Source organism: Cherax quadricarinatus, chromosome 14, assembly GCF_038502225.1.
Source record: "Cherax quadricarinatus isolate ZL_2023a chromosome 14, ASM3850222v1, whole genome shotgun sequence".
Lineage (NCBI taxonomy): Eukaryota > Metazoa > Arthropoda > Malacostraca > Decapoda > Parastacidae > Cherax > Cherax quadricarinatus.
In genome coordinates, this window is record NC_091305.1 from 34,064,378 (window position 1) to 34,136,466 (window position 72,089).

A 72,089-nucleotide genomic window follows, 5' to 3' on the forward strand; every position below is an offset into this window, starting at 1 on the left:
AGTCAAGGAGGAGGTCAACCTCGCCACAGGTCAGTCAAGGTGAAGGTCAATCTCGCCAGAGGTCAGCCAAGGTGGAGGTCAATCTCGCCATAGGTCAGTCAAGATGAAGGTCAATCTCGCCAGAGGTCAGTTAATGTGGAGGTCAATCTCGCTAGAGGTCAGTCAAGATAAAGGTCAATCTCGCAAGAGGTCAGTCAAGGTAGAGGTCAATCTCGCCAGAGGTCAGTTAAGATAAAGGTCAATCTCGCAAGAGGTCAGTGAAGATGGAGGCCAATCTCGCCAGAGGTCAGTCAAGGGGAGGTCTATCTTGCCAGAGGTCAGTCAAGGTGGAGGTCAGCCTCGCCAGAGGTCAGTCAAGGTGGAGGTCAGCCTCGCCAGAGGTCAGTCAAGGTGGAGGTCAGCCTCGCCAGAGGTTAGTCAAGGTGGAGGTCAGCCTCGCCAGAGGTCAGTCAAGGTGGAGGTCAGCCTCGCCAGAGGTCAGTCATGGTGGAGGTCAGCCTCGCCAGAGATCAGTCAAGGTGGTCAGCCTCGCCAGAGGTCAGTCATGGTGGAGGTCAGCCTCGCCAGAGATCAGTCATGGTGGAGGTCAGCCTCGCCAGAGGTCAGTCATGGTGGAGGTCAGTCTCGCCAGAGGTCAGTCAAGGTGGAGGTCAGTCTCGCCAGAGGTCAGTCATGGTGGAGGTCAGTCTCGCCAGAGGTCAGTCAAGGTGGAGGTCAGTCTCGCCAGAGGTCAGTCATGGTGGAGGTCAGCCTCGCCAGAGGTCAGTCAAGGTGGAGGTCAGCCTCGCCAGAGATCAGTCATGGTGGAGGTCAGCCTCGCCAGAGGTCAGTCATGGTGGAGGTCAGCCTCGCCAGAGGTCAGTCAAGGTGGAGGTTAGCCTCGCCAGAGGTCAGCCATGGTGGAGGTCAGCCTCGCCAGAGGTCAGTCAAGGTGGAGGTCAGCCTCGCCAGAGGTCAGTCAAGGTGGAGGTCAGCCTCGCCAGAGATCAGTCATGGTGGAAGTCAGCCTCGCCAGAGGTCAGTCAAGGTGGAGGTCAGCCTCGCCAGAGGTCAGTCATGGTGGAGGTCAGTCTCGCCAGAGGTCAGTCATGGTGGAAGTCAGCCTCGCCAGAGGTCAGTCAAGGTGGAGGTCAGCCTCGCCAGAGGTCAGTCATGGTGGAGGTCAGCCTCGCCAGAGGTCAGTCATGGTGGAGGTCAGCCTCGCCAGAGGTCAGTCAAGGTGGAGGTCAGCCTCGCCAGAGGTCAGTCAAGGTGGAGGTCAGCCTCGCCAGAGATCAGTCATGGTGGAGGTCAGCCTCGCCAGAGGTCAGTCAAGGTGGAGGTCAGCCTCGCCAGAGGTCAGTCATGGTGGAGGTCAGCCTCGCCAGAGGTCAGTCATGGTGGAGGTCAGCCTCGCCAGAGGTCAGTCAAGGTGGAGGTCAAACTCGCCAGAGGTCAGTCAAGGTGGAGGTCAATCTCATCAGAGGTCAGTCAAGGTGGAGGTCAATCTCGCCATGGGTCAGTCAAGGTGAAGGTCAATCTCGCCAGAGTTCAGTCAAGGAGGATGTCAATCTCACCAGAGGTCAGTCAAGGTGGAGTTCAATCTAGCCAGAGGTCAGTCAAGGTGGAGGTCAATTTCGCCAGAGGTAAGTCAAGGTGGAGGTCAATTTGGCAGAGGTCAGTCAAGGTGGAGGTCAATCTAGCCAGAGGTCAGTCAAGGTGGAGGTCAATTTCGCCAGAGGTCAGTCAAGGTGGAGGTCAATTTCGCAAGAGGTCAGTCAAGGTGGAGGTCAATCTCGCCAGAGATCAGTCAAGGTTGAGATCAATCTAGCCAGAGGTCAGTCAAGGTGGACGTCAATCTCGCCAGAGATCAGTCAAGGTGGTGGTCAGTCTCGCCGGAGGTCAGTCAAGGTGGAGGTCAATCTCGCCGGAGGTCAGTCAAGGTGGAGGTCAATCTCGCCAGAGGACAGTCAAGGTGGAGATCAATCTCGCCAGAGGTCAGACAAGGTGGAGGTCAATCTCGCCAGAGGGCAGTCAAGGAGGAGGTCAACCTCGCCACAGGTCAGTCAAGGTGAAGGTCAATTTCGCCAGAGGTCAGACAAGTTGGAGGTCAATCTCGCCAGAGGGCAGTCAAGGAGGAGGTTAACCTCGCCACAGGTCAGTCAAGGTGGAGGTCAATCTCGCCAGAGGTAAGTCAAGGTGGAGGTCAGTCTCGCCACAGATCAGTGAAGGTGGAGGTCAATCTCGCCAGAGGTCAGTCAAGGTGGAGGTCAATCACGTCAGAGGTCAGTCAAGGTGGAAGTCAATCTCGCCAGAGGTCAGTCAAGGTGGGCGTCAATCTCGCCAGAGGACAGTCAAGGTGGAGGTCAATCTCTCCAGAGGTAGGTCAAGGTGGAGGTTAATCTCGCCAGAGGTCAGTCAAAGTGGAGGTCAATCTCGCCAGAGGTCAGTCAAGGTGGAGGTCAATCTCGCCAGAGGTCAGTCAAGGTGGAGGTCAATCTCGCCAGAGGTCAGTCAAGATGGAGGTCAATCTCGCCAGAGGTCAGTCAAGGTGGAGGTCAATCTCGCCAGAAGACAGTCAAGATGGAGGTCAATCTAACCAAAGGTCAGTCAAGGTTGAGGTCAATCTCCCCAGAGGTCAGTCAAGGTGGAGGTCAATCTCGCCAGAGGTCAGTCAAGGTGGAGATCAATCTCGCCAGAGGTCAGACAAGGTGGAGGTCAATCTCGCCAGAGGTCAGTCAAGGTGAAGGTCAATCTCGCCAGAGGTCAGCCAAGGTGGAGGTCAATCTCGCCATAGGTCAGTCAAGATGAAGGTCAATCTCGCCAGAGGTCAGTTAAGGTGGAGGTCAATCTCGCTAGAGGTCAGTCAAGATAAAGGTCAATCTCGCAAGAGGTCAGTCAAGGTAGAGGTCAATCTCGCCAGAGGTCAGTTAAGATAAAGGTCAATCTCGCAAGAGGTCAGTGAAGATGGAGGCCAATCTCGCCAGAGGTCAGTCAAGGGGAGGTCTATCTTGCCAGAGGTCAGTCAAGGTGGAGGTCAGCCTCGCCAGAGGTCAGTCAAGGTGGAGGTCAGCCTCGCCAGAGGTCAGTCAAGGTGGAGGTCAGCCTCGCCAGAGGTTAGTCAAGGTGGAGGTCAGCCTCGCCAGAGGTCAGTCAAGGTGGAGGTCAGCCTCGCCAGAGGTCAGTCATGGTGGAGGTCAGCCTCGCCAGAGATCAGTCAAGGTGGAGGTCAGCCTCGCCAGAGGTCAGTCATGGTGGAGGTCAGCCTCGCCAGAGATCAGTCATGGTGGAGGTCAGCCTCGCCAGAGGTCAGTCATGGTGGAGGTCAGCCTCGCCAGAGGTCAGTCAAGGTGGAGGTCAGCCTCGCCAGAGGTCAGTCATGGTGGAGGTCAGCCTCGCCAGAGGTCAGTCAAGGTGGAGGTCAGCCTCGCCAGAGGTCAGTCATGGTGGAAGTCAGCCTCGCCAGAGGTCAGTCAAGGTGGAGGTCAGCCTCGCCAGAGGTCAGTCAAGGTGGAGGTCAGCCTCGCCAGAGGTCAGTCATGGTGGAGGTCAGCCTCGCCAGAGGTCAGTCAAGGTGGAGGTCAGCCTCGCCAGAGGTCAGTCATGGTGGAGGTCAGCCTCGCCAGAGGTCAAGGTGGAGGTCAGCCTCGACAGAGGTCAGTCAAGGTGGAGGTCAGCCTCGACAGAGATCAGTCATGGTGGAGGTCAGCCTCGCCAGAGGTCAGTCAAGGTGGAGGTCAGCCTCGCCAGAGGTCAGTCATGGTGGAGGTCAGCCTCGCCAGAGGTCAGTCATGGTGGAGGTCAGCCTCGCCAGAGGTCAGTCAAGGTGGAGGTCAGCCTCGCCAGAGGTCAGTCAAGGTGGAGGTCAGCCTCGCCAGAGGTCAGTCAAGGTGGAGGTCAGCCTCGCCAGAGGTCAGTCATGGTGGAGGTCAGCCTCGCCAGAGGTCAGTCAAGGTGGAGGTCAGCCTCGCCAGAGGTCAGTCAAGGTGGAGGTCAGCCTCGCCAGAGATCAGTCATGGTGGAGGTCAGCCTCGCCAGAGGTCAGTCAAGGTGGAGGTCAGCCTCGCCAGAGATCAGTCATGGTGGAGGTCAGCCTCGCCAGAGGTCAGTCATGGTGGAGGTCAGCCTCGCCAGAGGTCAGCCTCGCCAGAGGTCAGTCAAGGTGGAGGTCAGCCTAGCCAGAGATCAGTCATGGTGGAGGTCAGCCTCGCCAGAGGTCAGTCAAGGTGGAGGTCAGCCTCGCCAGAGGTCAGTCATGGTGGAGGTCAGCCTCGCCAGAGGTCAGTCATGGTGGAGGTCAGCCTCGCCAGAGGTCAGTCATGGTGGAGGTCAGCCTCGCCAGAGGTCAGTCAAGGTGGAGGTCAGCCTCGCCAGAGGTCAGTCAAGGTGGGGGTCAGCCTCGCCAGAGGTCAGTCAAGGTGGAGGTCAGCCTAGCCAGAGATCAGTCATGGTGGAGGTCAGCCTCGCCAGAGGTCAGTCAAGGTGGAGGTCAGCCTCGCCAGAGGTCAGTCATGGTGGAGGTCAGCCTCGCCAGAGGTCAGTCATGGTGGAGGTCAGCCTCGCCAGAGGTCAGTCATGGTGGAGGTCAGCCTCGCCAGAGGTCAGTCATGGTGGAGGTCAGCCTCGCCAGAGGTCAGTCAAGGTGGAGGTCAGCCTCGCCAGAGGTCAGCCTCGCCAGAGGTCAGCCTCGCCAGAGGTCACTCGCTACTCGACCAAGACGAGGAATTATCCATCATTTTTCTCTTTATTTCGTCCAGGTGTCGTCAACTTTGTTGATGTTCTGAACCAAAATTCCAAAATGAACGTGACATCGTAGTAATTTTTCGGAAAAATGAGTTACTTATTACTAGTCCGCAGCAAAATTAGTTTCAAGCCTGTCTACCGAAAGATGGCTAGTCTGGTAGGTTTCAAGCCTGTCTACCGAAAGATGGCTAGTCTGGTAGGTTTCAAGCCTGTCTACCGAAAGATGGCTAGTCTGGCAGGTTTCAAGCCTGTCTACCGAAAGATGGCTAGTCTGGCAGGTTTCAAGCCTGTCTACCGAAAGATGGCTAGTCTGGCAGGTTTCAAGCCTGTCTACCGAAAGATGGCTAGTCTGGTAGGTTTCAAGCCTGTCTACCGAAAGATGGCTAGTCTGGTAGGTTTCAAGCCTGTCTACCGAAAGATGTCTAGTCTGGTAGGTTTCAAGCCTGTCTACCGAAAGATGGCTAGTCTGGTAGGTTTCAAGCCTGTCTACCGAAAGATGTCTAGTCTGGTAGGTTTCAAGCCTGTCTACCGAAAGATGGCTAGTCTGGTAGGTTTCAAGCCTGTCTACCGAAAGATGGCTAGTCTGGTAGGTTTCAAGCCTGTCTACCGAAAGATGGCTAGTCTGGTAGGTTTCAAGCCTGTCTACCGAAAGATGGCTAGTCTGGTAGGTTTCAAGCCTGTCTACCGAAAGATGGCTAGTCTGGTAGGTTTCAAGCCTGTCTACCGAAAGATGGCTAGTCTGGTAGGTTTCAAGCCTGTCTACCGAAAGATGGCTAGTCTGGCAGGTTTCAAGCCTGTCTACCGAAAGATGGCTAGTCTGGTAGGTTTCAAGCCTGTCTACCGAAAGATGGCTAGTCTGGTAGGTTTCAAGCCTGTCTACCGAAAGATGGCTAGTCTGGTAGGTTTCAAGCCTGTCTACCGAAAGATGGCTAGTCTGGTAGGTTTCAAGCCTGTCTACCGAAAGATGGCTAGTCTGGTAGGTTTCAAGCCTGTCTACCGAAAGATGGCTAGTCTGGTAGGTTTCAAGCCTGTCTACCGAAAGATGGCTAGTCTGGTAGGTTTCAAGCCTGTCTACCGAAAGATGGCTAGTCTGGTAGGTTTCAAGCCTGTCTACCGAAAGATGGCTAGTCTGGTAGGTTTCAAGCCTGTCTACCGAGAGATGGCTAGTCTGGTAGGTTTCTTAGCGCCTATGTACACTGGGAGATACACACTTTTCAATGTATATACACCCAGATATGTACACACCAATATATATAATTTCTAAATATTCAGTGAGGAATATATGTATATATACATATGTATATGTATATATATGTATGTATATATATATATATATATATATATATATATATATATATATATTATTTATAAATGCGTCATTTACTCTTGAAAAAAATACATTTCGTTGACAGTAAAAAATTTCTATAATGTTTATATATACATTTATTCCACAAAGCATCACAACAAAATAAGCCTGTCAATTCCCTTTATTAATTCAGTGATAATTCTGGAGTTTTTGTCGTGGGAATTATTACTAAGCTGATATAATTCAACACTAGTTTCATGTTATAACTTGTTTATGGTTCGGTAAAACACAGCGGTTTAAGACTGTCTGGGAGAGAATTGGTTTAATTGGAGGTGACAGCTGGTTGGGTGATGATAGCTGTTTGGATGGTGATAGCTGTTTGGGTGATGATAGCTGGTTGGGTGGTGATAGCTGGTTGGGTGGTGATAGCTGGTTGGGTGGTGATAGCTGGTTGGGTGGTGATAGCTGGTTGGGTGGTTATAGCTGGTTGGGTGGTTATAGCTGGTTGGGTGGTGATAGCTGGTTGGGTGGTGATAGCTGGTTGGGTGGTGATAGCTGGTTGGGTGGTGATAGCTGGTTGGGTGGTGATAGCTGCTTGGGTGGTTATAGCTGGTTGGATGGTGATAGCTGGTTGGATGGTGATAGCTGGTTGGGTGGTGATAGCTGGTTGGATGGTGATAGCTGGTTGGATGGTGATAGCTGGTTGGATGGTGATAGCTGGTTGGATGGTGATAGCTGGTTGGATGGCGATAGCTTGTTGAGTGTTGATAACTGGTTAGATGGTGACAGCTCGTTGGATGGTGACAGCTGGTTGGGGGTGATAGCTGGTTGGGTGGTGATAGCTGGTTGGGTGGTGATAGCTGGTTGGGTGGTGATAACTGGTTGGGTGGTTATAGCTGGTTGGGTGGTTATAGCTGGTTGGGTGGTGATAGCTGGTTGGGTGGTGATAGCTGGTTGGGTGGTGATAGCTGGTTGGGTGGTGATAGCTGGTTGGGTGGTGATAGCTGGTTGGGTGGTTATAGCTGGTTGGATGGTGATAGCTGGTTGGATGGTGATAGCTGGTTGGGTGGTGATAGCTGGTTGGATGGTGATAGCTGGTTGGATGGTGATAGCTGGTTGGATGGCGATAGCTTGTTGAGTGTTGATAACTGGTTAGATGGTGACAGCTCGTTGGATGGTGACAGCTGGTTGGGGGTGATAGCTGGTTGGGTGGTGATAGCTGGTTGGGTGGTGATAGCTGGTTGGATGGTGATAGCTGGTTGGGTGGTGATAGCTGGTTGGGTGGTTATTACAACCCAGGATTCCAAATGGCCTGTTATCCTGGGTGTAATGGGAGCAAAATAAACACAGCAGAAAAAGTTTAGACTTATATTATCCTTCACCAATTTAGAACAGCAATATGTACACTATGTACAGTGATAAGTATAGTGCACTCCACGGTAAGCAAGGCAGAAATAGAAGCCACAAGATAGCAGACCGTGCTTCAACCAGCTCTAGAATGGGAATGACAAGGGCAGACAGGAGAGCGGTACCCACATAACCTCTGCGATTGTCAAAACCATCTTCTTATTGGCTAGAACCTGGTCACTAGTTGAACGACGGGGCCCCATCATCAACACTTAGCAACCTGGTTCGCTGGTTGGGGGAGATAGCCTGTAAATGAGGGTGGGTACATGCGCCGAATAAAGGTTACGTACTCTTTGCATGCCACAGTGGTGATAGCTGGTTGGATGGTGATAGCTGGTTGGATGGTGATAGCTGGTTGGGTGGTGATAACTGGTTGGGTGGTGATAGCTGGTTGGAAGGTGATAGCTGGTTGGATGGTGCTAGCTGGTTGGATGGTGATAGCTGGTTGGGTGGTGATAGCTGGTTGGATGGTGATAGCTGGTTGGATGGTGATAGCTGGTTGGATGGTGATACCTGGTTGGGTGGTGATAACTGGTTGGGTGGTGATAGCTGGTTGGATGGTGATAGCTGGTTGGATGGTGATACCTGGTTGGGTGGTGATAACTGGTTGGGTGGTGATAGCTGGTTGGATGGTGATAGCTGGTTGGATGGTGATACCTGGTTGGGTGGTGATAACTGGTTGGGTGGTGATAGCTGGTTGGATGGTGATAGCTGGTTGGATGGTGATACCTGGTTGGGTGGTGATAACTGGTTGGGTGGTGATAGCTGGTTGGATGGTGATAGCTGGTTGGATGGTGATACCTGGTTGGGTGGTGATAGCTGATTGGATGGTGATAGCTGGTTGGATGGTGATAGCTGGTTGGATGGTGATACCTGGTTGGGTGGTGATAACTGGTTGGGTGGTGATAGCTGGTTGGATGGTGATAGCTGGATGGATGGTGATACCTGGTTGGGTGGTGATAACTGGTTGGGTGGTGATAGCTGGTTGGATGGTGATAGCTGGTTGGATGGTGATACCTGGTTGGGTGGTGATAACTGGTTGGGTGGTGATAGCTGGTTGGATGGTGATACCTGGTTGGGTGGTGATAACTGGTTGGGTGGTGAAAGCTGGTTGGATGGTGATAGCTGGTTGGATGGTGATACCTGGTTGGGTGGTGATAACTGGTTGGGTGGTGATAGCTGGTTGGATGGTGATAGCTGGTTGGATGGTGATACCTGGTTGGGTGGTGATAACTGGTTGGGTGGTGATAGCTGGTTGGAAGGTGATAGCTGGTTGGATGGTGCTAGCTGGTTGGATGGTGATAGCTGGTTGGGTGGTGATAGCTGGTTGGGAGGTGATAGCTGGTTGGGAGGTGATAGCTGGTTGGTTGATGATAGCTGGTTGGGAGGTGATAGCTGGTTGGGAAGTGATAGCTGGTTGGATGGTGATAGCTGGTTGGGTGGTTGATAGCTAGTTGGATGGTGATAGCTGGTTGGGTGGTGATAGCTGGTTGGGCCGTGATAGCTGGTTGGGTGGTGATAGCTGGTTGGATGGTGATAGCTGCTTGGGTGGTGATACCTGGTAGGGTGGTGATAGCTGGTTGGGAGGTGATAGCTGGTTGGATGGTGATAGCTGGTTGGGTGGTGATAACTGGTTGGGTGGTGAGAGCTGGTTGGGAGGTGATAGCTGGTAGGGTGGCTATAGCTAGTTGGGTGGTGATAGCTAATTGGGTAGTGATGGCTGGTTGGGTGGTGATAGCTGGTTGGGTAGTGATAGCTGGTTGGGTGATGATTGCTGGTTGGGTGGTGATAACTGGTTGGGTGGTGATAGCTGGTTGGGAGGTGATAGCTGGTTGGGTGGTGACAGCTGCTTGGATGGTGATAGCTGGTTGGATGGTGATAGCTGGTTGGGTGGTGATAGCTGGTTGAGTGGTGATAGCTGGTTGGGTGGTGATAGCTGGTTGGATGGCGATAGCTGGTTTTATGGTGATAACTGCTAGGGGGTGATAGCTGGTTTGATGGTGATAGCTGGTTGGATGGTGATAGCTGGTTGGATGGTGATAGTTGGTTGGGTGGTGATAGCTGGTTGGGTGGTGATAGTTGGCCGGATGGTGATAGCTGGTTTTATGGTGATAGCTGGTTAGGAGGTGATAGCTGGTTGGGTGGGGATCGCTGGTTGGGTGGTGATAGCTGGTTGGATGGTGATAGCTGGTTGGGAGGTGATAGCTGGTTGGGTGGTGATAGCTGGTTTGATGATGATAGCTGGTTGGATGGTGATAGCTGGCTGGGTGGTGATTGCTGGTTGGATGGTGATAGCTGGTTGGATGGTGATAGCTGGTTGGATGGTGATAGCTAGATGGGTGGTGATAGCTGGTTGGATGGTGATAACTGGTTAGGTGGTGATAGCTGGTTTGATGGTGATAGCTGGAAGGGTGGTGATAGCTGGTTGGATGGTGATAGCTGTTTGGATGGTGATAGCTGGTTGGTTGGTGATAGCTGGTTGGATGGTGATAGCTGGATGGGTGGTGACAGCTGATTGGATGGTGATAGCTGGTTGGATAGTGATAGCTGGTTGGTTGGTGATAGCTGGTTGGGAGGTGATAGCTGGTTGGATGGTGATAGCTGTTTGGTTCGTGGTAGCTGGTTGAGTGTTGATAACTGGTTGGGAGGTGGTAGCTGGTTGGATGGTGATAGCTGTTTGGATAGTGATAGCTGGTTGGATGGTGATAGCTGGTTGGATGGTGATAACTGGTTGCATGGTGATAGCTGGTTGGATGTGATAGCTGGTTCGTTGGTGATAGCTGGTTGGATGGTGATAGCTGGTTGGGTGGTGATAGCTGGTTGGGTGGTGATAGCTGGTTGAACGGTGATAGCTGGTTGGATGGTGATAGCTGGTTGGATGTTGATAGCTGGTTGGGTGGTGATAGGTGGTTAGGTGGTGATAGGTGGTTGGGTGGTGATAGCTGGTTGGGTGGTGATAGCTGGTTGGATGGTGACAGCTTGTTGGGTGGTGATAGCTGGTTGGATGGTGATAGCTGGTTGTGAGGTGATAGCTGGTTGGATGTTGATAGCTGGTTGGGTGGTGATAGCTGGTTGGGTGGTGATAGCTGGTTGGATGGTAATAGCTGGTTGGATGGTGATAGCTGGTTAGATGGTGATAGATGGTTGGGTGGTAATAGCTGGTTGGGTGGTGATAGCTGGTTGGATGGTGATAGCTGGTTAGATGGTGATAGCTGGTTGGGTGGTAATAGCTGGTTGGGAGGTGATAGCTGTTTGGGTGGTGATAGCTGGTTTGGTGGTGATAGCTGGTTTTATGGTGATAGCTGGCTGGATGGTGACAGCTGGTTGGGTGGTGATAGCTGGAAGGGTGGTGATAGCTGTTTGGGTGGTGATACCTGGTTGGGTGGTGATAGCTCGTTGGGTGTTGGTAGCTGGTTGGATGGTGATTGCTGGTTGGATGGTGATAGTTGGTTGGGTGGTGATAGCTGGTTGGGTGGTGATAACTGGTTGTATGGTGATAGCTGGTTGGGTGGTAATAGCTGGTTGGATTAGGATAGCTGGTTGGGTGGTGATAGTTGGTTGGGTGGCGATAGCCGGTTGTGGGGTGATAGCTGGATGGGTGGTGATAGCTGGTTGGGTGGTGATAGCTGGTTGGATAGTGATAGCTGGGTGGATGGTGATAACTTGTTGGGTGTTGATAGCTGGTTGGATGGTGACAGCTGGTTGGGTAGTGATAGCTTTTTGGGTGTTGATAGCTGGTTGGATGGTGATAGCTGGTTGGGTAGTGGGAGCTGGTTGGGTGGTGATAGCTGGTTGGATGATGATAGCTGGTTGGGTGGTGATGGGTGGTTGGGTGGTGATAACTGGTTGGATTGTGATAGCTGGTTGGGTGGTGATAGCTGGTTGGATGGTGATGGGTGGTTGGGTGGTGATAACTGGTTGGATTGTGATAGCTGGTTGGGTGGTGATAGCTGGTTGGGTGGTGATAGCTGGTTTGGTGGTGATAGCTGGTTGGATGGTGATAGCTGGTTGGATTGTGACAGCTGGTTGGGGGTGATAGTTGGTTGGGTGGTGATAGCTGGTTGGGTGGTGATAGCTGGTTGGATGGTGATAGCTGGTTGGAAGGTGATAGCTGGTTGGATGGTGATAGCTGTTTGGGTGGTGATAGCTGGTTGGAAGGTGATAGCTGGTTGGATGGATATAGCAGGTTGGATGGTGATTGCTGGTTTGATGGTGATTGCTGATTGGTTGGTGATAGCTGGCTGTATGGTGATAGCTGGTTGGATGGTGATAGCTGGTTGGTTGGTGACAACTGGTTGGATGGTGATAACTGGCTGGGTGGTGATAGCGGGTTGGGTGGTGATAGGTGGTTGGTTGGTGATAGCTGGTTGGGTGGTGATAGCTGGTTGGTTGGTGATAGCTGGTTGGATGGTGATAGCTGGTTGGGAGGTGACAGCTGGTTGGTTGGTGTTAGCTAGTGGATGGTGATAGCCGGTTGGGAGGTGATAGCTGGTTGGATGGTAATATCTGGTTGGATGGTGATAGCTTGTTATTTGGTGATAGCTGGTTTGGTGGTGATAGCTTGTTAGTTGGTGATAGCTGGTTGGGAGGTGATAGCTGGTTGGATGGTGATAGCTGGTTGGATGGTGATAGCTGGTTGGATTGTGATAGCTGGTTGGATGGTGATTGCTGGTTGGATGGTGATAGCTAGTTGGTTGGTGATAGCTTGTTAGTTGGTGATAGCTGGTTGGATGGTGATAGCTGGTTGGTTCGTGATAGCTGATTGGACGTTGATAGCTGGTTGGGTGGTGATAGCTTTTTGGGTGGTGATAGCTGGTTGGATGGTGATAGCTGGTTGGGTGGTGATAGCTGGTTGGGTGGTGATAGCTGGTTGGTTGGTGATAGCTGGTTGGATGGTGATAGCTGGTTGGATGGTGATAGCTGGTTGGATGGTGATAACTGGTTGGGTGGTGATAGCTGGTTGGTTGGTGATAGCTGGTTGGGTGGTGATAGCTGGTTGGATGGTGATAGCTGGTTGGATGGTGATAACTGGTTGGGTGGTGATAGCTGGTTGGTTGGTGATAGCTGGTTGGATGGTGATAACTGGTTGGTTGGTGATTGCTGGCTGGATGGTGATAGCTGGTTGGATGGTGATAGCTGGTTAGATGGTGATATCTGGTTGGGTGGTGATAGCTGGTTGGGAGGTGGCAGCTGGTTGGTTGGTGATTGCTGGTTGGATGGTGATAGCTGGTTGGTTGTTGATAGCTGGTTGGGAGGTGATAGCTGGTTGGTTTGTGATAGCTGGTTGGTTGGTGATAGCTGGTTGGGTGGTGATAGCTGGTTGGGTGGTGATAGCTGATTTGTTGGTGATTGCTGGTTGGGAGGTGATAGCTGGTTGGATGGTGATAGCTGCTTGGGTGGTGATAGCTGCTTGGGTGGTGACAGCTGGTTGGTTGGTGATAGCTGGTTGAGTGGTGATAGCTGATTTGTTGGTGATTGCTGGTTGGGAGGTGATAGCTGGTTGGATGGTGATAGCTGGTTGGATGGTGATAGCTGGTTGGGTGGTGATAGCTGGTTGAGTGGTGATAGCTGGTTGGGTGGTGATAGCTGGTTGGGTGGTGATAGCTAATTGGGTGGTGATAGCTGGTTGGGTGGTGATAGCTTGTTGGGTGGTTATAGCTTTTTCGGTGGTGATAGCTGGTTGAGTGGTGATAGCTGGTTGGGTGGTGATAGCTGGTTGGGTTGTGATAGGTGGTTGGGTGGTGATGGCTGGTTGGGTGGTGATAACTGGTTGCCTGGTGATAGCTGGTTGGGAGGTGATAGCTGGTTGGATGGTGATAGCTGGTTGGATGGTGATTGCTGGTTGGGTGGTGACAGCTGATTGGGTGGTGATAGCTGGTTGGATGGTGATAGCTGGTTGGGAGGTGATAGCTGGTTGGGTGGTGATAGCTGGTTTTGTGGTGATAGCTAGTTGGATGGTGATAGCTGGTTGGATGGTGATAGCTGGTTGGGTGGTGATAGCTGGTTGGGTGGTGATAGCTGGTTGGGTGGTGATAACTGGTTGGGTGTTGATAGCTGGTTGGATGGTGATAGCTGGTTGGATGGTGATAGCTGATTGGGTGGTGAGAGCTGGTTGGGTGTTAGTAGCTGGTTGGATGGTGATAGCTGGTTGCATGGTGATAGTTGGTTGGGTGGTGATAGCTGGTTGGGTGGTGATAGCTGGTTGGATGGTGATAACTGGTTGGGTGGTGATAGCTGGTTGAATGGTGATAGCTGGTTGAGAGGTGATAGATGGTTGCATTATGATAGCTGGTTGGGTGGTGATAGCATGTTGGGTGGTGATAACTGGTTGGGTGTTGATAGCTGGTTGGATGGTGATAGCTGGTTGTTGGTGATAGCTGATTGGGTGGTGAGAGCTGGTTGGGTGTTGGTAGCTGGTTGGATGGTGATAGCTGGTTGCATGGTGATAGTTGGGTGGGTGGTGATAGCTGGTTGGGTGGTGATAGCTGGTTGGATGGTGATAGCTGGTTGGATGGTGATAGCTGGTTGGGAGGTGATAGCTGGTTGCATGGTGATAGCTGGTTACCTGGAGGTTACCTGGAGGTTATTCCGGGGATCAACGCCTCCGCGGCCCGGTCCATGACCAGGCCTCCCGATGGATCAGGGCCTGATCAACTAGGCTGTTACTGCTGGCCGCACGCAGTCCAACGTACGAGCCACAGCCCGGCTGATCCGGCACTGACTTTAGGTATCTGTCCAGCTCTCTCTTGAAGGCAGCCAGGGGTTTATTGACAATTCCCCTAATGCTTGATTGGAGGCTGTTAAACAGTTTTGGGCCCCGGACACTTATGGTGTTTTCCCTTAGTGTACCAATGGCGCCCCTACTTTTTATTGGGGGCATTTTGCATCGCCTGCCCAGTCTTTTACTTTCGTAGGGAGTGATTTCTGTGTGCAGATTTGGGACCATTCCTTCCAAGATTTTCCAAGTGTAGATTATGATATATCTCTCCCTCCTGCGTTCCAACGAGTACAAGTCAAGTGCTTCCAAGCGTTCCCAGTAGTTAAGGTGCTTGACAGAACTTATACGTGCAGTAAAGGATCTCTGTACACTCTCTAGATCTGCGATTTCACCTGCTTTGAATGGAGATGTTAATGTACAGCAGTATTCCAGCCTAGAGAGAACAAGTGATTTGAAAAGGATCATCATGGGATTGGCATCTCTCGTTTTGAAAGTTCTCATTATCCATCCTATCATTTTCTTTGCACGTGCGATCGTGGCACTGTTGTGATCCTTGAAAGTGAGATCCTCAGACATTACTACTCCCAGGTCCCTTACGTTAGTTTTCTGCTCTATTGTATGGCCGGAGTCAGTAGTATACTCTGTTCTAGTTATTATCTCCTCCAGTTTTCCATAACGGAGTAGTTGGAATTTGTCCTCATTGAACATCATATTGTTTACCGTTGCCCATTGGAAAACTTTGTTTATATCTTCTTGGAGATTAACCGCGTCCTCAGCAGATGACAGCCTCATGCAGATCCTAGTATCATCCGCAAAGGATGATACGGTGCTGTGGTGTATATCCCTGTTTGTGTCTGATATGAGGATAAGGAATAAGATGGGGGCGAGTACTGTGCCTTGTGGAACAGAGCTCTTCACTATGGCAGCCTCCGATTTAACTCTGTTGACCACTACTCTTTGTGTTCGATTTGTTAGGAAGTTGAAGATCCATCTCCCCACTTTCCCAGTTATTCCTTTAGCACGTATTTTATGGGCTGTTACGCCATGATCGCATTTGTCAAATGCTTTTGCAAAGTCTGTGTATATTACATCTGCATTCTGATTTTCTTCCAGTGCATCCAAGGCCATGTCATAGTGATCCAGGAGTTGTGAGAGGCAGGAGCGACCTGCCCTGAACCCATGTTGCCCTGGATTGTGCAGATTTTGGGAATCCAGGTGATTTGCAATCCTGCTTCTTAGCACTCTTTCAAAGATTTTTATGATGTGGGACGTCTGAGCTATTGGTCTATAGTTCTTAGCTAATGCTTTGCTGCCACCTTTATGGAGTGGGGCTATATCAGTTGTTTTAAGTGACTGTGGAATTTCACCCATGTCCAAGCTCCTCCTCCATAGTGTACTTAGGGCACGCGAGGGGTTGGATGGTGATAGCTGGTTGGATGGTAATAGCTGGTTGAGTGGTGACAGTTGGTTGGGTGGTGATAGCTGGTTGGATGGTGATAGCTGTTTGGATGGTGATAGCTGGTTGGATGGTGACGGTTGGGAGAGATGAATGTCTTGTCGTGTGGTAGGGTCCTCTAGGAGACAAGAAATATTTGGTTGATTGGTTGAGAGGTGGGGCCAATAGCTGAGAATCGACCCACTTCATATACCAGTTGGTTAGAACGCTGACTGTTGAGAAATGGGATTACCAGCTAAGTTTAAATATAGTGAAACTTAACTTAGAAAGACAGCTCATCGCCTGCACAGCCGCCCCTGCAGACGAGGTCTTGAGAAGCTGTCGAAGTCGTCTCTCAACTGGCTGTAATGAGTTATAATTTGTAAGATTATAAATTACCCCTAGGGGGTGTTATGTCAGCATATTTCATTCACTGATGGCTGACAAACTTACTTGTGTGGACTCAAAAGTCCGCATATCACCGGGGTTTATGATAAGTGACTAACTCACGATTTTATATTCAACTGCGCAGTCAATAGTAGCACATCACGAGTTAGAACACTTACCTGGGTATATGTATCTGACTTGTAATTATACCCGGATATCTGTTGAGTTGATTGAAGAATAGTGTTATTTGAAAAATATTGCACTACACTCTGTTGGATCGCAACACTCATTGTCACACTGTTCATCAATAATTGTTCACACATCACTGAAGAAGCTGATCACACTTCTCTGTAAGTGTTTATTGTGTTTTGTGACACACTGTGTTCACACTAATGCACAGATCGTTCTTTGTTGGTTATCCTGGCGTCAGTGTCACTCTCAGTAGAGTCAAAAGTAATCTGAAGACGCCACAACGCCCCACGCCGTCTCTGCCCCTAGCACAAAGGAAAAGCTGACCTAGTACTTTTGCTTCCTTGCCACTTCCTCGATGAAGCAAAGCAGAATGTTTGATTTTTGCTGTCTTAAGTATAGACAACAATGTCCACTATCTTTACTATGGTAAAAAGTGGGAGCAGGATTTTCCTTAATTGTCCTGCTAAGGTAAGAGATGTACTGTCTCTTATTAAAATACACTCTGCAACACTGGACTGCAAGGAGCGGCGGTCGCTTGACCACGTCGCATACTCGTACTGCATCTGCGATCAATTACTCGCTGTAGCAGTAAACAAGATATTTGCCCCTTCTGAGAGGGCTGGGCCCCCTCAGAGCTGAAAGGGGCTGAAAGGGGCTGAAGGGGGCTGATACCCCCCTCCTGGAGAAAATTTCTCCACACTGACCACCTTATCACACACACACACACACACACAAATCTACTGGAGTTTTATGAGAAAGAAACAGAAGGAAGACACGAGAGAGGGGTGGGTAGACTGCGTTTTCCTGGACTGCAAGAAGGCCTTCGACACAGGTCCTCACAAGAAGTTAATGCAGAAGCTATAGGATCAGGCACACATAACAGGAAAGGCACTGCACTGCAGTAGATCAGAGAATATCTGACAGGGAGGCAACAACCAGTTATGGTACGTGTTACAAAAAACGCGATTCTAAAAGCTTAGAGATCTCCAGTGAATACTAGAAAGGACTGCCCTTCTAGCATCCAGCCTGTTACTGGGTTTTCGTAACAATTAGTCAGTATCCTTGTCCAATTATCCATTAGAATTCAGTATGAATTATTAGTGCTTTAGAATTACAACTGGTAGGTTACTAACTAGAGAAAATAAAATTTAATAAATTTATTGAGTATCGTCTAGAGGTATATTATCAAAGTAAATTAAATCAACATCAACAAAATAATAATAATCACTTCTCTCGTATACAATAGTATTGTGCTGAAAGCACATATCACATTTATAATTCTTAAGTGCTGTCTGGTACATTAACATTTAATAAGATATTACAAATATGTACAAGTAAGTTTGTGTATGTAAGTGCTCTAAGTAGTTCGTTATGTCTCAAGACTCAACTAGACTTAAACAAGTGACTGACAAAGTCCTCAAATAAACTAAGTTCTTGACCAACTGGCAATCAGAACAGTCTGCTTGAACAATAAAAAAGAATGCTAAGCCCAATAGCAATATAACAAGCAACTGCGACACAGAATCAGGAACAAGGAGATAATATAACGACACTAAGTAGGGACCATCTGCAGATCCTCCACAAAAGTCACAAAACTCCCATACTACTGAATCTAAGTTCAGCATAAGAAAATCCCCGACTGTGATAATACACAGATACCAACACAAGTTAGGTCAGAAGCTACAGCTCAGGACCTGAGTTGCTCAGAGTGTCTAAGAGACACACAACCTCAGTACAACGTTGAAAATCACTAAGTCTATACAATGTTCTGTGAACAGAGTTCTACAGAACTAACAAGAATAATGAGACTGACAATCTGTCCAACCACCAAGCGAGTCTAGACCAGACTGAATACTTCAGGCGAGGTGAGGACACCCCCCTCGATCATGTGATAGCTCCATGGACAGCTGCAGCTCAGAAACAGAAGCCGGTAGTCTAACGAGCCACAAGCGATAATTACAGTAGTTAGACAATCAAGACTTGAACTGAGCACATAATATGTAACATCCTACCTAACAACATTACGTCAAATAATATTATAAAGCAATATATTCATGATTTAGCTATTATCGCAAATATAAGCAGTATAAAATTATATGAAAAGATAATAATTATATATATACATAATAATCATTGCAACTCATTCAGGGGTTGCAACAGTACATGACTAGGTGTCAGAGTGGACGCTTGTAACTAGCACCTGGGAGCCAAGGCCGGGCCTCCTCTTGAAAAATGCCAGGGCCAGGTGCTTGTTCCAGCGAATCTACAGCATATGAACATAAGAACAAAAGAAAGAAGGAACACTGCAGCAGGCCCACTGGCCCATGCGAGGCAGGTTCAAGTCTCCTACCAGCTTAAGCCAATGCCCCAACCTAGTCAGGTCAGGTCACATTCACTTAAGGAAGGAACACGGCAACTGACCTAGTAGCACAAGCTAATCAGGTCCAACTCACACCCACCCACACCCACTCATGTATTTATCTAACCTATTTTTAAAACTACACAACGTTTTAGCCTCAATAACTGTACTCGAGAGTTTGTTCCACTCATCCACAACCCTATTATCAAACCAGTGCTTTCCTATATCCTTCTTGAATCTGAATTTTTCGAACTTAAAACCATTGCTGCGAGTCCTGTCTAGGCTACATATTTTCAGCACGTAACGAGCGGGGTTCTACAGGGGTCAGTCCTAGGACCAGTGCTGTTTTTGGTATATGTGAATGACATTACAGAAGGGATAACTGGAGTTTACCTGGAGAGAGTTCCGGGGGTCAACGCCCCCATGGCTCGGTCTGTGACCAGGCCTCATGGTGGATCAGATGTCAGCATAGTTGCTGATCCCCTTACATGTGTTGCATAGTTTATCAGAGTATCATAGTACCATCCATATGTTTTATACAGACGATCCCTTACTAGGCCTAGTGACTGTATAACGTCATGGGATGCGGCTCAGTCAAGGCATGTGTTAGCCATCGCAGAAGAGTTCGATCCACCCAAAGATGATAACCATTCTGCATATGTAAATCTTACCCTCGCAGAGTTGGGTTTAAATGTAAACAGCCTGTATAATTAGATGTCCGAAATGAATGAAATTGTCAACTGTGTGTCTTGTTATTAGCTGATCAGGTTTTCAGAAATTTTTTGTGTTCATGTTCCCTCTGAATTCTGAGAATTTAGCAATACTGATCTGTGTGCACCAGATTTGCCTTTGCTGTTAATTACTTTCACTTTGTAAATATATTTATTCTTCCTCAGAATCCGTAGTGCATGAATACAAATCGATCGATCAATTCCATCCTTATTGTACAATGATTTGCTCTTATAATTCGTAATGCATTAGGTTAAAACTCATTACGTTAACACCCATTACATTAAAAATCATTATGTTAACACCCATTACGTTAAAACTCATTACGTTAACACCCATTATGTTAAAACTCATTACATTAACATCCATTATGATACCATCCATTGGTTTTAAGTTACATATGTCTTTGTTATTTTATAGAATCAGTCCAGAACCACCTGCCTGTTCAGCCTATAGCATAGTAGTGCATGACGAGACGACATACGTAACATGACCGAGCTGTCAGCATAGTTGCTGATCCCCCTTACATGTGTTGTATAGTTTATCTGAGTATCATATTGCCATCCATATGTTTTATACAGACGATCCCTTACTAGTCCTAGAGACTGTATGATGTCACGGGATGCGGCATGAGTGAGTGGGATGCGCTACCTCGCTCTCAGTCCACGAATAGACCTACAACAGGCAACAAGGCAAGCTGGGCATTCCTTTACCACAGTCTGACAATATATAGTGTTACTATCCACAAGTGTGTTTATCTTCAACCATCATATCTCCTTTCGAACCCCCACGACACAGAGCCTGATCAACCAGGCTGTTACTGCTGGCTATATGCAATCCAACATGCAAGCCACACACTGCCCAGCTGGTCAGGTACCGACTTTAGGTGCTTGTCCAGTGCCTGCTTGAAGACAGCCAGGGGTCTATTGGTAATCCCCCTTGTGTATGCTGGAAGGCAGTTGAACAGTCTCGGGCCCCTGACACTTATTGTATTGTCTCTTAACGTGCTAGTGACACCCCTGCTTTTTATTGGGGAGAAGTTGCATCGTCTGTCGAGTCTTTTGCTTTCGTTGTGAGTGATTTTCGTGTGCAAGTTCGGTACTAGTCTCTCTAGGATTTTCGAGGTGTATATAATCATGTATCTTTCCTGCCTGCGTTCCAGGGAGTACAGGTTCAGGAACTTCAAGCGTTCCCAGTAATTGAGGTGTTTTATCTCCGTTATGTGTGCCATTAAGGTTCTCTGTACATTTTCTATGTCAGCAATTTCACCTGCCTTGAAAGGTGCTGTTAGTCTGCAGCAATATTCCAGCCTAGATAGAACAAGCGACCTGAAGAGTGTCATCATGGGCTTGGCATCCCTAGTTTTGAAGGTTCTCATTATCCATCCTGTCATTTTTCTAGCAGATGCGATTGATACAATGTTATGGTCCTCTGACATGATCACTCCCAGGCCTTTGACGTTGGTTTTTCGCTATATTTTGTGGCCGGAATTTGTTTTGTACTCTAATGAAGTTTTAATTTCCTCATGTTTACCATATCGGAGTAATAGACTCAGAAGTGTTCCTGTTTGCAGATGATGTGAAGTTGGTGAGAAGAATTCAGTCGGACGAGGACCAGGCAGAACTACAAAGAGATCTTGAAAGGCTGCAGAACTGGTCCAGAAACTGTTTCCTGGAGTTCAACCCCATCAAGTGCAAAGTCATGAAGATTGAGGAAGGGCAAAGAAGACCGCAAACGGAGTACAGTCTAGGGGGGCAGAGACTACAAACTTCACTTAAGGAAAAAGATCTTGGGGTGAGTATAACACCAGGCACATCTCCTGAAGCGCACATCAACCAAATAACTGCTGCAGCATATGGGGACCTGGAAAACCTCAGAACAGCATTCCGACACTTTAATAAGGAATCGTTCAGGACCCTGTACACTGTGTACGTTAGGCCTATATGTATTGGAGTATGGAACCCACACCTAGCCAAGCACGTAAGGAAACTAGAGAAAGTGCAAAGATTTGCAACAAGACTAGTTCCGGAGCTAAGGGGTATGTCCTACGAGGAGAGGTTAAGGGAAATCGACAGTGGAAGACAGGAGAGATAGGGAAATATGATAATGACATATATTGAGAGGAATTAAGAAGGTGGACAGAGACAGAATATTCCAGAAATGGGACACAGGAACAAGGGGACACAGTTGTAAGTTAAAGACACAGATGAATCACAGGGATGTTAGGAAGTATTTCTTCAGCCACAGAGTAGTCAGGAAGTGGAATGGTTGTCAGTAGTGTTATTGATTCCCTATGTGATATACTTGTGTAGTTCTTCCCAGCTATGTTATACCAGCTTCCCTGTCCAGCTAGCATACCAGTAACAGTTACAGTCACAGCATCCCTACATTAAGACCGTTAATGGCTCACCTCTGACACAAGACAGAGAACATAAGGACATAAGAAAGGAGGATCACTGCAGCAGGCCTGTTGGCCCATACCAGGCAGGTCCTTTACAATCCATCCCAGGTCAGGCTTTGGCGCTACTCATATTAATATACGTTACCTAGACATCCATCAAGTGTATTCATTCTCCAAATCTATCACCACCGGACCCCTTACGACATAATCTGGGAAGTGTTATAATGGTGGCAGGATCCATACATGATACAGCTCATGAAGCAGGAAGAGTGACCCAGTAGCGACCAGTGAAGAGGCGGGGCCAGGAGCTATGACTCGACCCCTGTAACCACAATTAGGTGAGTACACACACACACACACACACACACACATACACACACACACACACACACACACACACACACACACACACACACACACACACACACACACACACACACACGATGGAAGGAATAGACTCTGAAGTGTCCCTATTCGCAGATGATGTGAAGTTGATGAGAAGAATTAAATCGGATGAGGATGAGGCAGGACTGCAAAGAGACCTAGACAGGCTGGACATGTGGTCCAGAAACTGGCTTCTCGAATTCAGTCCTGCCAAATGCAAAGTCATGAAGATTGGGGAGGGGCAAAGAAGACCGCAGACAGAGTATAGGCTAGGTGGACAAAGACTACAGACCTCACTCAGGGAGAAAAACCTTGGGGTGACCGTAACACCGAGCACATCACCGGAGGCACATATCAAGCAAATAACCGCTGCAGCATACGGGCGCCTGGCAAACCTGAGAATAGCGTTCCCATACCTTAATAAGGAATCGTTCAAGACACTGTACACTGTGTATGTTAGGCCCATACTGGAGTATGCAGCACCAGTCTGGAACCCACACCTGGTCAAGCACGTCAAGAAGTTAGAGAAAGTACAAAGGTTTGCAACAAGGCTAGTCCCAGAGCTCAAGGGAATGTCGTACGAGGAAAGGTTAAGGGAAATCGGACTGACGACACTGGAGGACAGAAGAGTCAGGGGAGACATGATAACGACATACAAGATACTGCGGGGAATGGACAAGGTGGACAGAGATAGGATGTTCCAGAGAGGGGACACAGGGACAAGGGGTCACAACTGGAAGCTGAAGACTCAGACGAGTCACAGGGACGTTAGGAAGTATTTCTTCAGTCATAGAGTCGTCAGGAAGTGGAATAGCCTACCAAGTGAAGTAGTGGAGGCAGGAAACATACATAGTTTTAAGAAGAGGTATGACAAAGCTCAGGAAGTAGAGAGGGAGAGGACCTAGTAGCGATCAGTGAAGAGGCGGGGCCAGGAGCTGAGACTCGACCCCTGCAACCACAATTAGGTGAGTACACACACACACACACACACACACACACACACACACACACACACACACACACACACACACATACACACACGCACACACACACACACACACACACACACACTCACATACACACACACATACACACACACACACACACACACACACACACACACACACACACACACACACACACACACATACACACACACACACACACACACACACACACACACACACACACACACACACACACACACACACACACACACACACACACACACACACACACACACACACACACACACACACACACACACACACACAAGGAGCTCGGACTCGACCCCCGCAACCTCAACTAGGTGAGTACTAGGTGAGTACACACACACACACATACACACACACACACACACACACACACACACACACACACACACACACACACACACACACACACACACACACACACACACACAGTTCCTTCATGTCTTACATTAAAAATCTTTAAACTTCCAAATTTCCAAATCTTTTAATTACCACTTTTTTGTAATTGTGGATTTTCAACTTTTCCCACTAATTTTCAGTTTTTTTCTTCTCATTTTCAACATTTTCGTTCACTTTCCATTTTTTCAGTTTACATCTGATGATGAGAATACAATACTCGAAATGTTGCCTTAAAAACTATGCATACATACATAATACACAGATACATAATACATACATGTATTATGTATCTGGAGATTGGGAAGTACAGTGCCTGCACTCTGAAGGAGGGGTGTTAATGTTGCAGTTTAAAAACTGTAGTGTAAAGCACCCTTCTGGCAAGACAGTGATGGAGTGAATGATGGTGAAAGTTTTTCTTTTTCGGGCCACCCTGCCTTGGTGGGAATCGGCCGGTGTGATAATAATATAAAAATAAATATATATATATATATATATATATATATATATATATATATATATATATATGTATATATATATATGTACATGTACAAACATATATACATACACAGTCTGGCTCATACATGCCTCTCAACAAGCCCCTCCCTGACACCTCCCCCTCCCCTAACACCCCCTCACTAACACCTCTTCCCTCCCCCTCCTCCCCCACACAAAACGAGAGAAGTTTGGGCGTCTTAAGCGAGTGGAGAGTTGGTCGGACTTGAGAAGAATCTAACAAGGCAAGAACTCCACTTGGGAGAGAGTAAAGAGCTAGGGAGAGGACACCATTGTGGTGTGAGGGAGACAATCCTCTCTCTCTCTCTCTCTCTCTCTCTCTCTCTCTTTCTCTCTCTCTCTCTCTCCCTCTCTCCCTCTTTCTCCAACACTGCCTAAATGAAGCTCCACTTTACTTACTCCTTCACCCATCCACCTCCAGGATTTGTATACGCCTCCAGCCTCCAATAAACACTCAAGAGTCTTCCAATAAACAGATACCTAAACCTCCTCCAACTTTTTACTACAGTGGAAGCCTCTCCAACACTGCCTCCTACACTATAATCCTCTCCAACACCCACCAACAACTCTACAAGCCTCTCCAACACCCAACACCAACTACAACCTTCTCCTACACCTGCTAACAACACTAGAACTATTGCAACCCCTCATGAAAGACTCCTCAACTATTCACATCGTTCCTCTACGGGAGCCTCCGTGCCCACTTGGTTATGTCATCCTGGACCCGTTCTCCTGAAGAGTCACCGTAGGATGAACAAGACGGATCCTTTAGTGGAAGAGGTAGAGCTCCTGCAAGCTAATCCACATTACACCCACATTCGCTACCAAAATGGTGAAGAGATTACAGTATCTACAAGACATTTAGCCCCAGTTGAAATCCCCATTAGTGTGGAATCTCAAGATACACCAATAGATGTGAAAGATGCTTCGTTTTCTCCTGGAAAGCCCCTTGAGACTACCCCTATGGAAATAGAGGATTCTGCTCCAGCAGTTAATCAAACCCCGCTGGAAAATATCGAACCTGGTGAAGAGGCTCAAGGGCTACGAAGGTCGGGACGTGTACGTCGCCCACCTAACAGTTTGGGAGATTACTGTCTCTGATATTTTAGAAGGGGGAGATTGTAGTGATACTGGTCCTGTGGGGAGCAGCAGCAGGATAATACTGCACCACCTCTTGGGGCCCTTAACAACAACAAGTTTGGTGTGTGTCATGGGTGCCAACACATGGTGTGTGATTCTCTCCTCCTCTATCTATATATATATTAGTGATGCAGATTACATGGTGAGTTTAAATATGTGGCCTGTAGTTATAACTTTTCTCTTGACATATGCAAGACATCACCATCCCTGTAGAAGCCATTATTAGATGTACTAGTCATTATATTTTGTTGTTGCAGAAGTACTATGAAGATTCTATGTTCAATAAAGCCTAGAGATAAGGCCTGTGTTTCTATCACAACAGGTAGTTTTTTACTTAATGGCCTTATCTGTCTAGGGTAATACATCATGACTGATCATCCTCAGTGTCTCTGATATCCTTTCACCAGCCCTCTTCACAGGTTATTTAAACTACTACTATAAAAATATAACTGTATTCTAAATAGATATGTACAGAATATACAATTACAGCACTCTCATATTCAAAATGTAAGTCTATACACTCCTTAGCTGCTCTCACACATGGTGCATCTAAGCAACTTTGCCCTTCTCTCCTCATGACTAATCTCTGGGCTAACCAGTGTTTTGACACACTTTAGTCACCCTGGGTATGGTGGCCACAACTTAAGTTATAAAAACTCACCCCTGGGGCACACATAATGCCCAAAAAAATAGAAAGGAGGAGCCAGAGGTCCTACCAGCTTCAAGACAACAAAAAGAGAGAGAGGGAGAGGGAGGAGCCTAGCTAAGCTCCTCCCACACCCACCAAAAACAAAACTGTTGCCAAGCACAATTCTCTAGTTACCAGAACTCTCCCACACCTTAATTTAATTCTGCAAAAAGAAATACAACTTTATAAACTACTTATTTAAACTGTGTATGTGTGTGTGTGTGTCTATAGTATAACCTATTATATTGAGAAAAATATGCTTGACCCAGCTGCCTCTCAGTCCCTAAGGGTGATCTTCCCTTAGAGCCATTTAAGTGCTGTGTCCCCATCAATTCAGTATAATTAGGTATCCCAGAGTAATTGTTACAGATACATAAATACATGTTGGGTCCTATAGCCCCATAACACCCCCACCTCCAGACGAAGTCTTACAAAAGCTAGCAGTGTCCCTCAGGATACGGCTAGTAAAAAAAAATATAGGTTCCTTAAATCTGAAGGTGGTAAGCAAGACTACTAGAAATGTTACATACTTCCCTGCACCATAACTACTCTTCACTTTACTGTCATTTACAACAAGGTGACATACTACATGACAATCTACAATTTTAGTGGCTTTTAAAACATAATACACAATGCAAGAATTGCACATAATGCCCACTGTGAAAGCCTGCACCGACAGGCCTGTGCCTCTGCTGCAGTAGTCCAGCAAGCAACTGGTACTCCAGGATGGCATCATCCTGATCAGGAGACAAGAGTAGAGCCAAACCCAGAGCAGTCAGGTATACACCAGGCAAGAAACTTCACAAAACATGTCAAGGTGTCTCTCACTTGGTGGCCAAACCAAACAGTGAGACTTACAGTCAACACTCACGATCCTTAACATAGTCAGGCACTCAAGCCCATCTTCCGAGGTTCCACTCCACACAGATCCTCCAACCTTATGAAGAGGAGGCTGACATGGAACATGGAGGGTCCAAGGGACCACAAAGGCAAATCGTCGGGCCGTTTCGTATATAGAGCACACCAAGACAACATATCACATACCTTCCTGAACGTCTCATGTTACCGAAGGTTGTCAACCTCTGCCTCAACTCACATTTACATATACACTGACCCTCGTCACTCTTTTGGCTCCGACTCGACTCCTTCACAGTTGGATGGCTGGTAGGGAGTACTCAGGCTTGCCGAGAGTTCACCACTGCAAAAACAACAAGGTAAGCACATGACAAACACTATGTACAAAGTATGCACCAAGCATCTGCATGAAACATCTAGAGAGAGCATCAGCAACCACATTCTCTAAGCCTTTTATATATTTAACTTCCAAATTAAAAGGCTGTAGGAACAAAGCCCATTTTAAGTCTGGTTTTAGTCACCATACACAGGAACAGGATGAAGAGATCCTGAGACATGTACAGACGCTGAATAGCCAGCCCCAAAATGAAAATTTTCTTTCCTGTGGTAAAATGTTGACATTTAAACTTAAAAGGTTGTTCATAGATAGTAACAGTTCTGCAACCTCTCGCAGTACAAAAACAAACACCAAGGACATCTCTTTGCACCCAGGTTGGGTACATCAAGTTTGCACAAATACCATCATGTTCTATCTCACACACAAATTTTAAGAACACAATGAACACAATTTGCATTACACACATGAAAATGGTACTGAAACACAGGCCATGGAAATCACATCTTCCTGCACCATGTTTTAGTTTACTTAAAATGTTTGCATCTCTTAGTGCATCAGTATCAATCTTTCTAATCCTGTAAACCTTAGTTGTTAAATGTACCTTGTGGTAGTCAGTGCTTATGCCCAGGGTGCCATCTAATTTGGGAACCATGAAGCATGGGAATGCCCACTGACTCTCACTAAGCACTACAAACTGGTGATGGAAAATTTTCACTTCCTCCTCTATATCCCATTTTTCAGATTTTTCCCACACAAAAGTTGTTGAATTGGCTCAGCTTCCTTAACAATTACTTCATGGAGTTTCAACTTTTCCCCATTACTGACATCCCAAACTTTTATAAAGTTCCAAGGTGGCTCAGCCAACTCTCCAAAAATTTTCTCATTAAAACCAAGCATGCATTTCCCAAAATCTTTTACACATGTGTTATTTATTAAATACACTTTTGGTATTTCATACAGATTATTGTTTTACAGCCCTTTACAGATTATTGTTTTACAGTTCCATAGTCAGGAACTATCTGACTATGGAACTGAACTTCTCCAGGCCGAGGGACTGACAACCTCAAATTCTACGACTTCAAGGGTGATGGACTGATTACATCGTCTTCACATCTCTACTGTTCCTGCCTACTTTCTGTATTCGACTGAAGAAGCCTACTGTGTAGGCGAAACGTTTCGGAATAAAGTTGCCTAACTGTTGCCTATGTGTCTTACCTACCAACCTGTCGGTATTGTATACCATTTTGATGTTCAACAATATATGTACCCCAGCATAGGTATCCTTAGACAATGGCAGCACTCCAGCACGTAGCAAGGAGTAGGTGCTATATCCATCTCTCAAGGACAGTATGTTCTCAACTCTGCCTACATCCTTTTGCAAACCAACTGTGGACCTACAAGAAAATATATACATCCTGGAGTCTAGATCCAAAAGTTCCTCCTCACCTTGCCTTGAAGACCTAATGCAGGCAACTGGATGTACTTCTGCAGTTAGGGTCCCCTGGGATGGTTCCTCCCTTTCCTGATCTCGCCGTCTTGACCAGCAAAACTTTTTTGTATGTCCAGTTTTGTGACAGTAGTAACAGGTAAAACTCTTAAAGGTATTTTTACCATTTGGTGTAGGACTGGTACTGTTTACTTGAGGACCTGAAACATTATCTGATAATCTAGGTAAACTTTGAGCTCCAGCTGACTTACTTTTCCTTCTGTTTTAGAGTGTTTCAGCCTTCATTTGTCCCTGAAAATTCTTGTCCCACTTACCTTTATGACCACAGGACTTTGAATAAGGCTTAGAACGAGTAAGGAAATTTTCAGAAGGAGCATGACTGTTTTTATTTACCAGCTTCCTGTGAGCCAAGAATCTGTCACATAGATCCAGTGCTTCTGAAAGATTATCTGGGTTTTTGTCCTCCAGATACTCTGAGGTCAACAGGGATTGCATTGTACAATTCCTCATGAACCATCAGATCTACTAATTTCTCAGTCTTTATTATCTCCTTTAGAACAAACATATTTCTTGAAAAGGAAGTTTCTCATTCCCAAACTCAGTTAAGGTCTGCCCATCCTGAAATTTTTTATTTCTGAACATTTGTCTATATTTCTCAGGCATCATTTGGTATGCAAGCAATACTTCCTCTTTAATTTTATCATAATCAGAAAAAATTTTCCCCTCCAGAGTCTCTACTCTCTGGAATCCTTTAACCACAAGTTGTGTGTGAACTAGGGTAGCCCACTTCTGTTTGGACCATCCTTGCTCCAAAGCAGTCTTCTCAAAAAATGAAAAATACCTATCTGGGTCTCACTCTGTAAACTTAGGGGCAAAATTTGCAGCTTAGTTATGTTAAAATACTGCTCAGGCTCTTGTTCTGAACCTCCTAACCTTTGACGTTCTTCCTCCTTAGCTTTCCTTAATTTCATTTCAGCCTCTAGCACAGCTAGTTTAAGTCTCATCCTCTCCATTTCCATATCACCTGGAGTAGGTGATCCCTCATGTTCACTGTTAACAGGCATGTTTACTGATGAATTATTACCTTCCTCCCTGAAGCCTGAAAAGTTTAAAGACTCAACTTCTGACATAGTTTTATCCTTAAACACTTGCTTCCCTCTTACAGTATCAGTGGACAAAGTTTTCCCACAGGCACATAAAATAAATCAAATTGAATGTAAACTATGCACATAGCACTTACCATAACCACAACAAAAATGCATTACTCAACCTTTCTCCCTCCTTAGGAGAAAAACAACCTGCAAACTAATATATGAAAACAACACTTCCACTGACACCACCTTGGTAAATCTCCTACTAGAAGCATGCAACTGTTATTACCCCATACCAGTACATATAGTTCAAAGAATATTTTGAGTTATTTTAGCAGTCAAATAACTCTCCTGGTCAAGCTCCCATGTTATGTTGTTTTGTTTTATTACTTTGATAGTAAGGTTCTCACTACAGGTCCTAGTGGGGTAGCTTTTTACTTAATCGCCTTATCTGTCTAAGGTAATACTTACATCATGACTGATCTTCCTCAGTGTCTCTGATATCCTTTCACCAGCCCTCTTCACAGGTTATTTAAACTACTACTATAAAAATATAACTGTATTCTAAATAGATATGTACAGAATATACAATTACAGCACTCATATATTCAAAACATAAGTCTACACACTCCTTAGCTGCTCTCCAACATGGTGCATCTCAGCAACTTTGCCCTTCTCTCTTCATGACTAACCTCTGGGCTAACCAGTGTTTTGACACACTTTAGTCACCTTGGGTATGGTGGCCACAACTAAAGTTATAAAAACTCACCCCTGGGGCACACATAATGCCCAAAAAAATAGAAAGGAGGACCCAGAGGTCCTACCAGCTTCAATACAACAAAAAGAGAGAGAGGGAGAGGGAGGAGCCTAGCTAAGCTCCTCCCACACCCACCAAAAAACAAAAGACTGTTGCCAAGCACAATTCTCTAGTTACCAGAACTCTCCCACACCTTAATTTAATTCTGCAAAACGAAATACAACTTTATAAACTTATTTAAACTGTGTATGTGTGTGTGTGTGTCTATAGTATAACCTATTATACTGAGAAAAATAGGCTTGACCCAGCTACCTCTCAGTCCCTAATGGTGATCTTCCCTTAGGGCCATTTAAGTGCTGTGTCCCCATCAATTCAATATAATTAGGTATCCCAGAGTAACTGTTACAGATACATAAATACATGTTGGGTCCTATAGCCCCATAACATGATGTTTTTCGATAGTGACAGGAATACTATATATATTTGCATTTGGAGGTGATCGTTAAGCGGGGCTCCACTGTATATTTGAAAGAATTGAAAGGTCATGAGCTTGGTTAGCATTCTGGACTGTGATGATGCGTGTACCACTCTTGAGAGCATGAAAGGATACATCTCTACTAACGTGGCATAGGAGCGCCTTGCAAATACTATGGTCGGAAAGATAGGCAGCAGAGGAAGTCGGTCATAAAGTAAAGAATTTAGTCCATTGTGCATTCCAAAACTGGGCGTGGAAAGGGAGTGTGTGATGTGCCGGTCTTGTCTAAGTAGAATGAGAAGGAAGTGAAGAAGTATCATCAGGTAATTGTCGTGGGCATTTCGGAGTGGGACCGGAATTGGTCCGACGTAGGACAGGCTGGCGATTCAAAAATTGCCGCACCATAGAGGAAGAGGCCGGAAGCATAGTGAAAGAAGAGCAGAGGTTAGACCTATCAAAGGAGTCAGTCGAAACCCTGGTACCTGAAGCAGGTGATGAAACAGTACCAGCAAGAGGTACAGGGGCATTAGAAGTGTCCGAAGAGTGGACAAAAAACAAGGCAGGGTCAGAATGGGATGTGGTATCAAGAAGGGGCCCAGGGGAAGCAGGTTCACAGATTGGGGACTCCATGGTTAGATCACTTGTTTGTTTTTTAGAAAAAAAAAAGAAAAAATGGGGGGTGAAACATGGAGGAATAGCTCCTAGGAGGCAAAAAAAAAAAGGCCGTAAATCCCCCTTCGTGCCCAAGAGGACCTCAGCACCGCATGTAGTGCAGATGTGGCATGGAACCCATGCCATACCCTACCCTTCATGCCAGTAAACCAGCAATCCAGGATCACCTCACATTTACTGAGCTACCTCGGTGGACAAAAGAGAGGGCACCCAGACACCCACCACAAAGCATACCTCCTTTGGTTACCACCCCCTGGAATCCGACAGGCAGCCTCCAGAGATACACTCATCACCCAAAAGACACCCAAAGCCACCCCCCGGGAGGCTGGAGAGGAATCGGGACATCCCCAGGTGATCCAGATTCCATGGCAAACTACACCACTGCCAAGGGCCTCAACGGAATGGGATGGACCCTAGTACCCTTATCCCTATCTAGAAACTAATTCCCTTTGGGAAGAATCTCAAAGGCCGAAAAGAGGAAGGGAACAGAAGAGGGATGGGGAGGAGGAAAGGAAAAAAGGGAGAATGGGATAGGGTAGGGGGGATTGAGGGGTAATTAGGTTCGGTCTGAGGAAGGAGACCAAAAGGTCTAATTCCTCAGAGCAAGAGCTTCTTCACCATGGCAAGGAGCCCCCCCCTTGAAGCGGGGCAGCTTCAAAGGGTTCTGCAACCGACTCCAGCAACCTGCAATACAGGAGCTGGGTCTGGAGCGCCCTTACCACACAATTTCCACACCTTTTTCCAAATCGCACACATGGGAGAAGACAAGGTAATGGTAGACACAGTCTCACCAACAAGTGCATTTAGCATCGTGGATGATGCAGCGAGCAACTGCCCTTGCCTGCTTAAAATCCAACAGATGCTCCACGGTATGGTTATATTGATAACAGCCACACACAGCACATTTTAAACGCACTGCATGGGTGCATGTAGGAGACCACCAAGGTACACATGTCTGAGAATGCCTACCTGAGGTTTGGGGGATAGAACACGTTACCACAGTTAGGACTAAAGTCGAAAATTGGTGCGCCATTTCATCAACAGACAACAAAAGGGGGTCCTTGCAACATGTGGTAAGATGGGAATACAAGTCCCAATCTGCTTGAGCAAATTGCCAACAAGGGCTATGAAACGGTCGGGTATATGTAGTAGAAGTAAGAAGGATAGGAAAATGATCACTATCATGTAAATCTGGAAGAACAAACCACCTGAAATCAAGTGCAATGGGCAAGGAACAGATAGAAAGATCAATGCAGGAGAGAGACTGAGTGCGAGAGTCTAAATGGGTAGGAGCACCCATATTTAAAACATGAATAGGATGAGAAGTGAGAAGAGTCTCCAACTGGTCACCATGAGAGTCGCAGTGGGACCTTAACCACAGGTGGTGGCGAGTGTTAAAGTCACCCAACAGCAAGATGGGTGGTGGCAGAGAAGAAATTAAAAACACAGTATCAGAGATACAGAATGCATGGGAGGGAGTAAGAGAGCAATCTGTAAACCATCTGTGTAAATAAATCTGAGCTGCAGTATAATGCAGTCGGGAGTGAATAAAAACTTGTTAATACAGCATATCAATGTGCACAAGAATCGAGCTTTCATTAAATGATTCGTCAGGTAAAGGATCGGAAGAATGTAACAGCACATAGCCTGAAACGGGGTGAATGACAGCAGAATGAATTTTGGGCTCTTGCAATCCAACACATACTGGGGACAACTAGGAGAGCAACACTTGGAGTTCTTCTCGATTGCCCCTAAGGCCATGAATATTTCATTGTAAAAAAAGACATTATGTACAGAAATAAAATTGGCAACAATAAGAAACGATAAAATCTATGGGCTCTTAGGATCTGTAAAGTCAATGTGTGGGGGTAATGGTAAGTGTGTAAGCAAGGAAGAAAGTGAATGTTGAGGAGGAATAGACTGTTGCAGGGGTCGTGAAATAGAAGGGGTAGAGGGAGTTCCATTGTCCATCGGAGGTGTCGTCTCTGCAATATAGTTGGAAATAGTGTCTAACATCTCAGTCATTAACCCTTTGAGGGTCGACAGGCCCTCTCCGAGACTCGTTCTCAGGGTCGGCCAAATTTAAAAAAAAAAAAATTCTCTTACGAAAAGATAGAGAATCTTTTCCCGATCATAATGACACCAAAAGTTTGAAATTTGATGGAAAACTTACGGAATTATGCTCTCGCGAAGTTAGCGGTCTCGGCGATGTTTACGCATCGGCCATTTTGCCCACTTTGAGCTCCGTTTTCAGCCAATTACACTGAACTAGTTGACAAAAAAAACATGAATATTTCGCTAGAACTCCATTTTTTCTATCGAATGAGTGCAAGAAACCACACATTTATCAATTTCAACTATCCAGTACAGTGGTCAGAATTTAGCAATTTTGCCAATTTCACACAAATTTCAAAAGATGCCAATTTCTGAATAGGGTCCAGAATAAACAAGAATGACATTCCTGGCACTAAAATGACATTTCCTCTGTTCATTAGTCACGTCTCAAGGCCCCTCTTATATTCTTTTGCTTTCCACTTTGAATTTTTATTCTCACAAAAAATAGAAGATTTACTGTTATGCAGACTACTGCATTAGTGTAAAAAAATGTATAAATAATATTGGCGCACTTGTGAAAGAATATTAGACTCACCAGTTGACGTGTATTGGACGCTTGGCATGATTTGTTTACTTTTGAACTTTGGTAAAAATCGAACATTTCTGCTACTTTGAGCTCAATTTCAAGCTACTTTTCATTGTAAAACCAGTCAAAATCATCTCAATTTCTGTAATATGTCTTCCATTCTATAAAATGAGACCAAGAAAACTAGAATACAATAATAAATACCATAAGAAAATACAGTGCAAAGTTGCTGTTTTATTCCAAAAAAACGGTCAAAGTTTTTTTTTTTCTCATTATGCAGGATTTTTTTTATACTGTGCACATTGACCACATAGACCCATTCTTTCATATGAAGGCCTACCAGCTTTCTCCCACTAGATTTGAGGGCACTAGAATTTAGGCGTACAGTAGACCCCCGGTATTCGATGGCATCGGTATAAATCCGGTATTCGATGCATTATATCGCAAAAATTTTGCCTTGGTATCCGATCGAAAACCCGGTATTTGATATGATTCATACGAGACATGTCCATGTGTGGCCTGAACTGCCCCATGTGTGCCAGTGTTTACAAGCCAGCCAGTGTGCGCGCATCTAAGGATACATTTGGTACATTCCATATTATCACTGTTTTTGGTGCTTGTTTCTGCAAAATAAGTCTCCATGGGCCCCAAGAAAGCTTCTAGTGCCAACCCTTCGAGAAAAAAGGTGCTAATGACTATTGAAATGAAGAAAGAGATAATTGCAAAGTACGAAAGTGGAGTCCGTGTGTCGGAGCTGGTCAGGTTGTTTAATAAGCCCCAATCAACCATCTCTACTATAGTGACCAGGAAAATGGCCATCAAGGAAGCTGTTCTTGCAAAAGGTGCAACTGTGATTACGAAACAGCGACTGCAAGTGTTAGAAAATGTTGAGAGACTGTTATTGGTGTGGATAAATGAAAAACAGATAGCAGGAGATAGCATCTCTCAAGCGATCATTTGTGAAAAGGCTAGGCAGTTGCAGGATGATTTGGTAAAGAAATTGCCTGCAACTAGTGCTGATGTGAGTGAATTCAAGGCCAGCAAAGGCTGGTTTGAAAGATTTAGAATCGTAGTGGCATACATAGTGTGATTAGGCATGGCGAGGCTGCCAGTTCGGACCAAAAAGCGGCTGAAAAATATGTGAAGGAATTCAAGGATTACATAGACAGTGAAGACTTGAAACCCGAACAAGTGTTTAATTGCGACGAAACAGGCCTGTTTTGGAAGAAAATGCCAAGCAGGACCTACATTACTCAGGAGGAAAAGGCACTCCCAGGACATAAGCCTATGAAAGACAGGCTTACTCTGTTGATGTGTGCCAATGCTAGTGGTGATTGCAAAGTGAAGCCTTTATTGGTGTATCACTCTGAAACTCCCAGTGTGTTCAGGAAAAACAATGTCCTCAAGGCTAATTTGTGTGTGCTGTGGAGGGCAAACAGTAAAGCATGGGTCACTAGGGACTTTTTCTATGACTGGTTACACCATGCATTTGCCCCCACTGTGAAAAATTACCTAATTGAAAAGAAATTAGACCTTAAGTGCCTCCTGGTATTAGACAATGCCCCTGGTCATCCTACAGACTTAGCAGAGCGACTTTCTGGGGACATGAGCTTCATTAAGGTCAAGTTTTTGCCTCCTAATACCACTCCTCTCCTGCAGCCCATGGACCAGCAGGTCATTTCCAACTTCAAGGGACTGTACACAAAAGCTATGTTTCAAAAGTGCTTTGTAGTGACCACAGAAACTCAGCTGACTCTAAAAGAGTTTTGGAAGGATCACTTTAATATCCTCAATTGTATAAACCTTATAGGTATGGCTTGGGAGGGAATGACTAAGAGGACCTTGAACTCTGCTTGGAAAAAACTGTGGCCCGAATGTGTAGACAAAAGGGATTTTGAAGGATTTGAGGCTAACCCTGAGAAGCCTATGTCAGTTGAGGAATCCATTGTGGCATTGGGGAAGTCCTTGGGGTTGGAGGTTAGTGGGGAGGATGTGGAAGAGTTGGTGGAGGAGGACAATGAAGAACTAACCACTGATGAGCTGCTAGATCATCTTCGGAGGAGGGGATAGAGAAATTCAAGAAGTTGCCTACTTCACAGATTAAGGAAATGTGTGCAATGTGGTTTAAAGTGCAAACCTTTTTTGATGACAATCACCCTAACACAGCTATTGCAAGCCGTGCTGGTGATTATTACACTGACAATGTTGTGAAACACTTTATGAATGTCATAAAGGAACGGGAGGTACAGGCCACTATGGACAGATATGTTGTGCGAAAGAAGTCTAGTGACTCTCAAGCTGGTCCTAGTGGCATTAAAAGAAGGGAAGTAACCCTGGAAAAGGACTTGCTACCTCAAGTCCTAATGGAAGGGGATTCCCCTTCTAAACACTAACACCTCTCCTCTCCTCCCATTCCATCAATCATCACCAGATCTTCATTAAAGGTAAGTGTTAATTATTCTATTGTTATTGTTGTTATTGTAATTATTCTATTGCATTAAACTTAATATTTCATGTAGTAATTTTTTTTTTTTCATACTTTTGGGTGTCTTTCACGGATTAATTTGATTTCCATTATTTCTTATGAGGAAAATTGATTCGCTTTTCGATATTTTCGGTATTCGATGAGCTCTCAGGAACGGATTAATATCGAATACCTGGGGCCCCTGTACTAGTATGTCAAAAAACCTGGGTCGTAAGCCGTACTAGTAATGCCGAAACCCTCAAAGGGTTAAGGAAGCCGACGATGCCATGATGTCAGAGACAGGAGAGGTGTTGCAAGGAAAGATCAGAGGAACTACAGAGGCAACCAAAGAGGTCTGAGGGGGGCAGGGACTATGAACCTGGAGAGATGCGTCAGCTGGGGTAGAAGAGGCCTGCAGAGTAATAGGAGAGGAAGGAGGTTGGAGGGTAACTATGGAGGAAGACGGGGGGGAACAGGAGAAGAGACGACTACATGAGGGGGAGGGTGAACTCTCTATCTTTGTGTGAGAGCTGGAAAGAGGGTGAGAATGAGGCTTCAAGGCAGGATATATATTTTGTGCAGGTGATGGATGTAAAGAAAGTGTAGGTTTGCGAGGTTTTGTAGATTGAGAAGCGAGTGAGATGAAGTAGAAGTAGGAAGTGGTGCAGAGTTAGGAGTGTCAGAGAATAAAACTGCAAAGAAGGCGGAGCTGAAAGACAGCCATAGTGTGAGGCCCTCATGCTCCTTAAGATAATGGATCTCTCATTCATTACAATAAACTTGGCAACTGCATGAAAAGGAAGAATGAGGTTCCCTGCAATTATGACGTGGGGGGAAGACTACACGTATTGGAATGGTCTGCTGCTCCACAGACCAGGCATTCTGCCGCAGATCTGCCGTGTTTAGCGGGGTGTCCAAAACGCCAGCAGTTACAACACTGTTGGAGCGTGGGAACAACTTGATGGACCTCTAGGCAATGGCTGGCAATATAGACAAGAGGATGGAAGCTCACAGCAGTCAAAGGTTAAACGAGCAATATTACTAGGAAAGCACCTCCGTCCACGAGCAGGCAGGATGTATCTATGTTGAGGATAGGGAGGTTCTGAAGGGCTAATTGTTCTAAAATATCCTCGCCGCAAGACAAAAAAAAATCACTCTGTACAATGGTATGCAGCAAGACCACAGTACTACTGCAAGAATTAAGAGTAGCATGCTTATGGATGGTGACTAGTGTGTTATCTATGGAAGTGATGCGGGAGAAGGCACAAGCTTGCTCTGAATTCTGCACTGTTACAACACGCACACCTCTTTGAAAACTGTGGAAAGATATATTTGGGCCAACATACCGTAAAGAGCTTTACTAATTCCGTGGTCAGAATGATAAACAAATAACCCGCATATGAAAGAGAAGCTTACGACGATGTTTCAGTCCGACTTGGACCATTGACAAAGTCACACAGTGTGACTTTGTCAATGGTCCAAGTCGGACCAAAACGTCGTCCTAAGCTTCTCTCTTTTATATGCGGGTTATTTGTGTATCGTTCCAGTCACGGTATTGTGCCTTTTTTGTTATTCAGAATGATAATCAGTTTAAGATGTCGTTTGTAAAGAAAAGAAATTTGTCAATTGCATACTTATTAGTCAGGTATTCAAAGGTAGTGAGTGTTGTGTAGGTCATTTTTGAGTGGTCATTGACGAATTGTCGTCAGTAGGTTGTCGTGGACACTTAGGAGTAGAACCGAGGGAGGTGGGCGATCCAAGAACTGTCGCACCGTATTCGGGGAAGCCAGACACATTGTGAAAGGCGTGCGAGAAGCAGCAGCATGAACAGAAATGGGTGACGCAGCAGCACCTGAAGCAGGTGACAAAGCGTCACCAGCAGAAGGTACAGGGGTGTGAGAAGGGTCGAGAGAATGGACCGATAATGAAGCCAGGTCAGAACAGGGTGTGAGATCAGAAAGGGGTCTGGGAGGAAAGCTTCACTGGGCAAAGACTCCACAATTAAGGTGGTGCTTCTGTGATATCCCCTTTCTTGTTATTTTTTAAAAAAATAAGAAAGGAAAAAAAAAAAAAAAAGAGGGACAGCAGAGGGACAGTTGCTAGGAGGCATGGAAAGGCCAAAAGCTCTTCCCCTCATCTGAGAGGGCCTCGAGCCCACCGGTAGCAAAGATGCAGCACGGAACCTGTGCCATACCCTACCCTTCACACCAGTAAACCAGCACTCTGGGATAGCAGCCTCACATCTACAAAGCTACCTTGGCGGACAAAGAAAGGGCAGTCGGAAACCTGCCACAAAGCATACCTCCTTCAGCCACCACCTCCCAGAACCGACAGGAAGCTTCCAGAGATACACCAATTACCTGAAGGGCACTTTGCCCACTTCCCAGAAATCCAGGAAGGGAGCAGGGCACCTTCAGACAATTCAGATTCCACAGCAAACCACACCACCCCCGAGGGGCCTCACAGAGTGGGGCGAACCCTGGCACGCCACCCACTACCTAGAAACAGTAATGCCAGAGGGGAGGACCCCAGAGGCTACAAACGAGACAGGGAACAAGGGGAGGGTGGGGAGAGAGGAGGAAAGGGGAAAAAAGGGGGGTATGGGGAGGGTGAGGTAGGGAAGGGAGGATTGTGGGAGTAATTAGGTTTAGTTGGGGGAAGAAGACCAAAAGGTCTAATTCCTCAGACCAACAGCCTCTTTACCACTACAAGGAGCCCTCCTTAAAAAGGACTCCAGGTACAGTAAATGAAGATTTAACCCCTAAATGGTCCAAACATATATATATGTTCTTACCGCTAGCGCCCCAAACATACATATACATTTTATTTTTCCTGCCTCCAAATTTGGCATGATTGGCCTGAGATGCCTGGTCAGCAGAGAATGGGTTTTAACACTCGGTGTGCACCATATTAAAAAAATCTAGGACCACTTAGTACCTTATGGGAGCGCCAGTTAAATTGAGTGCCAGCTAGAGCAAACAGTGCGGCAAACACCAAGGATTCAGTGATGTAATGTCATATTAACACTCCCCTTTTAAGAGGAAAGCGATGTTAACCCCAAGTTTAGGGTCTGTCTATCTGTCTCTGTCTGTCTCACAGGTACACACACACACAAAATTATACATAGTGTAAATTACCTAGGATAACCTAAAAATTCCTAAGTGCTATACTTTGCTTGTAGATATAATGCATAAGAATACCTGTTGGTTCACAGTGGCTCTCTCTGAGACAGAGAGAGACGGAAAGAGACAAGCAGACAGATAATCAGAGACAGAGATACGAGCTAATCAAATGTCACCACCTTATCATATCTATGCACCCTCGCTGGCGCCCATCAAATGTCATCCCTTATCTCATCTTATCACTGCCCTCCCGGATGCTTGTCACTGACACTTGTCTTACACATTGCTTCAAGGGAATTTCTTCCTTCTTTTTCTATGCTCCTGTGTATCCAAAACATTGCTGGGACCTATAAATACTTTGTATATATTCCTAGACAATAGTAAATGACCAAGGCAGGTTTAAATGTCTACCTCTCAATGTGTTTGTGACAATTTGAGTACAATTTCAGTACCTAATATTAGTGTCAGAACAAAGATTGGTTATGAAATGACAAGAACTACAATAAATTGTAATTTTCAGAACATAAAAATTATATAAAATATGTATAAAAATGAGAAAAAAGGTATATCGGCAACACTTCTGCAAGAGGCAGGACTCGATGTTGCCGTCAGGTGAGCATTAAGTGCCAACTTTGCAGCCTCATATCTCAGTAAGTACTGACCTTAATTTTTTATTTAAATCCTATAGCACTTAGAAAAATTTTCTCTTTATTTCAATGAAAAAAATTTTTTTTTTTTACTTTTCAAAATTTTCGGGGCACTGGGCAAGAGAACATACATATACGTTTGGACCAATTAATTCAAATTCAAAGTTTATTCTCTATAAAGATTACAATGTTGAATTTGAACATTAAAATGGTATAAAATACCGACAGATTGTTAGGTAAGACACATATGCAACAGTTAGTTATCTTTATTTCGAAACGTTTCGCCTACACAGTAGGCTTCTTCAGTCGAGTACAGAAAAGTTGATAGAAGCAGAAGAGACTTGAAGACGATGTAATCAGTTCATCACCCTTAAAGTTTTGAGGTGGTCAGTCCCTCAGTCTGGAGAAGAGCATTGGAACAATGCTCTTCTCCAGACTGAGGGACCGACCACCTCAAAACTTTAAGGGTGATGGACTGATTACATCATCTTCAAGTCTCTTCTGCTTCTATCAACTTTTCTGTACTCGACTGAAGAAGCCTACTGTGTAGGCGAAACGTTTCGAAATAAAGATACCTAACTGTTGCATATGTGTCTTACCTAACAATGTTGAATTTACAGAATTTGGTTGTTGTGTGGTTTACATGTAAGGTAAATTCTGCGTGCTCGTTGATAAAGTGGGCAGTCCAACAGAATGTGGCTGACTGATAATGGAGCTTGGCAATTCTCACAGAGAGGAGCAGGGGTTTACATGTAGTTAAATAATGATTACAGAGTGTACCACTAAACGCCTAGCATGGCTAGGCATTTCGGGCAGACTTAGTTTAATTCTTTATTTTAAAATATTACAAATTATGAGGTAAGTTGGTATTATGGCTAAGTGACTAAATACTAGTTTGTGAGTTTAGCAATGTGAATGCTTTTGTTTTGGCACAGTACATAGTTTCAGTATTGGAGTATCATAGGATTCATTATTTTAAGATTGAGATTAATATTTCTGTTTATGGTCAAATGGGTGAGTGAGTGTAAGTGTGAACCACCAGGTGGTATTCGTGTAGTTAGTTGATGGGGTTTATCAGGAAGATCAGATGTTTTCTAATGGTAGTTTTGAAGGTGATGAATGTGTCTGCAGTTCTAGAGTTCTCAGGTAGGGTGTTCCAGATTTTAGGGCCTTTGACATACATTGAATTTTTGTAAAGGTTTAGTCGGACATGGGGAATGTCATAGAGATGTTTGTGTCTGGTGTTATGCCTGTGGGTCCTGTCAAAACTATCAAGAAAGCATTTTAGGTCAAGGTTGATATTGGAGTTTAAGGTCCTGTAGATGTAGATTGCACAGTAGTAAGTGTGGATGTACTGAACAGGGAGTAAGTTTAGATCTATGAAGAGTGGGGGGGTGTGTTGCCAGGGATGGGATTTAGTGATTATTCTTACTGCAGCTTTTTGTTGGGTTATTATTGGCTTTAGGTGTGTTGCTGCAGTTGATCCCCAAGCACAAATAGCATAGGTGAGGTATGGATAAATAAGTGAGTGGTATAGTGTGAGAAGGGCATTTTGCGGCACGTAGTATCGTATCTTGGAGAGGATCCCAACTGTTTTGGATACTTTTTTGGTTATGTGTTGGATATGGGTGCTGAGATTCAGGTTGTTGTCAAGGTATAGGCCTAGGAATTTGCCCTCATTATGTCTGGTAATTAGAGTGTTGTCGATCTTAATGTTAACTTGTGCATCTCCTGCTCAGCTACCAAACAATACAGTAGGTTTTGTCAGTGTTACGCGTAAGTTTATTGGCTGTCATCCAAGTCGATATTTTGATCAGCTCCTCGTTAACAATGGTGTTGACGGTGGCAAGATTAGGGTGAGAGATGACATAAGTCGTGTCGTCAGCAAAGAGAATGGGTTTCAGGTGTTGGGATACGTTTGGAAGTTCATTGATGTATATGAGGAAGAGCAGGGGACCAAGGACACTTCCCTGCGGAACTCCAGTATCAAGTGGCCATGTTGTTGATGCTGTGTCTTTAATGGTAACATACTGATACCTGTTAGTAAGGTAAGATTTGAAATAAGCAAGCGCATGGCCTCTTATACCGTAATGGTCAAGTTTGTGGAGTAGGATGTCGTGGTCTACTGTGTCAAAAGTTTTTCTTAGGTCAATAAAAATTCCTAGTGGATATTCCTTATTTTCCAATGCTGTGTAAAGCAGATCTAGCATTTTTATGATTGCATCATTAGTGCTTTTATTTTTCCTAAATCCAAATTGGCAGGGGTTGAGTATGTTTTGTGCTGTTATAAATGAATATAGTCTCCTGTGCACGAGTTTCTCAAAGATTTTGGATAGCAATGGTAAGTTTGATATTGGCCTATAGTTGTTTAAGTCTGTACGGTCACCACCTTTATGTATTGGTGTAACCCTTGCCATCTTGAGTAGTTTCGGGAAGGTGCTAGTTTCTAGTGACTTGTTAAAAAGTAATGAAATAGCATGCGAAAGGATATGGGCCGCTCGCTTGTACAGTAATGGTGGGACATTAGACAGATTCCCTGAGTTGTTTTTAAGTGACTTTATAATCTCGGTGACTTCCGAGGGCTCAGTTGGTGCAAGATAGAAGGAATTTGGGAAATTCCCATCTAGGTAGTCCCCGGCATGGGCATTAGTACGTGGGATTTTATTGGCGAGATTAGATCCTATGGTTGAGAAGTCGTTTATCTTGTTAGCTGTGTCAGTGGGATGTAGTGGTGTTTCATTAGGTTTAGTTAGGACAATATTCTTGGGTTTTTTCAGTTTGTGGGTCCCTAGAATCTGAGAGAGTGTTTTCCAGGTCTTTTTTATATCTCCTCTAGTGTCTGTGAATCTACTGGAGTAGTATAGTTGTTTGGCTTTCTTTATTACTTTGGTGAGAACCGATGAATAGTGTTTAAGAATATCTTTGTGTATTAAGCCCTGTCTATATTGCTTTTCATATTGGTGTTTCTTGTCAATGGATTTCAGAATGGTGCTGGTTAGCCATGGGCAACCAAGCCGTTTGTTTGTGATCTGTTTCGTTTTTATGGGACAATGTTTGTTGTATAGTCTAAGTAATTTGTTAAGAAAAATGTCTGTCCAGTCATCAATACCATTGGCCTTGGAGAATTCTGTAGGCCAGTCAACAATCTCTATGTCAGTTGTGAACTTCCTTATTGAGGCCTCGTCATGGAGTCTAAATGAGACTTTGTTGTATTCAAGTGGTGGTTTATTAACCCTTTGAGGGTCGACAGGCCCTCTCCGAAACTCGTTCTCAGGGTCGGCCAAATTTAAAAAAAAAAAAAAATATTTTTTCTTATGAAAAAATAGTTTTTTTTTTCTAAACATTATAGGATAAACAAAAAAAATTTACCATCAATACTTACGGAGATATGGATGCATGAAGTTTGCAGAAAATGAGCCGCGTATGGCAACAGCGGCGACTGCCGCTCACCCGGTAAACTTTAGTTTACTTGTATTTGAAGGTTTGTTGTTTTTTTCACTATTTTATTTTTTTACATAACTTATGTGGCCTATGAGACCAAAGTAAGGTGCAATGTACATATATACACTCGTTGTATACAACACAATAAGCACACAAACATAATTATCAATGTATTGTTTACAAAACTTGTTTACAAAAACAAACAATACAAAACATTGTTTATTATTATTGTTCTATAATATATATACCAATATACAGTCACTGAACATATTCCTATTAGTTCTGCAGCTTGTGGAACTCTGAAACATGGTGTCATACACAATGGTGTTTTATCTTTCTCCCTCATTCTATCTCTTTCAATCTGTCTCTCTCTTTCTATCTGTCTGTCTGTCTATCTCTGTCTCACAGGTACACATAAATACAAGTATACATAGTATAAATTACCTAGGATAACCCAAGAAATCCAGACAAAGTGCTATACTCTGCTTGAAGATGTGAGTAAAAGTGATGACACAGTCTTGTGGCTCTCTGAGACAGAGAGCTAGACGGATAGACAGATAGACAGGGAGCTTGACAGACAGACAAATAGACAGACAGAAATGTTAGTGTACCAGTACAGTGGACCCCCGCATAACGATTACCTCCGAATGCGACCAATTATGTAAGTGTATTTATGTAAGTGCGTTTGTACGTGTATGTTTGGGGGTCTGAAATGGACTAATCTACTTCACAATATTTCTTATGGGAACAAATTCGGTCAGTACTGGCACCTGAACATACTTCTGGAATGAAAAAATATCGTTAACCGGGGGTCCACTGTACCAGTATACTAGTGTTCCACCCTCCTCCTCCTCTTCTTCCTCTTCCTCCTCTTCCCCCTACTCTTCCTCCTCTTCCGCCTACTCTTCCTCATACTCTTCCTCTTCCTCTTCCTCCTACTCTTCCTCTTCCTCCTCCTCCTCTTCCTCCTCCTCCTCCTTCTCCTCTTCTTCCTCTTCCTCCAACTCTTCCTCTTCCTCCTACTCTTCCTCCTCCTCCTCTTCTTCCTCTTCCTCCTCTTCCCCCTAATCTTCCTCCTACTATTCCTCTTCCTCCTCCTCTTCCTCTTATTCCTCTTCCTCCTACTCTTCCTCTTCCTCCTCCTCTTCCTCCTCCTCCTCTTCTTCCTCTTCCCCCTACTCTTCCTCCTCCTCCTCTTCTTCCTCTTCCTCCTTCTCCTCCTCCCCCATAGTGTAAATTACCAGGAGTCGGCAGCTGTCAAAATGACATATTGTCTCATTACTCACTCCCCCCTCCCGCCTGTCAAAACAATGGGGTCGGATGCTGCTTCCCTTCCTCCATTCTATGTAATTATCTTTCTCCCTCATTCTATCTGTCTTTTTATCTCTGTCTCACAGGTACACATAAATACAAGTATACATAGTATAAATTACCTGGGATAACCCAAGAAACCTACACAAAGTGCTATACTCTGCTTGAAGATGTGAGTAAAAGTGATGACACAGTCTTGTGGCTCTCTGAGACAGAGAGCTAGACGGATAGACAGGGAGCTTGACAGACAGGCAAATAGACAGACAGAAATGTTAGTATACCAGCAAAAACAAAGGGAGGGAGATGTTTATCTCATCTTTTGGCATCAGCTCTACCCTCATTTACCCTCATCAAACGTCAGCACTTATCAGATGTTATCTCCCCTTATCTTGTTACTGTCATGGGTGAACATTTATTATTACCTATTATTATTATGTATTATTATTATGTATTATTATTATTATGTATTATTATTATTATGTATTATTGTTATCATTATGTATTCTTCTTCTTCCTCCTCCTCCTCTTCTTCTTCCTCCTCCTCTGCCTCCTCCTCCTCTTGCCTCCTCCTCCTCTTGCCTCCTCCTCCTCTTGCCTCCTCCTCCTCTTGCCTCCTCCTCCTCTTGCCTCCTCCTCCTCTTGCCTCCTCCTCCTCTGCCTCCTCCTCCTCCTCCATTCTTGGAGCAAGTTTGAAGAGCTTGTAGTTCATAATCACTATCATTATCATCACCAATGCTCACATCTGAGTCTGGGATTTTGGAAAATAGGAGTTTCCTCTTTGATTCTGGTACAACTGAATGTGAACAAGACGGCCCAGCACCAGAGGTGGAAGGCTGTGGGTTGTCTGGGTTTTCCTCACTATTACCCATATTATGGTCATTAGTTTCGGTCAAAACCTCACCAGAACCTTGAAACTCATCTTCACTGTCACTTCCATCTGTATTAGAACTGTCACTGGGGAACAAAAGTGTCCCAATTCGCCGAGGAGTGAGGAACTTCTTACCGCAGGGCACGGTGGAAATTGTGTACTATGATGGCATTCCCACAATGCACCACTGGGTCCCAGATTTTTTTCCTACTGCGCACACCCACCACACAGACCCATTCTCTCACATCTAGACTTATCAGCCTTTTCCTGTGAGATTTGAGGCCGCTAGAATTTATGCGTACTAGTACGACAAAAACCCCTACGCGTAAGACGTACTAGTACGACGAAAACCCTCAAAGGGTTAATGTTCGTCAGGAGGAAGGTAGGGTAGTGGTCTGTAGTGCTATCTGTGATTATCCCTGATTTAAGCTAGTATATTGGTCCATATGTGGTCTATTATGGTTGCACTTGTCTCAGTGAGCCTGGTTGGTTTAGTTATTGTTGTTATGAGAAGTGTGTTGTTAATATTGTTGATGAAATCAGTTACAGGCTGATCATCTAGTAAGCCAAGGTTGATGTTGAAGTCTCCAGCTAAGAGAAGGTGGTGCTTATTCATTTGTCTGTTTGTTATTAGTGACTTTAATTTCTCACTGAAATTTGGGATGTTTGTGTGAGGTATCCGGTAAATGGCACCGATTGTTATAGGTGTCTTAAGGTACAGTAAAATTAGTGCATATTCATCACTAAAGCAAGTGGTGCTAATACAAGATAACTGGTTAGAGTAATAGATTGCAATACCACCCCCAACTTGGTTTGGTCTGCAGTTGTGAATTGCTGTGTATCCTGGTAGAGGGATTTAGGGGTTAACATCTTTCTCTACAGTCCAGTATTAGCTAAACACGAGAATGATGTTAGTACAATCAGATGCAATGCAAAATAAAACTGATATAAATACAGGAAGTGTGTATCCCAAAGGAAAATTACAAACTTCATTCATATATAAGCCACATTTATTTGTGATGATGAAAAATGCTATGGTGAATACTCATAAACACTTAAAAAGATTCATTCGTGGTGACCATGACTGGAGAACCAAATACTGATACAAATAGGAAAATAAGTAAATATACATGTATATGGTTTAAATTGTTGACTCCATTGTACATTTCTGTGATTTGTGCAAAATATATCACTAGTGAATACTGACTTACAACAAATAACTGACTATCTTAATGACTATAAAGATTTTAAGCCATGTGGTTTCTGAAAAACGTTAACACAGTGCATTACAGGATATTTTGCATGACTATCCTTTGTATCTGATGTTTTGCTTTTAACTACTGACTGGCCATAAAATGACTCTAGGCACTCTAATTTTTTTTTTTTGAAAAAGTGAACTAAATGTAAAAATGTATTATAATGCAGTACTGAGCTGTACAACAATAATAATCACAAATAGTTGTATATATACAAGAGCACCAACTACAAAAATTTCTATTAAAAATACATATACCATAATTATAAAATCTTATTCTGTATTCAGTACATATATTACAGTTGATAAACAGAAATTCAAATAAGTATGAACTAGAAAGTACTGCAGCTCTTTTGCATTTTCTTGTTCCAATAGTTATTTGCACAACATGACTATACTGATCAGTTATGGATGCATCACTATCTTTAAAAGAGGTAAAAATAAAGACAAAAAATTAAACCTATCGAAGTACACTGTACTTGAAATATTTTTTTCAGTAGCTAAATAACACCCCAATGTTTATCATTATATATGGTTGTGGTAATTAGGTTTCTACAAAAGTGATGCAACTGAGGGAAAACCTTGTTTCTCAGGTCTCTGGGAGTTGTATCACTCCCACACCTGTGTTGTGAGGTGCTGCTGATGATGCTCACTCCTGGGGCATGAGGTCCTTTTCAAGTCGAAGACCTGGTGGCCACAAATTTATTCGACAAAGTCAAGCACTCAAAGACTTTGTTTAACTTTTTTTCTGTAATACAAAAGTGATATAATAAACACTATGTAACACTGTTATGCTAGGAAACAGATTCATTGTGCACAAGGTCCTCGGTGTGAAGTGCACAATAATGTACAAGCATGTGAATAGTTGTACTCCTGCCAACCATGCAACACTGTGAAGATATTATTTAACATTCTTCATGGAATGAACTTTTAAGTCACCATGCATGCACTTACATAATCTCTAAAACATTTGCACCCTACAGCTTTTATACAAGACAATGAATGTAATAATGTTGGTAGAATTACCGACAATATGTGAAGTAAAAGGACACAAGTGCAACTAATGTGATATTTTTATTGCGGCAACGTTTCGCTCTCCAGGAGCTTTGTCAAGCCATTACAAACAATACATGGACACAAAGGGTATATATATAGGCTCAGAGTGAGGTGTAATACTAGTGGTGGTGGTGGTGGTGGTGGTGGTGGTGGTGGTGGTGGTAGTAGTAGTAGTAGTAGTAGTAGTAGTAGTAGTAGTAGTAGTAGTAGTAGTAGTAGTAGTAGTAGTAGTAGTAGTAGTAGTAGTAGTAGTAGTAGTAGTAGTATAGTAGTAGTAGTAGTATAGTAGTAGTAGTAGTATAGTAGTAGTAGTATAGTAGTAGTAGTATAGTAGTAGTAGTATAGTAGTAGTAGTATAGTAGTAGTAGTATAGTAGTAGTAGTATAGTAGTATAGTAGTAGTAGTGATATAAGTTGTTGTAGTAATAGTAGTAATACAATAAGGTAGAGCAATTAACTTGCACACGAGTAAAAGGATATAAAAGCTATTACTTGGGTAACATAAAAATAGGTTAGACAAATATTTCTATTAGAGGCTGGATAGAGGCAGCCTGTTTCAATGTTCATTCTCTGTAATGTGCTTGTGTAGTATTAGCAGGAGAGACTATGTGATGGCAGGGTTTACTGTTTTCAGGAGGATTCTTGCTAAGACTTTGGAGATGGTGAAGCTGCCTTTGTTTTGTTTAATTGTATTAGAAACAGCGATTAGTGCTGATTCAAGGCACTTGTGTCTGCAGAAATTAGTTTCTTTGATCACTAATTGGGCGTCCCTGAATTTCATGAGATGATTAGTGGTATTTCGGTGTTGTATGCAGGCACTGTTCAAGTTATGCATGTAAGAACGATAACCTGAACAACGCCTGTGTACAACACCGAAATTCCACTAATCATCTCATGAAATTCAGGGACGCCCAATTATTGATCAAAGAAACTAATTTCCACAGATGCATGTGCCTTGAATCAGTACTAATTGCTGTTTCTAATACAATTAAACAAAACAAAGGCAGCTTCACCATCTCCGAAGTCTTAGCAAAAATCCTCCTGAAAACAGTAAACCCTGCCATCACATAGTCTCTCCTGCTAATACTACACAAGCACATTACAGAGAATAAACACTGAAACAAGCCTTCTCTATCCAGCCTCTAATAGAAATATTTGTCTAACCTATTTTTATGTTACCCAAGTAATAGCTTTTATATCCTTTTACTCATGTGCAAGTTAATTGTTCTACCATATTGTATTACTACTACTACTACTGCCACTAGTATTGCACCTCACTGAGCCTACATATACCCTCTGTGTCCATGTACTGTTTGTAATGGCTTGACAAAGCTGCTGGAGAGTGAAATGTTGCCACAATAAAAATGTCACATTAGTTGCACTTGTGTCCTATTACTTTACAAGACAATGAATGTATAAGTATAGAAGTATAGTCAATCTTCAATTTTATGCTCACACTACATATAACTATGAATATCAAAGATGTACAGTATTTGACAATCATTAGAAAATTCAAAGAACATTATCATGAATTCATTATAGCTGGCTAATATCAAATGCATAATTCCCTGCAATTACAAAAAAATTTCCTACAAATAATTGATTTCCAAATGTGTGTTCTACATAACAATTTAAATAATAGTATAAATAATGCTGAAGCTACCATGCTCATGTGTCCAACTTTCATTATCTAAATCTATCAAGCAATTAATGCAGATAATACAATGTAAAGGAAATGTTTGTGCTCTCTAATATTATCTCCTTAATAAAATAGAACATTTATATGACATAAGAACAAATAAAAGTGGTAGTACTTAACTAGAGTGTGAGTATATGAGTTAAAATGTAGTAGTAAAGTAGTAGCAGTAAGACTATCCTCAACAACAGTATTATCTGAAAATAATTACAATGCTCAAAGAGTGTTAAGTCAAATGTTCTTCTAACAAAGTGTAAAAACATCAAAATATAGTAAGTACATCATTTATTATTCAGTTTTATGTAATTAATAGACGGCAAGATAATAAAACTTTAAATACAAAACTCTAGTAAATTTACAGTGTAAATTCTCAACAATAAACTAAAATTGTTATAAATATTAAAATACTCCTACATTATCAAGGAATGACTTCATTTTACAGTGTTTTCATACAACATTTTCAGTGTTAATTTCTGAACCTTACCTACAATTAGATTTTTTTTTTCATCATTTTAAATTTAAGTTACATAAACCAATGAAAATGTACATTATATGTGTACATTATATATGAGAAAATTAAAAAAATGGCTGTGACATATCTGGCAGCATGGTGTTAGGGTAAGCCAGGCTGTGACACATCTGGCAGAATGGTGTTAGGGTAAGCCAGGCTGTGACACATCTGGCAGAATGGTGTAAGGGTAAGCCAGGCTGTGAGACATCTGGCAGAATGGTGTTAGGGTAAGCCAGGCTGTGACACATCTGGCAGCATGGTGTTAGGGTAAGCCAGGCTGTGACACATCTGGCAGAATGGTGTTAGGGTAAGCCAGGCTGTGACACATCTGGCAGAATGGTGTAAGGGTAAGCCAGGCTGTGAGACATCTGGTAGTGTGGTGTTAGGGTAAGCCAGGCTGTGACATGTCGGGCAGCATGGTGTTAGCGTAAGACAGACTGTGACACATCTGGAAGTATGGTGTTAGGGTAAGCCAGGCTGTGACACATCTGGTAGTGTGGTGTTAGGGTAAGCCAGGCTGTGACATGTCGGGCAGCCTGGTGTTGGGGCAAGCCAGACTGACACATTTAGCAGAGAAATATTTGGGAAAGCCAGCCAACTTTCACACTTTGCCCTTATATCACACACGGTGAGGATGGGTTGCCAGGGTGTGAGGATGAGTTGCCAGGTGGGAGGATGGGTTGCCAGGATGTAAGGATGGGTTGCCAGGGTGTGAAGATGGGTTGCCAGGATGAGTTGCCAGTTTAAGTACAATATTGTTATTTAATCTTTCACTCAGAGAACAAGAGGAACCTAAAATATTTCTTGTAATACTATTAGTTACAAGAGACTACAATTCAATACAATTCATTAAATATATAAATCCTAAATCTCACTTTCCATCTGCTTAGAATATGTAATAATTAGTATTATTTTATTCACAAACAAAGTATGTGATAAAACATGTGTTAAGTAGATAAACTGCTTTATGGCAACAGCATTGTATATATGTACTACAGCCAAGTGGTATGCCATCTATGAGAACTATTTTAAAGTATATACAGTATTAGACTAGGTATAAGATCACTTGTAACCTTTAAATAAACTGTCATCACTAGGAAGTATTTATTAAACAGTCTTTCCTAACACTGCACCTGAGCTAGAATAGTCTTGAACTAACTCATGTTTTTGACTAGAAACAGCATAAACCCATTAGATTTTGAAGCTAAAGAAATTTTAATATATATATAAAAAAGAATAAAATGCATATTACATTTGATTATTGTATGTACATAACTATTCTAGTTTCTATGTACCATGAAAGGAATATCAACTTGTCCATTTAACCTCTAACACCATTAATAAAAATCTTAAAAACACTTTTACTCCCAGGATGATGCCTTGTGTGTGTTCATCAGTGTGCAAGAACATTAGCATTACCTCTTAATTTCAACATCAAAACACTGCACAGGTTTCCAGCACCATTTGGCTTCTAGCTGTGCCTTGACTAAGACTGATCTTAAGAGAACTTTGATGCGGTGAACTTTGTACTTGGCTCCTCTCTCCTGGATGACCATGATTTACTGTACACTGTTTCAGTTAGGAACACACAGTAGCCCAGAGTATGAACCCTATTCTCCAAACTGTTGAGAGTGTTACTGATAATTCTGCTGTAAGAGACTGTCTTTCAAACATTCTCTTTACAGTCTCACCAACTCTCTCTCATAGATTGCTACCTGGACAGACCATGATAATAAATTAAAGAATGATTGACTGTGATAACCAACTGCCATACAGTTTTAGGCATGAGCATGTTATGGCAAATACCAGATGGTTATTCTGAAACCACAAAATTCTCCAAATCCTGACATTAATAATTCTCCACAGAGATGACTGGGTTCTTGATACAGGAAGGCCGTCCCACCTATAAGGCGGGTTAGGTTGCAAAAATCGCCAAGAAGTGGAACATGGCCTTTTCTCACTTTCAAATGCATATAAAAGCCTGATAATATATGATAGTGAAAACATGTTAAGTGTGCAATAGAGCTAGGCCTAAAAAAAGATGCAAAAGTAAAATGAATATACAGTACACACATTACTTACCTTAAAATATTTTTGTCCATAGCTTATACATATTATTATTACAATAAAAAAGAAGAGCTAAACCTACAATGGTTATACAGTGCAGAGCTTATACATAGTGAGTGGTGAATTTAAAGAATGAATATATTTAATGTAGAAAAGATGGAAATTGTATATTTTCATCATCTAACTCTTCAATGAATCTTGTTTATTTTGATGATGGAGACTTGGATGAAGCTCTTGGAGGAGTGTGTTGTTGTTGTTCACATTGAAAGTTCTTCAAGACTAGCTCGCAGCGCTGTATAGCCCTTGTGGCTTAGCGCTTCTTTTTGATTATAATAATAATACTCAAGACTAGCTGTTGCTACTGATGCTGAAGGTTATGAACATAAGAAAAAAGGAGCACTGCAGCAGGCCTACTGATCCAAGCTATGCAAGTCCAAATAGTTCAAAGGTAGCTGTTGCTGAAAAAGACTGCAATGGTACTTTCTTAAGGTAAGAAAGCAATGAGCTTTGTCTCATGAACTGTTGTCCCCCTTCCCTTAAAATTTCTTTATATCATGCAATATCATTTAAAAGAGCTGTATTCACTTCTGACTTCTTTTGAAATTTAGGTCAATCCTCTCAAAAGCTGCCATTCCCATTTCTATACAGTTGACAACATTTTCCAATTCCTTAGATGCCATTTCTCTAAGGACAGCAGGACTATCATCAGGATGTATCTCTACTTCTTGAAACATCCTTCTTTGCTCTTCTATCAGAAGATCTTCATCACAAGAGAGAAGAAATTCTTCCACATCCTCAGGCTCGATTTTCAATCCTAATTCCCTTGCCATTTCCACATTTGTGGTGACTTCCTCCACTGGATTCTCAAAGTCTTCAAAATCATCCATAAGTTCAGGAATTACTTTCTTCCAAACACCCTTCAGTGTAGTTTTTTTTTTTAACTTCCTCCTATGAATCCCTAATGTCTTTAATACCATCCAAAATTGTGAAACCTTTCCAAGCAAAGCTAGCAATCAAAATCCCAAACTCAAACATTCAACCAAAAGACTACCTCACTGGCAACTACCCAAATGCTCTATTTTTAGCCCCAACAAACCTTGCTGAAATCTCGTTTATCATCAAAACACTAAAGAACAAGGCATGAAACCTAAATAACTAACCACTAATCATGTATAAAAAACCTTCTCATGTGTTGTCACCAATTAATGCAACTCTTTTTAACAAATCCACTGAATCTTCCACCTTCCCTTCCATACTCAAGACAGCAAGAGTCACCCCGATCCTCAAAGGAGGTGATCCAACTGAAATGAACAACTATAGGCAAGTAAGTAAGTAAGTTTATTCAGGTATACACAAATACAGTTACATAGAATTATCATACATAGCAGCATATGTGTAGAGAACCTAGGAAACCCCAAAAAATCAGACAGTGACTTATTTCCATTGGGGTCCTTTTGCCTTATTATTATAATATAAAGGTTATAATATTTTCTTATTATTCTATAATGAAGATAACATCTTATCATCATACTAAAAAGGCCTATATCAAACCTGCCCTTACTATTTAAAATCTTCGAAAAAATAATTCACAAACAAGTCTACTCCTACTTCGTATCCCAAAATATACTCAACCCTTGTCAGTTTTGGTTCAGACTGAAAAAAAAGTACTGATGATGCTATTATACATATGCTTGAACTAATATATTCTGCACTCGAGAAAAATTAATTTCCCCTGGGACTTTTCAGAGACTTACCAAAAGGTTTTTATACGGTTGACAATGACCTTTTGCACCAAAAACTTGAACATTATGGGATCAGAGGACACACTTTCAATTACCTAAAATCTTATCTTAACAAAAGAACCCAGTACATATACACAAATGGAGCCAGCTCCACTACACAACCTGTTTTTGTTGGAGTCCCACAGGGGAGTGTCCTTGACCCTCTTCTCTTTCTCATTTACATCAATGACCTACCAAACACATCTAATCTCCTTAAACTGATTTTATCTGCAAATGACACAACTTATGTAAACCCTCCTTTCAAATTCCTCCTGGATAACTATAACAGAACCATAATGCGAGACACAAATCACTCTTCAATATCCCTCGTGTCCATCTCTCCCTATGCAAAAATGCAATGCACGTAAAAGGCCCGAAGATCTGGAATTCATTGCCAGAACACACTAGAGGACCCCTGTCTGCAAATCAGTTTAAGGCCCTACTAAGAAATCACCTCATCACCCATACCAAAAAGGCCTATATCAAACCTGCCCTTACTATTTAAAATCTTCAAAAAAATAATTCACAAACAAGTCTACTCCTACTTCGTATCCCAAAACATACTAAAAATGCTATGCACGTAAAAGGCCTGAAGATCTGGAATTCATTGCCAGAACACACTAGAGGACCCCTGTCTGCAAATCAGTTTAAGGCCCTACTAAGAAATCACCTCATCACCCAAAATTAACCTGACAAACTGTACCTAATCACTACCAGTTACTCAAAGCCTACTCATATTGTGCTGATGAATGCTCAACCACTTACTCACTACTTCAAAATTAGGATGTCTAAATTTCATTGTTTTAAACAGTACTAAATTGTAATACATCATAATGTAAATTGTTTTTAACCCTTTCAGGGTCAAGAGGCCCTCTCCTAAACTCGTTCTCAGGGTTGAAAATTCTTTAGAAAAAATTTTTTTTTCTTATGAAATGACAGAGAATCTTTTCCCGATCATAATGACACTAAAAGTATGAAATTCGATGGAAAACTTACAGAATTATGCTCTCGTGAAGTTAGCGGTCTTGACGATGTTCACGCATCTGCGATTTCGCCCACTTTGAGCCCTATTTTCGGCAAATTCCAGTGTACTAGTCGACAAAAATCATATATTTCGCTAGACCTCCATTTTTTCTATCAAATGAGTACAAGAAACCACCCATTTACCGACTTAACTATCCAATAAAGTGGTCAGAATTTGGCAATTTTGCCAATTTCACACAAATTTCAGAAGATGCCAATTTCCAAATGGGGTCCAGAATAAACAAGACAAACATTCCTGGCACTAAAATAACATTTTCTCGGTTCATTAGTCACGTCCCCAGGCCCCCCTTACATCTCTTTTCTTTACACTTTGAATTTTTATCCTCACAAAAAATAGATTTACTGTTATCCAGACTACTGCATTAGTGTAGAAATGGTGTAGAAATGGTATAAATAATATCGGCACACTTGTGAAAGAATATTAGACTCGCCAGTTGAAGTGTATTGGATGCTTGGCATGATTTGTCTACTTTTGAACTTTGGTAAAAATCGAACATTTCTGCTACTTTGAGCTCAATTTCAAGGTACTTTTCATTATGAAACCAATCAAAATCATCTCATTTTCTGTAATATGTCTTCCATTCTATAAAATGAGACCAGGAAAACTAAAATACAACCATAAATACCATACGAAAATACACTGCAAAGTCTCTTGTTTTAAACCAAAAACATGGTCGGAGCTTTTTTTTCTCATTATGCACCGTGTGCTGCAGGATTTTTCTTATACAGTGGTCCCTCAATAATCGTCCATAATCCGTTCCTGGAAGTGGGATTATTATCGAAATGGACGATTTTCGAATCAATTTTCCCCATAAGAAATAATGTAAATTCAATTAATTCGTTCCAGACACCCAGAAGTATCAACAAAAAATTTTTTTTTTACCTAAAAGATAGATTTACATGCATAAAAGAATGAACATTCAACATGACAGTTACCTTTATTGAAGGCTGTTGTTGATGAATGGAAGACAGGGAGGAGGAGAGAGGGAAGAGAGGTTATTTGGGATGGGAATCCCCCTCCATAAGGACTCTAGGGCACTAATAAAATGTATAAATGAACATTGGTAATAGGGGTAGTTGATGAGTGGAACAGTCTGCCTAGTAGGGTGATCGAAGCTAAAACATTGGGTAGTTTCAAATTTAGGCTGGATAAATACACGAGTGAGAGGGGTTGGATTTGAGTCGGACTTGCACCTGAGCTTATTGCTTGGGTAGCATTTGTTCTGTTAGTGGGTTGGATCTGTGAAGGACTGGCCTAGTATGGGCCAGCAGGCCTGTTCCAGTGTTCCTACTTTCTTAAGTTCTTATTTAACATCACACTTACCAGTAGGGTGAACGAGGCTAGGACCTTGGGAAGCTTTAAGAAGAGATTGGACAAATATACGAGTTGGAGGAGCTGAGTTTGATTTGTGTCATTGGGTACGGGAGTAAATTCTTGGGTAGCTATGGGTGGAGGTCATTTTGATAAGAACCTGCCTTGTATGGGCCAGTAGACCTGCAGTGTTCTTCAACTGTTATGTTCTTATTGGCTATTTGTTTGTGTGAGGGAGGGATGGCAAGTTTATTGTTGGAGAATATGACACTAATATCAACTCTATGGCTTATTTATCTATCACAATTCAATTAATATGACATAATAAACAATATTAATAACAAAGAAACATGGAATATACTCTAGAATGAATAAAGTAAGTCATTACGTATGTCACGAGAGGTGTTGTGTTGTGTTGTTGGGTATACAAGGGCCACTGAGTGTAAGCCGTCCATAATGGCGGTGAAGCAGCAGCTGAGTCGGCGGTGGTTTTTGTAGCCCTATATAACTCCAACAACATTGGAGGAGTTGGTAGAATCGCTGAACCACTAAAGAAGGAACCCACTACCACCATCACTATGACCTTCTACCACTATTACAACTGTTACCACCATCACTGCTACCTTCTACCACCATCACTACTACCTTCTACCACTATCACTACTACCTTTACCACCATCACTACTACCTTTACCACCATCACTACTACCTTCTACCACCATCACTACTACCTTCTACCACCATCACTACCACCAAAGAAAGCTTCTAGTGCCAGCCCTTCGGTAAAGAATGTGAGAAACACATAATTTATGAAAAAGTTTGTAGAAAAATACTAAGATGGTGGTGGTAGAGTGGAAGCAGTTGTGATCGTGGTTGATGAACATAAGAAAGGAGGATCACTGCAGCAGGCCTGTTGGCCCATGCTCGGCAGGTCCTTTACAATTCATCCCACTAACGAAACATTTTCCCAACCCAGTCCTCAGTGCTACCTAAGAAATAAGCTCTGATAACTCTATCCACTCATTTGGGACTTGCATATGAGTGGATAGAGTTATCAGAGCTTATTTCTTGGGTAGCATTGAGGACTGGGTTGGGAAAATGTTTCGTTAGTGGGATGAATTGTAAAGGACCTGCCGAGCATGGGCCAACAGGCCTGCTGCAGTGATCCTCCTTTATGTTCATCAACCACTATCACAACTGCTTCCACTCTACCACCACCATCTTTGTATTTTTCTACAAACTTTTTCATAAATTGTGTGTTTCTCACATTCTTTACCAAAGGGCTGGCACTAGAAGCTTTATTTGGAGCCATGGTAGCTTATTTAGCACTTGCAAGCACTAAAATCAATGGAATATTATGAAATATTTCATAGGAGCATGTGAGGGGACCGTCACTCACTGGTAAACAATGGCACACTGGCTGGGAAGGAAAGGCCAAGGCGGCTCAGAGCGTGGGTACGCGTCCAGGACGAAGGACTATTAGGACTATTAGCGAATTACCGGACCATTTGCGAGCCAATATTTTGATGAAAAAACAGGACTATTTCCGAAATGGACGACTTTCAGGCCGGACGATTATTGAGGGACCACTGTACTGTGTACACTGACCACATAGACCCATTCTTTCATATGTAGGCCTACCTGCTTTCTCTCACTAGATCTGAAGGCGCTAGAATTTAGGTGCACTAGTACGTCAATAACCCTGGTGTGTAAGCCATACTAGTACGTCAGAAACCCTGAAAGGGTTAAATTGTTCCAATGTAATACCAAATTTCATTGTTTTAAATAGTACTAAACTGTAATACATCATATTGTAAACTGCTTTAAATTGTTCCATTTTAATACTGTAATCTTTATAAACTAATTCAATAGTGTAATAATTCTCTACTAGATTTATCAAAGCCACTTAGAATTACCTGATAGAATATTCAGTTCTCTTGTACTCATTGTGACTCATCTAATGGCCATATGAACTATTGTTGCCTTCCTAATCTTAAGTTAATCTTTAAGTTTGCCTGAAATGCTCTGCATACAAAGGGGCTTTTGGCATGTACGCCCAACTATTATATTCCTCTGTACAACAATGTATAATGTCAAAATAAACATCTTAATCTGAATGCTGTAGCAATCGAATATGAATATCATCAGGCCCAGCTGCTGATGACCGGTCAGCGGAAAACATGGACTCAAGCTCTGAGAGAGTAAAGGGTACTTTATATAGCTCCATCCCATTAACCCTTTCAGGGTTTCGGCCGTACTAGTACGGCTTATGCACCAGGGTCATTGACGTACTAGTACGCATAAATTCTAGTGCTTTCAAATCTCGCAGGAAAAGGCTGGTAGGCCTAGGTGTGATAGAATGGGTGTGTGTGGTCGGTGTGCGCAGTAGAAAAAAATCTGGGACCCAGTGGCGCATTGTGGGAACGCCATTTTAGTAGACATTGTTCGCCATGCCTCGCGGTAAGAAGCTCCTCACTCCTTAGCGAATTGGGACACTTTTGTTCCCCAGTGACAGTTCTAATACAGATGGAAGTGCCAGTGAAGATGAGTTTCAAGGTTTTGACTGAAACTAATGAACATAATATTGGTAATAGTGAGGAAAACCCAGACGACCCTCAGCCTTCCACCTCTGCTGCTGGGCCTTCTTGTTCATGTTCAGTTGTACCAGAATCAAAGAGGAAACTCCTATTTTCCCAAATCCCAGACTCAGATGTGAGCATTGGAGATGATAGTGATAGTGAATATGAACTACAAGCTCTTGAAACCAGTTCCAGTAGTGATAGTGAAGTGCAATATTCTCCAGTGAAGCGTCAGTATATACGATGATATATGCTCTCTGGTAGTGTGCCATATGCTATTCCAAGGGAAAGGAGTACATCTTGGAGTACATCCCGTGGCTGTACAACAGGAACAGATAGTGAAAATGACAACGATAGTGTTGCAATTGGGATGGAAAATGTGCATGGTGGTGGTAGTGGTGGTGCCGGCCGTGAGGCACCAGCAGTGGACTATGCTGCTACCCACACCGCTGCCTCAGCTGATCTACAACAAAGGCCACCATCCCCCACCCACCCACCACACCAACCTCCAAAACCACAACCACCTGTCATTGTCCAGTACCCACCAGCAGACCGCACCTGGGATTGGCAGGAAGCTGTCAATTTTGTTCCAAATCCCCACCAGTTTGATGAAAGCCAAAGTGGAATACGGCCATCTTGTACACTGGGGAACAATGCCACTGAACTGGAATGTTTCGAGTTATTCTTTGATGAACCCAATGGAAACTGTTGTCAGGGAAAGCAACATTATTATTATAATCAAAAGGGAGCGCTAAGCCACAAGGGCTAGGGAAAGCAACAGATACTACAAGTACACCATGGCAAACACAATACATGTACTTTCACCAAGCTCACGGCTACACAGGTGGAGGGAGACAACTGTGGCTGAGATGCATCTTTTCTTTGCCACAATAAGGCTTATGCCACATGTGTATAAGCACAGTGTGAAATCATACTGGTCAACAGACCATCTGGTTGCACCCTCAGGTTTCAGTGATATAATGGGAGTGAATCGATCTGTGCTACTATTACATATGCTTCACTTCTCAGACAAAACCAGGCCTGACAGAAACGACAGGTTATGTAAGATTAGGAATGTGTTTGTGTATCTGAAAGAGAAATTCAATATGTATGTTTATCCCTTCAGGAAGCTTGTAACTGACGAGTCTGATTCTGTTCAAAGGAAGACTCTCTTTCAAGCAGTACATACCAAGCAAGAGGAAATGCTTTGGTATAAAGTTGTTTGTGCTTTGTGATTGTTACAGTGGTCTGGTATTGGATATTATTGTGTACACTGGAAGTTATACATTGCAAAATACCAGGAAGTTATTGGGCATCTCTGGTGATGTGGTTAGAACAATGATAGAACCATACCTTGGTAAGGGGCATATATTATATACAGATAACTGGTATTGATAGTAAAAAAATTTTGTTTAGCCTATAATGTTTAGAAAAAAAAAAAACTATCTTTTCATAATAAAATTTTTTTTTTTTTTTTTTTTTGAAATTTGGGGGACCCTGAGAACAAGTCTCTGAGAGGGTCTGTGGACCCTGAAAGGGTTAAGAGAGAAATCCAAGGGTGATTGCTCCCTGGCAGACTTAGAAGCAAAAAACGAGGGACAGAGGCAAAGCCATTGGGAGACATGGACAAGATAGTTCCCAATTTCCACGGCAACTTCAAGAGGTTCCGCAGCACTAACATCAGTAACCTGGAAAACAGGAGCTGGGTCCTGAGCGTACTTGCCACACAACTTCCGTACCTTCTTCCAAACTGCAAACATAGGAGGTGTCGAGGTAATGGTAGAAATGTAGTCTTGCCAACAAATGTGTTAAGCGTCATGCATGATGTGGTGAGCGACTGCCCTTGCCTGCTTAAAATCTAAAAGATGATCTGTGGTTCGATAATATCAATAATGGCCCCATGCAGCACATTTCAAATGCACTGCACAGGCACATGCAGGGGACCACCAAGGGACACATGACTGAGAATGCCTGCCTGAGGTTCAAGGAACAGAATGTGACACTGCAGTCAAAACTAAGGTCAAAAACTGGCACATCAGTTCATCAATAGATGAAAAAGAAGGGTCCCCACAAAGAGCGGTAAGATGAGAGTATGAGTCCCAATTCGTTCATCCAAATTGCCAACAGGGGCTACGAGGCTTTTGGGAATACATAGTAGAAGAAAGAATAATAGGAAAGTGATCACTGTCATGCAAATCCAGGAGAACAGACCAAGCATAATCGAGTGTAATTAACGAGGAGCAGATAGAAAGATCAATGCAAGAGTGCGAGAGAATCAAAATGGGTGGGAGCAGCCATATTTAAAACATGAAGAGGATAAGAAGTGAACAGTCTCTTCACCTGATCACCATGAGAGTCACAGTGGGACCTTCCCAAAGATGATGATGAGCTTTAAAATCAACTAACAACAAGATGGGCAGCGGCAGAGAAGAGATCAAGAACACAACATCCGAGATACAGAATGCACGGGAAGGGGAGAGATATAGAGGGCAAACTGTATACCACCTGTGCAAATAAATACAGGCTGCAGTATAATGCAGCAGAGAATGAATAAAGACTTGTTGAAACAGTATATCAACACACACTCTCACTAAAAGTTTCATCAGAAAAGGGATCAGAAGAATGCAACAGCACATAGCCCAAAACGGGATGGATAACAGCTGAACAAACTTTAGGCTCTTGTAACTCGACACCTACTGGGGAAAACTAGGTGAGCAACTCCTGGAGCTCTCCCTGATTATCTGAGGCCATGAATATTCCATTGTAAATAAGTTGTTATTCACAAAGATAGGTATGCCAACGATGAGAAGCAATAAAATCTACAGGCTAGTAAGGAGGAATCGGAATGTTGTGAAGGAAAAGATTGCTGCAAGGGTTGTGAAAAATAAGAAGGGGCACAAAGAGGCACACCGGTGCCCATCGTGGGTTTTGTCTCCGCAATATAGTCGGAGATAGCATCGAGTATTTCAGCAGACAGGGATGCCGATACCATGACTTCAGAGACATGTGAGGTAAAGCATGTAGAGAGTGGGAAGGCTATGGAGGGAACCAAAGAGGTCTGAGAGTGGAGGGGAGTATGAACCTGGAGAGATGAGCCGGTGGGGACAGAAGAGTCCTGTAGTGGAACAGGAGAGGAAGAAGGCCGGAAGGGGATTGGGGAAGAAGTCTGGGGGGGGGGAACACGAAAAGAGGGGACCACACAAGGGGGGGGGGTGAACCTCCACCTTCATGTGAGAATTAAAAAGGGGGTGAGAACTAAGCACCGAGGCCGAAAAGGAGAAATGTTGGGTAATTGTGAGCACTGGAAGAATGTGAAGAGACTTGGGCTTATGAGACAGGTTCAGCTTTGCAGGTGATAGGCACAAAGAAGGTGTAGGGGTGCAAGGCATCACAGACTAAGAAACTAGTGAGCAAGAAGGCGAAGAAGTAGAGGTAGGAAGAGGTAAGGAGGTGGGGGCTTTAGAGGGTAAAACTGCAAAAGAATTAGAGATGGGGGTGACCCCGGAAGACAAGACACCGAAGGAGCTGGTATGCAGGGGGACCGCCAAGGTTGGAGGTCTCCTAACTACTTGAGAATATGGAGCACAAGGAAGATGCCCCTGAAGGTGGAGCCGAGAGACAGCCATAGCATAAGTAAGGCCTTCACTCTCCTTAAGACAATGAATTTCATGTTTATTAAGATAGACCTGACATCGGCGGGAAAAAGAAGGGCGAGTCTTGTCGCAATTAATGCAAGTGGGGGGAAGACTGCAAGACGTATGAGCATGATCCGCAGCACAGCAGACCGGGCAATCCACTGCAGTATTTAGCTGGATATCTGAAGTGCCAACAATTTAAAACTTCAAACGGTACCAAGAATGAAGAAATGGTACATGGATACGACACATAAAACAGAAATTTATGGAGCCCAAGTGCATTCCCTTCAACCAACAGCAGTATATAAGTACGTACTTGGGAATGCACTTTTCTTCAGCTAGAAGGGGAAAGCCTGACATCCAAAAGCTTTGCAAGAATCTCACAGCTCTTGACGAAGCTCCCCTAAAACCGCAACAACAGTTATATATATATATTAAACAAGCACCTGATTCCTGGCATCATACATATGGTGGTGGGTGGCGTCTGTCAGAATACCTTGAGGATATCGGACAAATTGATCAGACAAATGGTCAAGAAATGGCTGAAGTTTCTGAAAGATACATCAATTGGTGTTTATTATGCACTGGCAGCTGCGGGTGTGGGGGGGGCTAGTGTGCATCTGTTTGTCAACAAGGGTTCCGATACTGCAGAGGAATAGGCTTGACGTGTTCCACAATTCAGAAGATCGCATAATACGGAACCTGGCCTTACATCTGAACACCCTTAAGGCATTAAGGTTCATTGAACAAAGCAAAGTGAGGAATGTTGTCGTAGCGACTAGGGGGCAGGAGCTCAAAGAATGGACCACTCTCTTGGTGGGCTTGGTAGATGGCGCAGGACTGAAGGAACATCATTTCGTCCTGCAGGTCCATATATGGATGATGAATGGAACGAGCCTCATGAAGGGGGCCATATATATATTGATGCCTTGAAGATCAAACATAATTTATTGCCAACAAAAACAAGGCATGCAAGAGGATGAAGACCAATAAATACAACCTGTGAAGGTTGTGATCAACATGAGTCCCCGGGACACCTTCTCCAGGTGTGTCCAAGACTCCATGGGCAACGGGTCCGACGACATAACATGGTGGATGCCATCGCCGCAGATTGTGTGGTAAAGAAACATGCTGTGGCTAAGGAGCTGCAGATACCAACGGTGCTTGGTACATGAAAGACTGACTTGCTGATTTGGAAAACAGGAAGGCTTTCGTGCTCGACATGAAGATTGCGAGCAACTCTAACATTGCGTCCATGGCGGATCAGTATTGACGGAAAGCCGAGTACTATGATACTGGCCAGATCAGGAGTTAGGCTGCCCGTTGGGCGACCCAGCAGCTTTATCTCTACAATACATCACAAGACAATGCTGAGTCGCCGCCAACTATCATCGACGCACAGCCCTTTGACCCTCAAGAAATTGTCCCTGGAGCAGTGATAATTACCTGGGGTGGAGTAATGTCCCCACAATCATACAAGATACTCAACAAGGAACTACATATACCATCATCTAAGGTTGAGTTGTATGTTGTGAAGGTCATAGAAGGTTCCATAGTGCAATGGAGAATCCATAACCAGTGGGGTGGCTTTAGGGCTGCATAACCCCTGGTAATAATTGTCAAGAACTGACTTATAAGGAAGGACTCCTCAGCAGATGATGGGCGAGAAGCAGCCAAGAGGCCAGCCGTCCCAGCAGGCAAATTTTGAGCCTGCACACACCACCACGGCAAAAAGACCTATATTGAGTGTGTGTGTGCGAGAGAGAGAGACAAAGAGAGAGAGAGAGAGAGAGAGAGAGAGAGAGACAGAGAGAGAGAGAGAGAGAGAGAGAGAGAGAGAGAGAGAGACAGAGAGACAGAGAGAGAGACAGAGAGAGACAGAGAGACAGAGACAGAGAGACAGAGAGACAGAGACAGAGACAGAGAGACAGAGACAGACAGAGAGAGAGACAGAGACAGAGAGACAGAGAGAGACAATGAATCACAAAGTATGAAAGTGGAGTGCGTGTCTCCGAGTTGGCCAGGTTATACAATAAACCCCATTCAACCATCACTACTATCTTGGCCTACAAAAGGCAATTAAGGAAGCTGTTGTTGCAAAAGGTGTAAGGATGCTTACAAAACAGAGATCGCAAATACTCGATGTCGAGAGACTGTTGTTGGTGTGGATCAACGAGAAACAATTATCAGGAGATAGTGTTTCTCAGTCAATAATATGTGAAAAGGCAAGGCAGGTGCATGATGATATAATGAAGAAAATGCCTGAAACTAGTGCTGATGTTAGTGAATTTAAGGCCAGCAAAGGTTGGTTTGAGAGGTGTAAGAATTGTAGTGGTATACACAGTGTGATAAGGCATGGTGAGGCTGCCAGTTCTGACAAAAAAAGCAGCTGAAAAATATGTGCAGGACTTTAAGGGGTAATTGTGGTAGGGGACCTGAATGCTAAAGTAGGAGAAACTTTTAGAGAGGGTGTGGTAGGTAAGTTTGGGGTGCCAGGTGTAAATGATAATGGGAGCCCTTTGATTGAACTTTGTATAGAAAGGGGTTTAGTTATAGGTAATACATATTTTAAGAAAAAGAGGATAAATAAGTATACAAGATATGATGTAGGGCGAAATGACAGTAGTTTGTTGGATTATGTATTGGTAGATAAAAGACTGTTGAGTAGACTTCAGGATGTACATGTTTATAGAGGGGCCACAGATATATCAGATCACTTTCTAGTTGTAGCTACACTGAGAGTAAAAGGTAGATGGGATACAAGGAGAACAGAAGCATCAGGGAAGAGAGAGGTGAAGGTTTATAAACTAAAAGAGGAGGCAGTTAGGGTAAGATATAAACAGCTATTGGAGGATAAATGGGCTAATGAGAGCATAGGCAATGGGGTCGAAGAGGTATCGGGTAGGTTTAAAAATGTAGTGTTAGAGTGTTCAGCAGAAGTTTGTGGTTACAGGAAAATGGGTGCAGGAGGGAAGAGGAGCGATTGGTGGAATGATGATGTAAAGAGAGTAGTAAGGGAGAAAAAGTTAGCATATGAGAAGTTTTTACAAAGTAGATGTGATGCAAGGAGGGAAGAGTATATGGAGAAAAAGAGAGAGGTTAAGAGAGTGGTGAAGCAATGTAAAAAGAGAGCAAATGAAAGAGTGGGTGAGATGTTATCAACAAATTTTGTTGAAAATAAGAAAAAGTTTTGGAGTGAGATTAACAAGTTAAGGAAGCCTAGAGAACAAATGGATTTGTCAGTTAAAAATAGGAGAGGAGAGTTAGTAAATGGAGAGTTAGAGGTATTGGGAAGATGGAGGGAATATTTTGAGGAATTGTTAAATGTTGATGAAGATAGGGAAGCTGTGATTTCGTGTATAGGGCAAGGAGGAATAACATCTTGTAGGAGTGAGGAAGAGCCAGTTGTGAGTGAGGGGGAAGTTCGTGCAGTAGGTAAAATGAAAGGGGGTAAGGCAGCCGGGATTGATGGGATAAAGATAGAAATGTTAAAAGCAGGTGGGGATATAGTTTTGGAGTGGTTGGTGCAATTATTTAATAAATGTATGGAAGAGGGTAAAGTACTTAGGGATTGGCAGAGAGCATGCATAGTTCCTTTGTATAAAGGCAAAGGGGACAAAAGAGAGTGCAAAAATTATAGGGGGATAAGTCTGTTGAGTATACCTGGTAAAGTGTATGGTAGAGTTATTATTGAAAGAATTAAGAGTAAGACAGAGAATAGGATAGCAGATGAACAAGGAGGCTTTAGGAAATGTAGGGGTGTGTGGACCAGGTGTTTACAGTGAAACATATAAGTGAACAGTATTTAGATAAGGCTAAAGAGGTCTTTGTGGCATTTATGGATTTGGAAAAGGCGTATGACAGGGTGGATAGGGGGGCAATGTGGCAGATGTTGCAGGTGTATGGTGTAGGAGGTAGGTTACTGAAAGCAGTGAAGAGTTTTTACGAGGATAGCGAGGCTCAAGTTAGAGCATGTAGGAAAGAGGGAAATTATTTCCCAGTAAAAGTAGGCCTTAGACAAGGATGTGTGATGTCACCGTGGTTGTTTAATATATTTATAGATGGGGTTGTAAGAGAAGTAAATGCGAGGGTCTTGGCAAGAGGCGTGGAGTTAAAAGATAAAGAATCACACATAAAGTGGGAGTTGTCACAGTTGCTCTTTGCTGATGACACTGTGCTCTTGGGAGATTCTGAAGAGAAGTTGCAGAGATTGGTGGATGAATTTGGTAGGGTGTGCAAAAGAAGAAAATTAAAAGTGAATACAGGAAAGAGTAAGGTTATGAGGATAACAAAAAGATTAGGTGATGAAAGATTGGATATCAGATTGGAGGGAGAGAGTATGGAGGAGGTGAATGTATTCAGATATTTGGGAGTGGACGTGTCAGCGGATGGGTCTATGAAAGATGTGAATCATAGAATTGATGAGGGGAAAAGGGCGAGTGGAGCACTTAGGAGTCTGTGGAGACAAAGAACTTTGTCCTTGGAGGCAAAGAGGGGAATGTATGAGAGTATAGTTTTACCAATGCTCTTATATGGGTGTGAAGCATGGGTGATGAATGTTGCAGCGAGGAGAAGGCTGGAGGCAGTGGAGATGTCATGTCTGAGGGCAATGTGTGGTGTGAATATAATGCAGAGAATTCGTAGTTTGGAAGTTAGGAGGAGGTGCGGGATTACCAAAACTGTTGTCCAGAGGGCTGAGGAAGGGTTGTTGAGGTGGTTCGGACATGTAGAGAGAATGGAGCGAAACAGAGTGACTTCAAGAGTGTATCAGTCTGTAGTGGAAGGAAGGCGGGGTAGGGGTCGGCCTAGGAAAGGTTGGAGGGAGGGGGTAAAGGAGGTTTTGTGTGCGAGGGGCTTGGACTTCCAGCAGGCATGCGTGAGCGTGTTTGATAGGAGTGATTGGAGACAAATGGTTTTTAATACTTGACGTGCTGTTGGAGTGTGAGCAAAGTAACATTTATGAAGGGATTCAGGGAAACCGGCAGGCCGGACTTGAGTCCTGGAGATGGGAAGTACAGTGCCTGCACTCTGAAGGAGGGGTGTTAATGTTGCAGTTTAAAAACTGTAGTGTAAAGCACCCTTCTGGCAAGACAGTGATGGAGTGAATGATGGTGAAAGTTTTTCTTTTTCGGGCCACCCTGCCTTGGTGGGAATCGGCCAGTGTGATAATAAAAAAAATAAAAAATTTAAGGCTTACATAGAGTCTGAAAAACTAAAACCCCCAACAAGTGTTCAATTGTGACAAAACAAGCCTGTTTTGGAAGAAAATGCCAAACAAGACTTACAATACTCAGGAGGAAAAGGCACTCACAGGACACAAGCCTATGAAAGACAGGCTAACTCTCATGTTTTGTAGTAATGCTAGTGGGGATTGCAAAATGAAGCCTTTACTCATGCATCACTCTGAAACTCCCAGTGTGTTCAAGAAAAACAATGTCGTCAAGACTAAACTGTGTGTGATGTGGAGAGCAAACAGTAAGGCATGGGTCACTAGGGACATTTTCCTCAACTGATTCTATGACATCTTTGGCTCCACTGTGAAAAAACACATCCTGTAAAATAAATTGTCACTCAAGTGCCTCCTGGTAATGTACAATGCTCCTGCTCATCCTCAAGACTTGCAAGAGCAAATTGTGGGGGAGCTGAGCTTCATCAAAGTGAAGTTTTTGCCTCCTAATAACACTCTTCTCCTCCAGCCCATGGACCAGCAGGTCATTTCAAACTTCAAAAAACTGTACACCAAAGCAGTGTTTCAAAAGTTCTTTGAAGTGACCTCAGACACTGATTGACCCTAAGAGAGTTCTGGAAAGTTCACTTCAGTATCCTCAGTTGCATAAACCTTATAGGTAAGACTTGAAGGACTTTGATCTCTGCTTGGAGAAAATTGTGGCCAGAATGTGTACAAGCGAGGGATTTTGAAGGGTTTGGGGCTAACCCTGAGGAGTCTATGCCAGTTGTGGAATCTATTGTGGCATTGGGGAAGTCCATGGGGTTGAGGTTAGTGGCAAGGATGTGGAAGAGTTGGTGGAGGACGACGATGAAGAGCTAACCACTACAGAGCGGCAAGAGCTTCATGTGCAACAGCAACAGATAACAGCTCAGGAATGTGCTTCAGAGGAGGAGGAAGAGAGATTGAGGAAGTTGCCTTTGTCAAAGATTAAGGACATTTGTGCAAAGTGGGTTGAAGTGCAAACCTTTATGGATGAACATTATCCTGACACAGCTGTTGCAAGCCGTATTGGCAACATGTACAAAGACACTCTTGTGTCCCATTTTAGGAAAATCTTAGAGACCCCAGAAACAGAGCTCTGTGGACAGATATTTTGTGCGACAGGAGTCCAATGACTCTCAAGCTGGTCCTAGTGGCTTTAAAAAACAAAGAAGGGAGGTAACCCCAGAAAAGGACTTGTTACCTGAAGTCTTTATGGAAGGGGATTCCCCTTCCAAACAATAGTACACCTCCATCAAATCCCCTCCTTCTGTCTCATCACTCAACAATAAGTCCACAATAAAGGTGCCATTTCAGTATTGTTTATTGTGCATGTTTCCTTGTTTTCTGTGTAGGTAAATGTATATTTCATGTAAAAAATTATTTTGTTTAATACTTTTGGGTGTCTGGAACGGATTAATTGGATTTCCATTATTTCTCATGGGGAAAATTAATTCGGTTACGTCCAAATCGGTTAAAAGCAAGCTCACTGGAACGGATTAATGTTGCTACAAAAGGGTCCACTGTGTGTGTGTGCGTGTTTTTTTTTTTCAACAAACCAGCCATATCCCACCAAGGCAGGGTGGCCCAAAAAGAAAAACGAATATATATATATATATATATATATATATATATGGAAGTAGTAGGTTGGTAGACAGCAACCACCCAGGGAAGTACTACCGTCCTGCCAGATGACTGTGAAACAAAAACCTGTAACTGTTTTGCATGATGGTAGGATTGCTGGTTTCTTTTTCTGTCTCATAAACACGCTAAGATAACAGGGATATCTTGCTACTCCTACTTACACTTTGGTCACACATCACAGACACGCACATGCATATATATATATACATACATCTAGGTTTTTCTCCTTTTTCTAAATAGCTCTTGTTCTTTTTTATTTCTTCTATTGTCCATGGGGAAGTGGAAAAGAATCTTTCCTCCGTAAGCCATGCGTGTCGTATGAGGCGACTAAAATGCCGGGAGCAATGGGCTAGTAACCCCTTCTCCTGTATACAATTACTAAAAAAGAGAAGAAGAAAAACTTTATAAAACTAGGTTGCTTAAATGTGCGTGGATGTAGTGCGGATGACAAGAAACAGATGATTGCTGATGTTATGAATGAAAAGAAGTTGGATGTCCTGGCCCTAAGCGAAACAAAGCTGAAGGGGGTAGGAGAGTTTCAGTGGGGGGAAATAAATGGGATTAAATCTGGAGTATCTGAGAGAGTTAGAGCAAAGGAAGGGGTAGCAGTAATGTTAAATGATCAGTTATGGAAGGAGAAAAGAGAATATGAATGTGTAAATTCAAGAATTATGTGGATTAAAGTAAAGGTTGGATGCGAGAAGTGGGTCATAATAAGCGTGTATGCACCTGGAGAAGAGAGGAATGCAGAGGAGAGAGAGAGATTTTGGGAGATGTTAAGTGAATGTATAGGAGCCTTTGAACCAAGTGAGAGAGTAATTGTGGTAGGGGACTTGAATGCTAAAGTAGGAGAAACTTTTAGAGAGGGTGTGGTAGGTAAGTTTGGGGTGCCAGGTGTAAATGATAATGGGAGCCCTTTGATTGAACTTTGTATAGAAAGGGGTTTAGTTATAGGTAATACATATTTTAAGAAAAAGAGGATAAATAAGTATACACGATATGATGTAGGGCGAAATGACAGTAGTTTGTTGGATTATGTATTGGTAGATAAAAGACTGTTGAGTAGACTTCAGGATGTACATGTTTATAGAGGGGCCACAGATATATCAGATCACTTTCTAGTTGTAGCTACACTGAGAGTAAAAGGTAGATGGGATACAAGGAGAATAGAAGCATCAGGGAAGAGAGAGGTGAAGGTTTATAAACTAAAAGAGGAGGCAGTTAGGGTAAGATATAAACAGCTATTGGAGGATAGATGGGCTAATGAGAGCATAGGCAATGGGGTCGAAGAGGTATGGGGTAGGTTTAAAAATGTAGTGTTAGAGTGTTCAGCAGAAGTTTGTGGTTACAGGAAAGTGGGTGCAGGAGGGAAGAGGAGCGATTGGTGGAATGATGATGTAAAGAGAGTAGTAAGGGAGAAAAAGTTAGCATATGAGAAGTTTTTACAAAGTAGAAGTGATGCAAGGAGGGAAGAGTATATGGAGAAAAAGAGAGAAGTTAAGAGAGTGGTGAAGCAATGTAAAAAGAGAGCAAATGAGAGAGTGGGTGAGATGTTATCAACAAATTTTGTTGAAAATAAGAAAAAGTTTTGGAGTGAGATTAACAAGTTAAGAAAGCCTAGAGAACAAATGGATTTGTCAGTTAAAAATAGGAGAGGAGAGTTATTAAATGGAGAGTTAGAGGTATTGGGAAGATGGAAGGAATATTTTGAGGAATTGTTAAATGTTGATGAAGATAGGGAAGCTGTGATTTCGTGTATAGGGCAAGGAGGAATAACATCTTGTAGGAGTGAGGAAGAGCCAGTTGTGAGTGTGGGGGAAGTTCGTGAGGCAGTAGGTAAAATGAAAGGGGGTAAGGCAGCCGGGATTGATGGGATAAAGATAGAAATGTTAAAAGCAGGTGGGGATATAGTTTTGGAGTGGTTGGTGCAATTATTTAATAAATGTATGGAAGAGGGTAAGGTACCTAGGGATTGGCAGAGAGCATGCATAGTTCCTTTGTATAAAGGCAAAGGGGATAAAAGAGAGTGCAAAAATTATAGGGGGATAAGTCTGTTGAGTGTACCTGGTAAAGTGTATGGTAGAGTTATAATTGAAAGAATTAAGAGTAAGACGGAGAATAGGATAGCAGATGAACAAGGAGGCTTTAGGAAAGGTAGGGGGTGTGTGGACCAGGTGTTTACAGTGAAACATATAAGTGAACAGTATTTAGATAAGGCTAAAGAGGTCTTTGTGGCATTTATGGATTTGGAAAAGGCGTATGACAGGGTGGATAGGGGGGCAATGTGGCAGATGTTGCAAGTGTATGGTGTAGGAGGTAGGTTACTGAAAGCAGTGAAGAGTTTTTACGAGGATAGTGAGGCTCAAGTTAGAGTATGTAGGAAAGAGGGAAATTTTTTCCC

The 72,089-nt window shown here is 43.5% G+C and overlaps 1 long non-coding RNA gene across 1 annotated transcript; it reads right to left on the bottom strand.

Annotated features, from left to right (window-relative positions):
* Positions 1 to 25,520: 25,520 nt before the first annotated feature.
* Positions 25,521 to 40,631, bottom strand: LOC138852692 (uncharacterized). Its single transcript, XR_011392012.1, has 2 exons — positions 39,712 to 40,631; positions 25,521 to 26,970 (listed from the first exon to the last, which is right to left on the bottom strand). It is a non-coding gene; the product is annotated as an uncharacterized lncRNA (long non-coding RNA).
* Between the last annotated feature and the right edge of the window lie 31,458 nt (positions 40,632 to 72,089).